Here is a 72,089-nt window from a genome sequence, read left to right on the forward strand (position 1 = left end):
AGGTAAAGATTGATATATAGGACGGATAGTTTCGGACACTGGAAGTGTTTCGGGCATCACCGGTAACGTACTGGGACCAGCGGGACCACCGGAGGTGGCCCCGGGGTCCACCGAAAGGGGGCAACAACTCCGGGAGGCTAGATGGGTCAAGTGGGGAAGGGAACCAGCCCCTAGGTGGGCTGGTGCGCCCCCCACCCAGCCCATGCGCACTAGAGAGGGAAGGAAGGGGGAACCCTAGGCGCAGCGGAGGCCCAAGGCCCACCTAGGGCGCGCCCCCTCCCTGCCCTGGCCGCCGCCCCCTCTCCCATCTGGTGGTTGCCGCACCACCTAGGGGGGAACCCTAGGGGTGGCGCACCCCCCTCCCCTCCTCCTATAAATAGTGGGGGTATTGGGGCTGTTGGAGATAGACTTTTCCCTCTCCCTCGGCGAAGCCCTGCCGGGAGACCTCGTCTCTCCATCGACACCACGCCGTCGTGCTGCTGGAGTTCTTCCCCAACCTCTCCCTCCTCTTTGCTGGATCAAGGTGCAGGAGACGTCACCGGTCTGCACGTGTGTTGAACGCAGAGGTGCCATAGTTCGGCACTAGATCGGAATCACACCGCGATCTGAATCGCCGCGAGTACGACTCCATCAACCGCGTTCTAGTAACGCTTCCGCTTAGCGATCTTCAAAGGTATGAAGATGCACTCACCCCTCTCTCGTTGCTGGTCTCTCCATAGGAAGATCTGAATATGCGTAGGAGATTTTTTGAATTTATGCTACGTTACCCAACAGATACATGTGTGGATATATAGACAAAACGTTGTCCCTAGCAAGCCTCTAGTTGGTCAAGGATAGTCAAGATTTTCTGACTATATGAAAGTGTTGTCACTTGATAACTAGATCACATCATTAAGAGAATCATGTGATGGACTAGACCCAAACAATCAACGTAGCATGTGATCGTGTCATTTTGTTGCTATTGTTTTCTGCGTGTCAAGTATTTATTCCTATGACCATGAGATCATATAACTCACTGGCACCGGAGGAATACCTTGTGTGTATCAAAAGTCGCAACGTAACTGGGTTACTGTAAAGGTGCTCTACAGGTATCTCTGAAGGTGTTCGTTGAGTTAGTATGGATCAAGACTAGGATTTCTCACTCCGTGTGACGGAGAGGTATCTCGGGGCCCACTCGGTAATACAACATCACAAACAAGTCTTGTGTCGAGGATATACCCCGCAGTGTAACCCGCCTTGAACTATGACCCGCCAAGGACTTGGTGACTCACCAGCAACTCATACTTGATCCCACAGGCGACTTAGATAAATGACGAAGGCCCAAGGCCTGGCATGCACCCTGGCATAAGGCGGCTCATAGAGAGGCCAAGAGGGCTGGCTCACAAGAGAAGGCCCGAGAAGACGAGAGACTCCCTCACAAAGGAAACAAGACCCGGATTAGCATTCAAGAGAGACTAGTCCTATTCCTACTCCTAGCAGGACCCTACATGTAAACCTACCCCTTCCACCTATATAAGGAGGGGCAAGGCGCCCCAAGAGGGACAAGATTCACAACTTAGGTCTAGACAAGACAAATCATGAGATAGACAGGTTAGACACCCACGAGATTAAAGGTGCCGAGTCTGCACCGTTGTAATCGAGATCATCATCTTCATTAATGAAACACAAGAAGGACGTAGGCTTTTACCTCCATCGGAGGGGCCGAACCTGGGTAAACTCGCGTCTCTCAATTCCGACCAACCCCTCTCAAGCCGCCACATGGTTGCGATGGCCTCACACCTAAGTTCTCCCACGAGGACATCTGCCGTGACAAAACCACGACACCTTGCAAGCAATGTGACTAAGTTTAAGTCACGGGATCTTGTATTATGGAGCGAGTAAAGAGACTTGCCGGTAACGAGATTGAAATAGGTATGCGGATACCGACGATCGAATCTCGGGCAAGTAACATACCCAAGGACAAAGGGAATGACATATAGGATTATAGGAATCTTTGGCACTAAGGTTCAGCCAATAAGATCTTCAGAGAATATGTTGGATCCAATATGGCCATCCAGGACCCGTTATTCGATATTGACCGAGGAGTGTCTCGGGTCATGTCTACATAGTTCTCGAACGCGCAAGGTGTGCCCTCTTAAGGTTCGATGATGTTTTAGTCTAGTTGAGTTATATGTGTGGTTACCGAACATTGTTTGGAGTCCCGGATGAGATCACAGACGTCACGAGGGTTTCCAGAATGGTCTGGAAACAAAGATTGTTATATAGGATGGTTTCATTTGGTCACCTGAAAGTTTCGGGCATTTCCGGCAGTGTACCGGGAGTGACGAATGGGTTCCGGGTGTTCACCGGGAGGAGCCCACCCACCCGGGAGTGAGCCCAGTAACCCTAGGGTGGTGCACCAGCCCTTAGTGGGCTGGTGGAGCTAGCCCACGAGGGCTATGGCGCCACAAGTAAAAAAACCAAAGGAAAGAGAAAAAAAAAGGAAAGAGGGAGGTGGGAAGGAAGAGGAGGAATCCTCCTTCCCCAAACCGAATTGGAGGAGGAGTCCTCCTTCCCCTTCGGTCAGCGCACCCTTGGGGCCCTTGTGCCGCAAGGCTAGCCCCTCCCCTTTTTGAGACACAACTATGCCACGTGAACTCAAACCTATTCCACATAGTTTTGCCTCTAGATCGGATTTCTGCGGAGCTAGAGCGGAGCCCTACAAGAGTAGATCATCACCACCACCGGAGCGTTGTCACGCTGCCGGAGAACTCATCTACTTTTCTGTCTATATTGCTGGACCAAGAAGGACGAGATCGTCATCGAGCTGTACGTGTGCTGAAAACGTAGGGTGTCGTCCGTTCGGCGCTAGATCAGAACGGATCGTGGGACGACGGTGATTTGAATCAAGAAGCTATACCACTACATCAACCACGTTTCTTAATGCTTCCCTCTTAGCAATCTACAAGGGTACGTAGATCTAATCTCCTCTCGTAGATGGACATCACCATGATAGGTCTTCGTGTGAGTAGGAATTTTTTTTGTTTCCCATGCAACATTCACCATCAGTGGCATCATGAGCTAGGTTCATGCGTAGATGTTATCTTGAGTAGAACACAAAAGGTTTTGTGGATGTTGATGTTCGATTTGCTGCCCTCCTTACTCTTTTCTCGATTCGGCGGTATTGTTGGATTGAAGCGGCCCGAACCAACATTTCTCGTACGCTTACGAGAGACTGGTTTCATCGACTAACATGCAACTCGTTGCATAAAGATGACTGGCGGGTGCCTGTTTCTTCAATTTTAGTTGAATTGGTTTTGACCAAGACGGTCCTTGGAGAGAGGTTAAATAGCAATTTGCACATTTCCGTTGTGGTTTTTGCATAAGTAAGATGCGATCATACTAGATACCCATAACAGCCACGTAAAACATGCAACAACAAATTAGAGGACGTCTAACTTGTTTTTGCAGGGTATGCTTGTGATATGATATGGCCAATGACGTGATGTGATATATTGGATGTATGAGATGATCATGTTGTAATAGTTAATATCGACTTGCACGTCGATGCTACGGCAACCGACAGGAGCCATAGGGTTGTCTTTAAACTAACGTTTGTGTTTGCATATGCGTTTACTATATTGCTAGGTCGTAGCTTTAGTAGTAATAGCATAGATAGCACGACAACCTCGATGGCGGCACGTTGATGGAGATCATGGTGTGTTGCCGGTGACAAGAAGATCATGTCGGTGCTTTCGTGATGGAGATCAAGAAGCACAAGATGATGGCCATATCATGTCACTTATGAATTGCATGTGATGTTAATCCTTTTATGCACCTTATTTTGCTTAGAACGGCGGTAGCATTATAAGGTGATCTCTCACTAAAATTTCAAGATGGAATTGTGTTCTCCACGACTGTGCACCGTTGCGACAGTTCATCGTTTTGAGACACCACGTGATGATCGGGTGTGATAGACTCAACGTTCACATACAACGGGTGCAAAACAGTTGCACACGCGGAACACTCGGATTAAACTTGACGAGCATAGCATGTGCATACATGGCCTCTGAACACATTAAACCGAAAGGTCGAGCCTGAATCGTATAGGTTATATGATTAGCATAGATATGCTTACCTTTGAAACTATTCTCAACTCACGTGATGATCGGACTTGAGTTAGTGAATTTGGATCATGTACCACTCAAATGACTAGAGAGATGTACTTTTTGAGTGGGAGTTTATCAGTAATTTGATTAGTTAAACTCTAATTATCTTAAACACACTATAAATCCACTTTGCAATATTTGTGTGGTAGATCAATGGCTCACGCAGTAGTCACCCTGAATTTTAATATGTTCCTAGAGAAAGCTAAGTTGAAAGATGATGGAAGAAAATTTGTAGACAGGGCTCGTAATCTAAAGCTGCTCCTGCAAGCTGGGAAGAAGGATTATGTCCTTAGTGCAGTGCTAGGAGATGAACCATCCGCTACGTCTAGCCAAGATGTTTTGAACGCCTAGTTAACACGTAAGGAGGACTACTCGGTAGTTCAATGTGTAGTCTTGTATGGCTTAGAGCCGGGACTTCAACGTCGCTTTGAGCGTCATGGAGCATATGAGATGTTCCAGGAGTTGAAGTTTATCTTTCATAAGAACGCCCGGATCGAGAGGTATGAGACCTCCAATGTTCCAGGAGAATTCATCTGTCAGTGAACATGTGCTCAAAATGTCTGGGTACTCAAACCGTCTAGCTGAGCTGGGGATTTAACTCCCGCAAGAGGCTATCACTGACAGAATTCTTCACTCACTGCCACCTAGCTATAAGAGCTTTGTGTTGAACTATAACATGCAGGGGATGAACAAGTCGCCCGGCGAGTTATTCACGATGCTGAAAGTCGTAGAGTTAGAACTCCGAAAAGAGCATCAAGTGTTGATGGTCAATAAGACCAATGGTTTCAAGAGAAATGGCAAAGGCAAGAAGGGTAACTCCAAGAAGAGCGGCAAGCCTGTTGCCAATCTGACGAAGAAACCCAAGGCTGGACCTAAGCCTGAAACGGAGTGTTATTATTGCAAGGGACTGGGTCACTGGAATCGCAACTACCCCAAGTATTTGGCTGATAAGAAGGCGGCCAAGGAAAAATCAGGTATACTTGATATACATGTTATTGATGTGTACTTAACCAACTCTCGTAGTAGTGCCTGGGTATTCGATACCGGTTCTGTTGCTCATATTTGCAACTCGAAGCAGGAACTGCGGAATAAACGAAGGCTGACGAAGGACGAAGTGACGATGCGCGTGGGAAATGGTTCCAAGGTTGATGCAATCGCCGTCAGCACAGTCTCACTTCAGTTACCATCAGGATTAGTTATGAACTTAAATAATTGTTATTTAGTGCCTGCGTTAAGCATGAACATTATATCTAGATCTTGTTTATTGCGAGACGGTTACTCGTTTAAGTCAGAGAATAATGGTTGTTCTATTTCTATGAGTAATATCTTTTATGGTCGTGCACCTGATGTCTACTACGCAACCTTCTCCTCGTAGACGTTGTTGGGCCTCCAAGTGCAGAGGTTTGTAGGATAGTAGCAATTTTCCCTCAAGTGGGTGATCTAAGGTTTATCAATCCATGGGAGGCGTAGGATGAAGATGGTCTCTCTCAAGCAACCCTGCAACCAAATAACAAAGAGTCTCTTGTGTGCCCAACACACCCAATACAATGGTAAATTGTATAGGTGCACTAGTTCGGCGAAGAGATGGTGATACAAGTGCAATATGGATGGTAGATATAGGTTTTTGTAATCTGAAATTACAAAAACAGCAAGGTAACAAATGGTAAAAGTGAGCACGAATGGTATTGCAATGCATGGAAACAAGGCCTAGGGTTCATACTTTCACTAGTGAAGTTCTCTCAACAATGATAACATAATTGGATCATATAACTAGCCCTCAACATGCAACAAAGAGTCACTCCAAAGTCACTAATAGCGGGGAACAAACGAAGAGATTATGGTCGGGTACGAAACCACCACAAAGTTATTCTTTCTGATAGATCTATTCAAGAGTCCGTAGTAAAATAACACGAAGCTATTCTTTCCGTTCAATCCATCATAGAGTTCGTACTAGAATAACACCTTAAGATACATATCAACCAAGACCCTAATATCACCTAGATACTCCATTGTCACCTCAAGTATCCGTGGGCATGATTGTACGATATGCATCACATAATCTCAGAATAATCTCAGAATCATCTATTCAACCAACACATAGAACTTCAAAGAGTGCCCCAAAGTTTCTACCGGAGAGTCAAAACGTGTGCCAACCCCTATGCATAGGTTCCCAATGTCACGAACCCGCAAGTTGATCACCAAAACATACATCGAGTACTCACATGAATCAAATGTGTGCCAACCCATCTGCATAGGTTCCCAATGTCACAAACCCGCAAGTTGATCACAGCAGATAGACACGTGCAAGACATACATCAAGTGTTCTCATAGACTCAATCCGATAAGATAACTCCAAAGGGGAAACTCAATTCTTTACAAGAGGGAGAGGGGGAAGAACATCATAAGATCCAACTATAGTAGCAATGCCCATGGTACATCGAGATCAAGACATCTCAAGAACACGAGAGAGAGAGAGAGAGAGAGAGAGAGAGAGAGATCAAACACATAGCTACTGGTACATACCCTCAGCCCCGAGGGTGACTACTCCCTCCTGTAAGTGCATCTAGTGCCCCTTAGTGATTTTGGTGGTTTGAAGACTTATAGGTTAAGTATCTAATGTGTTTGTAAGTATACACAGGATCTATAAGTCATTGAGGAGTTTGAGATATTTGAAGAATATCGACCCCTAAAAATATATGTCTTCAGTTGAAGAAATTGGTCTGAAGCTGAAGAAATGAATCGCGAGGAATCTGCGATGAAATTGATATTCCTCATGAAGATACTGATATTGAGAAGTCCGGTGGTTCCTGAAGAATATCATTCTGAAGAATTTGAAGCGTGAAGATTTACACTTTCTGTTTTACTTTCTTCGCATTTGAGTAATAGGAACATCGTACTGTTAAAGGGGGTCGAAGTTACACTATGGAATGAATTTCCTCATGATGCTCAACCCAAGCCAAATCCTACCAAAAGCCTCAAGTGAGGAATATGAGTGACATGAGGACTCTCACAGTTGAGGGTTCCGACCGTTTCGATAACCACGCCAAGTCACTGGTCTTATCCACTCCAACGGTCATATAATTTAAGGGCATTAGTGTCAAATCATGTCGGGATGCTCCCAGGCTATAAATAGCCACCTCCACAACCACGAGCTGGTTGGCTGCTCCGTTAGAAACTGACACTTGTCATAAGAGCAACCCAAATTCCTCAAAGTCTTCGAGAGTAATTCATCAGTGAGGAAATACACCACCCACCGAAACCACAAACCAAACCTAGTGATTGAGCATCACTTAAGAAGTTGTTCCTGTGTGGGACTGAAGCCATTTACCTTTGAGGATTGTGCATCCTCCAGACGGTTAGGCGTCATGGTCTAGAACGTTCCAGCAGTTAATTGTGGATCGTCGAGTGACCAAGTTTGTGAGGGTTTGGAAGTCTGCCCTGAAGACTTACCACGAGTGTTGGGCGAGGACTGTGTGTCCTTAGCTCAAGGAGAATATGGTAGGGATTGTGTGTCCCAGGACTGGGTGTCCTTTGGTTTCAATACCAAGCCGCTCCAAACCAGATGTACAATTGTCACAGCAGTTGGAACTGGGTCATCAACGACTATCTTCACTGAGAAACGGGTTCTAATTCCTCAACTCTTTACTTTCCCTGTATTATGTGTTGATGACTTTCACTATGACTGTTTGAAGAATTTGCTGAAGACTTTCTCTGAATTTCCTCAACCCCAAATTCTTCACTTTAGTTAATCATCATCTGTATTCTGCGTGCCTGCTTACTATGCAATCTGTTTTCACATTCTTCACTGTGAAATACTGCTGGTGTGAATGTTTGCACGTCTGATCCTTTACTGTTTCCGCTGTAAGTTAGTCATCAGTGAGGAATTTCCTCAAAAGGAATTTCCTCAGTGATGAAATTCTAAAAATCTTCTATTCACCCCCCTCTAGTCGATATAACGCACTTTCACCTCCTCGCCATGGAGATCACCGGGATGATGAAGATGGCCACCGGAGATGGATTCCCCCTCCGGCAAGGTGCCAGAACGGGCTCCAGATTGGTTTTTGGTGGCTACAGAGGCTTGCAGCGGCGGAACACCCGATCTAAGTTTCTTTTTGGGGGTTTCTGAATTTATAGGAATTTATGGCGGTGGAATTACGTAGGTTGGGCCCACGAGGAGGTCACAAGCCTGGTAGGCGCCGCCTAGGGTGGTGGTGGCGGCCTCAGGGCTTGTGACACCCTCGTGGCTCTTCTGGCCTTCTTCCAAAGCTTCAGCGGTCTCTTTTGGTCCAAAAAACATCGTAAAGTTTCATTCCATTTGGACTCCGTCTGAAAAAGGGTCAGAAACACGGAAAAAACAGAAATTGGCACTTGGCACTGAGTTAATAGGTTAGTCCCAAAAAAGATATAAAATAGCATATTCATGCATATAAAACATCCAAAGTTGACAAGATAATAGCATGGAACCATCAAAAATTATAGATACGTTGGAGACGTATCAACACCCAATGTGAGAGGATTGTTCATATCTTGATAGCGATGATACACATATACATAGCATTGAGACCAAAAGATATAGAGTTAACAATGATAAAGCCATGTTTTTGTGGCACTGCCGCTTAGGTCATATTGGTGTAAAATGCATGAAGAAACTCCATTCCGATGGGCTTTTGGAGTCACTTGTTTTTGAATCACTTGACACGTGCGAACCATGCCTCATGGGCAAGATGACTAAGACTCCGTTCTCCGGAACAATGGAGCGTGCAAGTGACTTGTTGGAAATCATACATACCGATGTATGCGGTCCGATGAGTGTGGAGGCGTGCGACGGATATCTTTATTTTCTCACCTTCACTGACGATTTGAGTAGGTATGGATATATCTACTTGATGAAGCACAAGTCTGAAATGTTTGAGAAGTTCAATCAATTTTAGAGTGAAGTTGAAAATCATCGTAACAAGAAGATCAAGTTCCTACGTTCTGATCATGGGGGTGAGTATCTGAGTTTCGAGTTTGGTGGTCACTTAAGACAATGCGGAATTGTTTCACACTTGACACCGCCTGGAACTCCACAACGTAATGGTGTGTCCGAAAGTCGTAATCGTACTTTGTTAGAAATGGTGTGATCTATGATGTCTCTTACTGATTAGCCGTTATCGTATTGGGGTTATGCATTAGAGACAACTGCATTCACTTTAAATAGGGCACCATAAAAATCCGTTGAGATGACACTATACGAGCTGTGGTATGGCAAAAGACCAAAATTGTCATTTCTTAAAGTTTGGGGATGTGATGCTTATGTCAAAAAGCTTCAGCTTGAAAAGCTGGAACCCAAAGCGGAAAAGTGTGTCTTCATAGGTTACCGAAAGGAGACAGTTGGGTACACCTTCTATCTCAAATCTGAGGGCAAAGTGTTTGTTGCTAAGAACGGAGCTTTTCTTGAGAAGGAGTTTCTCTCGAAAGAATTGAGTGGGAGGAAGATAGAACTTGATGAGGTTGTCGAACTTCTAAGCCCTCTAGATGGTGGCGCAGGGCAGGGGGAAACCTTTGTCGAAGCGACACCGATTGAGGAGGAAGTTAATGATGATGATCCTGAAACTTCGGATCAAGTTCCTATCGGACCTCGCAGGTCGACAAGATCAGATACTACTTCTGAGTGGTACGGTAATCCTGTCTTATCAATCATGTTGTTAGACAACAATGAACCTACGAATTATGAAGAAGCAATGGTGGGCCCGGATTCCAACAAATGGCTGGAGGCCATGAAGTCCGAGATAGGATCTATGTATGAAAACAAAGTGTGGACTTTGGAAGTATTAAGTAAAGGCCGCAAGGCTATTCAGAACAAATGGATCTTTAAGAAGAAGACGGACGCGGACGGTAGTGTGATCGTTTATAAAGTTCGACTTGTGGCAAAGGGTCTTTCACAAGTTCAAGGAGTTGACTACGATGAGACGTTCTCACCAGTAGCGATGCTTAAGTCCGTCCGAATCATGTTAGCAATAGCTACATTTTTCGATTATGAAATTTGGCAGATGGGTGTCCAAACGGCGTTCCTTAACGGTTTTCTTAAGGAAGAGTTGTATATGATGCAACCCGAAGGTTTTGTCGATCCAAAGAATACTAACAAAGTGTGCAAGCTCCAGCGATCCATTTATGAACTGGTGCAAGCATCTCGGAGTTGGAATAAGCACTTTGATGAGGTGATGAAAGCATTTGGATTTATACAAGTGGTTGGAGAATCTTGTATTTACAAGAAAGTGAGTGCGAGCTCTGTGGCGTTTCTAATATCATATGTGGATGACATATTGCTGATTGGAAACAACGTGGAGTTTTTGGATAAAAGTTTCTCTATGAAGGACCTAGGGAAGTTTCTTACATTCTAGGCATTAAGATCTATAGGGATAGATCGAGATGCCTGATAGGACTTTCACAAAGCACATACCTTGATAAAGTTTTGAAGAAGTTCAAAGTGGAACAGTCCAAGAAGGGGTTCTTGCGAGTGTTACAAGGTATAAAATTGAGTAAGACTCAGTGCCCAGCTTCTACGGAAGATAGAGAACAAATGAGTTCCGCCCCCTATGCTTCAGCCGTAGGTTCTATCATGTATGCAATGCTGTGCACTAGACCAGACGTCAGCCTGGCCATAAGTATGGCAGGCAGGTTTCAAAGTAATCCAGGAGTGGATCACTGGATGGCGGTCAAGAATATTCTGAAGTGCCTGAAAAGGACTAAGGAAATGTTTCTTGTTTATGGAGGTGATGAAGAGCTCGTCGTAAAGGGTTACGTCGAGCAAGCTTTGACACTGATCCGGATGACTATAAGTCTCAAACAGGATACATATTTATTCTTAATGAGGGTGCGGTAAGCTCGTGCAGTTCCAAGCAAAGTGTCGTAGTAGATTCTATAGGTGAAGCAGAGTACATGGCTGCCTCAGAGGCAGCTAAGGAGGGTGTCTGGATGAAACAGTTCACGACGGATCTTGGAGTTGTGCCGAGCGCACTAAATCCAATAACTCTGTTCTGTGACAACACTCGTGCCATTGCTTTAGCAAAGGAACCAAGGTTTCACAAAAAGACCAGGCCTATCAAATGACGCTTCAACCTCATCCGCGACTACATCCAAGGAGAGGAGGTGAATATTTGCAAAGTGCACACGGATCTGAATGTAGCAGATCCGCTGACTAAACCTCTTCCATAGGCAAAACATGATCAACACTAGAACTGTATGGGTGTTAGATTTATTACAATGTAAATCGCATGGCGATGTGAGGACTAGATTATTGACTCTAGTCCAAGTGGGAGAATGTTGAAAATATGCCCTAGAGGCAATGATAAAATAGATATTAGTATATTTCCTGTTTCAAGATAATCGTTTATTATCCATGCTATAGTTGTATTGAATGAAAACATAGATACATGTGTGGATATATAGACAAAACAATGTCCTTAGCAAGCCTCTAGTTGGCTAGCCAGTTGATCAAGGATAGTCAAGGTTTTGTGACTATATGCAAGTGTTGTCACTTGATAACTGGATCACATCATTAGGAGAATCATGTGATGGACTAGACCCAAACTATGAACGTAGCATGTGATCGTGTCATTTTGTTGCTATTGTTTTCTGCGTGTCAAGTATTTATTCCTATGACCATGAGAACATATAACTCACTGGCACCGGAGGAATACCTTGTGTGTATCAAACATCGCAAGGTAATTGGGTGACTATAAAGGTGCTCTACAGGTATCTCCGAAGGTGTCTGTTGAGTTAGTATGGATCACGACTGGGATTTGTCACTCCGTGTGATGGAGAGGTATCTCGGGGCCCACTCAATAATACAACATCACAAACAAGCCTTGCAAGCAATGTGACTAAGTGTAAGTCAAGGGATCTTGTATTATGGAACGATTAAAGAGACTTGCCGGTAACGAGATTGAAATAGGTATGCGGATACTGACGATCGAATCTCGGGCAAGTAACATACCAAAGGACAAAGGGAATGACATGCGGGATTATATGAATCCTTGGCACTAAGGTTCAACCGATAAGATCTTCGGAGAATATGTAGGATCCAATATGGGCATCCAGGTCCCGCTATTGAATATTGACCGAGAAGTGTCTCAGGTCATATCTACATAGTTCTCGAACTCGCAGGGTCTGCACACTTAAGGTTCGATGATGTTTTAGTATAGTTGAGTTATATGTGTGGTTACTGAATGCTGTTCGGAGTCCCGAATGAGATCACGGACATCAGGGGGTTTCTGGAATGGTCCGGAAACAAAGATTGATACATAGGATGGTTTCATTTGGTCACCGGAAAGTTTCGGGTATTTCCGGTAATGTACACAGAGTGACGAATGTGTTCCGGGTGTTCACCAGGAGGGGCCCACCCACCCGAGAGTTAGCCCAGTAACCCTAGGGTGGCGCACCAGCCCTTAGTGGGCTGGTGGAGTGTGACACCCCGAGACCGACGCTCTAGAAGATTCCCCTTTTAGTCCGTGCTTGCCGTGTGATTATTTGTTTGTGATACGTCTCCAACGTATCTATAATTTTTTATGGTTCCATGCTATTATCTTGTCAACTTTGGATGTTTTGTATGCATTTTATATATTTTTTAGGACTAACCTATTAATTCAGTGGCAAGTGCCAGTTCCTGTTTTTTCTGTGTTTTTGACCCTTTTCAAAGGAGAATATTAAACGGAGTCCAAACGGAATGAAATCTTCGGAATGATTTTTTTCATAACAGAAGATACGCGGGGAACTTGAGAACCAAGGCAAAGGACCCCTGGGGAGGTCACAAGCCCAGGCGGCCTGGGGGCGCGCCTAGCAGGCTTGCGCACCCCCCCCTCCCGTGGCTCCTTTGCCCTACCTCTTCCGCCTATAAATTCCCTAAAAATCTGAAATCACGGAAGAGAGCCACAAAAATACTTTTCCGCCGCCACAAGCTTCTGTCTCCGCAAGATCCCATCTGGGGCACATTCTGGTGCCTTGTCGGAGGGGGATTCGGACACAGAGGGCTTCTTCATCAACACCATTGCCTCTCCGATGATGCGTGAGTAGTTCACCACAGACCTTCGGGTCCATAGCTAGTAGCTAGATGGCTTCTTGTCTCTCTTGGATATTCAATACAAAGTTCTCCATGATCTTCATGGAGATCTATCCGATGTAATTTTATTTTACGGTGTGTTTGTTGAGATCCGATGAAGTGTGGATTTTTGATCAGATTATCTATGATTATTATTTGAGTTTCCTCTGATCTCTTATATGCATGATTTCGTATCCTTGTAATTCTCTTCGAGTTGTGGGTTTCGTTTGGCCAACTTGATCTATAATTCTTGCAATGGGAGAAGTGCTTGGTTTTGGGTTCATACCATGCGGTGTCCTCACCCAGTGACAGAAGGGGTAGCGAGGCACGCATCGTGTTGTTGCCATCAAGGCTAAAAAGATGGGGTTTATATCTATTGCATGAATTTATCCCTCTACATCATGTCATCTTGGTTAAGGTGTTACTCTGTTTGTTATGAACTCAATACACTAGATGCATGCTGGATAGCGGTCGATGTGTGGAGTAATAGTAGTAGATGCAGAAAGTATCAGTCTACTTGTCTCGGACGTGATGCCTATATGTATGATCATTGCCTTAGATATCATCATGACTTTGCGCAGTTCTATCAATTGCTCGACAGTAATTCGTTCACACACCATAATATTTGCTATCATGAGAGAAGCCTCTAGTGAACACTATTGCCCCCGGGTCTACTTCACATCATATTTTCAGCTCTACACTTTTACTTTGTTGCACTTTCCACCTTCAGATCTCACCTTGCAATTAATCGTGAAGGGATTGACAACCCCTTTATAGCGTTGGGTGCAAGTTTGTTTGTTTTTGCGCAGGTACATTGGTGACTTGCCTTGGTACTCCTACTGGATTCATACCTTTGTTCTCAAATTGAGGGAAATACTTACTCCTATTGTGCTGCATCACCCTTTCCTCTTCAAGGGAAAAACCAATGCAAGCTCAAGAGGTAGCAAGAAGAATTTCTGGTGCCGTTGCCCGGGAGGATCAAGTCAAGAATAATCTCCCGTCAACGTGCCAATTTACGACGCCGTTGCCAGGGAGTATCAAGTCAAGAATAGTCTTCCTGCAATGTGTCAATGTCTGGCACCGGGGACTATTCTAAGTGAAGCTTATCCAAGTATCTCTCGGAAACTCCTCTTTTGCATTCACTTTTTTTGCCTTTTGCCTCTCGTTTTCCTCTCCCCCACTTCTGAAAAACAAAAATTTACAAAAATATTTTCCTTTTTCGTTTGCCTTTCCTTTGCTTGTGTGCTATGTGCCTTCAATATGCTTGCATCTTTGCTTGCTAAAAATCTATTGAAATGGATCTTCACCCACTTGCTAATCTCTTTAATAGATCCAATTATGTTGAACCAATTGCTAGTGAGTTGAGTGCACTTGACTATCTTTATGAAGTTTTGCTTGAGATGCGTAAATCTGAAAATTGTGATGAAGACATTTATGAAGTGATTCACGAGGGCTCCTTGAATGAAAAGCATGATTGCAATGGTTTCACTATGAATTCTATTCATGTTAATCATGCTAAAATTATGCAAAACCCTAAGCTTGGGGATGCTAGTTTTGATATGTCCACTAATTGTTGCAATGATCATGATTGGGGTAATGATTTTTCTTATGATCTTGAAATTTTGTTTAAGCCTCATGATGAATATGATATTGATAATAATGTTTGCAATAAGATTGAAAGTGGGTTTGGAGAAGTCATGACTTTAGTTGATGATAATCCCACTATTTTTGAAGAGCATCAACTTTGCATGCATGTGGATCATGAAAAAAATATCCAATGTGATAGCTATACTGTTGAATTTGAGTATGATCCCACATGTAATTATTATGAGAGAGGAAAATATTGTTATAGAAACTTTCATGTCACTAAATCACCTCTCGTTATGTTGACATTGCTATTGTCTCTTTCTTCTTCCTTGCATATGGTAACTATTGGTTGTCTTGACAATTTGTTTTCCTATAAAATGCCTATGCATAGGAAGTATGTTAGACTTAGATTTGATTTTCACATGATTTATGATGCTCTCGTTGTGCTTCAATTCTTGTCTTTTGTGTGAGCATCATTGAATTATCAATGCCTAGCTAAGGGCGTTAAACAATAGCGCTTGTTGGGAGGCAACCCAATGAATTTATCTCTTCTTTTTGCTTTCTGTTGTGTTGTGTCCATACCATCATAATTGTTTTATGATTGTGTTTTTTGTGTTTCTTTTTTTTGTTTGAGCCAAGTAAAACCTTTATGACTAGTTTTGGTGATGGTTGTTTGATCTTGCTAAAAAAAGACAGAAACTTTGCGCTTACAAAATTATTTTTAATTCCTATCCAGAAAGAGATTTTGAGTTGATTTTTTTGCTGATGGTTTATATGACAATTTCCCTAATTGTCATAAGTTTTCAGAATTTTTGAGATACCATAAGTATACGAAGTCTACAGATTGCTACAGACTGGTCTGTTTTTGACAGATTCTGTTTTTGTTGTGTTGATTGCTTATTTCGATGAAACTATAGATAGTATCGGGGGGTACTAGCCATGGAAAAGTGATAATACAGTAATATAACACCAATATAAATAGAAATCAAGTTTTCTACAGTACCTAAAGAGTTGGTAGTTTGTTTTCTTGTGCTAATGATATCACGAGTTTCTGTTTAAGTTTTGTGTTGTGAAGTTTTCTAGTTTTGGGTGATGTTCTCATGGACAATGGGATAAAGAGTGGAAAGAGCTCAAGCTTGGGGATTCCCAAGGCATCCCAAGCAAAATTCAAGGACACCAAAAAGCCTAAGCTTGGGGATGCCCTGGGAAGGCATCCCCTCTTTCGTCTTCAATCCATCGGTAACGTTACTTGGAGCTATATTTTTATTCACCACATGATATGTGTTTTGCTTGGAGCGTCGTGTATTATAGGAGTATTTTCTTTTTGTCGTGTCACAATAATCCTTGCTGCACACCTTTTTGAGAGAGATATGCACTCATCGTGAATTTTCTAGAATACTCATTGAGCTTCACTTATATCTTTTGAGTTAGGCAATTTATCTCGCATGTGCTTCACTTATATCTTTTGAGCTAGATAACTTTGCTCTAGTGCTTCACTTAGATATTTTTAGAGCACGGCGGTGTCATATTTTGGAGAAATAAGAACTCCCGATCTCCACTTATATCTTTTTGAGAGTGCTCTCCCTGAGTAACTTGGTAATTGGCTTGTGCTATGAAAGTAGTCCTAAAGATGATAGGCATCCAAAGAGGATATAATAAAAACTTCCATATTCATCTGCATCGATTAGTAAAGAGAAGTTTGATTCCTCTCAATTAGTTTTGAGACATGGATATGGTAATATTAGAGTTATGTTAGTAGGGTGTTGTGAATCTAGAAATACTTGTGTTGAAGTTAGTGATTCCCGTAGCATGCACGTATGGTGAACCGCTATGTTAGGAAGTTGGAGCATAATTGATTTATTGATTGTCATCCTTTGTGTGGCGGTCGGGATCGCACGATTGTTAACACCTACCAACCCTTCCCCTAGGAGTATGCGTTTAGCACTTTGTTTCGATTACTAATAAAACTTTCGCTATAAGTATATGAGTTCTTCATGACTAATGTGAGTCCATGGTATATATGCACTTTCATCTTCCACCATTGCTAGCCTCTCTAGTGCCGCGCAACTTTCGCCGGTGCACAAACCCACCATATACCTTCCTCAAAACAGCCACCATACCTACCTATTATGGCATTTTCATAGTCATTCCGAGATATATTGCCATGCAACTCCCACCGTTCCGTCTCATGACTTGTGTCGTCACTTACATATTGCCATTGCATGATCGTAAGATAGCTAGCGAGATGTTTCAACGTCACACGCCAAGCTAGATCGTTGCAAATCCCGGTACACTACCGGAGGCATTTCCTATAGAGTCATCGTTGCTCTAAGTATTGATTTGTGAGTAAATAAAAGTGTGATGATCATCATTATTAGAGCATTGTCCCATGTGAGGAAATAAAAAAATGAAAAGAGGCCAAAGAGCCCATCCAAAAAAAGAGAAAAAGAGAGAAGCGACAATGCTACTATCTTTTTCCACACTTGTGCTTCACAATAGTACCATGTTCTTCATGATAGAGAGTCTCTCGTTTTGACACTCCATATACTAGTGGGAATCTTTGTTATATAACTTGGCTTGTATATTCCAATGATGGGCTTCCTCAAAAATGCCCTAGGTCTTCGTGAGCAAGCAAGTTGGGTGCACACCCACTAGTTTTCCTTTTGAGCTTTCACACACTTATAGCTCTAAGTGCATCTGTTGCATGGTAATCCCTACTCATTCACATTGATATCTATTGATGGGCATCTCCATAGCCCTTTGATACGCCAAGTCGATGTGACCATCTCCTCCTTTTTGCCTCACAACCTCCACCACACTCTATTTCACCTATAGTGCTATATCCATGGCTCACGGTCATATATTGCATGAGAGTTGAAAAATGTTTGAGAAAGTAAGAGTGCAAAACAATTACTTGGCCAATAGCGGGGTTGTGCATGATTTAAATTCATTGTGTGGGGATGATGGCGCATAGCTAGACTATATGATTTTGTAGGGATAACTTTCTTTGGCCTTGTTATTTCAAAAGTTCATGATTACCTTGCTAGTTTGCTTGAAGTATTATTGTTTTCATGTCAATAGCAAACTATTGTTTTGAATCTTACGGATCTGAACATTCATGTCACATGAAAGAAGTTGCAAAGGACAAATATGTTAGGTAGCATTCCACAAATTCAGTCTTTATCACTTCCCTACTCGAGGACGAGCAGGAGTTAAGCTTGGGGATGCTTGATACGTCTCCAACGTATCTATAATTTTTGATGGTTCCATGCTATTATCTTGTCAACTTTGGATGTTTTGTATGCATTTCATATCTTTTTTTGGGACTAACCTATTAACTCAGTGCCAAGTGCTAGTTCCAGTTTTTCCGTGTTTTTGACCCTTTTGACAGGAGAATATTAAACGGAGTCCAAACGGAATAAAATCTTCAGAATGGTTTTTTCCGTACAGAAGATACGCGGGGAACTTGAGAACCAAGGCAAAGGACCCCGGGGAGGTCACAAGCCCCCTAGGCGAGGCCTGGGGGGCGCGTCTAGCAGGCTTGTGGGCCCCCCATGGCTCCTTTGCCCTACCTCTTCCACCTATAAATTCCCTAAAAATCTAAAACCACGGAAGAGAGCCACGAAAATACTTTTCCGCCGCCGCAAGCTTCTGTCTTTGCAAGATCCCATCTGGGGCACGTTCTGGTGCCCTGCCAGAGGGGGGATTCGGATACGGAGGGCTTCTTCATCAACACCATGACCTCTCCGATGATGCGTGAGTAGTTCACCATAGACCTACATAGCTAATAGCTAGATGGCTTCTTCTCTCTCTTGGATCTTCAATACAAAGTTCTCCATGATCTTCATGGAGATCTATCCGATGTAATCTTCTTTTGCGGTGTGTTTGTCGAGATCCGATGAATTGTGGATTTATGATCAGATTATCTATGATTATTATTTGAGTTGTGGGTTTCGTTTGGCCAACTTGATCTATAATTCTTGCAATGGGAGAAGTGCTTTGTTTTGGGTTCATACCATGTGGTGTCCTCACCCAGTGACATAAGGGGTAGCGAGGCACGCATCGTGTTGTTGTCAACAAGGGTAAAAAGATGGGGTTTATATCTATTGCATGAATTTATCCCTCTACATCATGTCATCTTGCTTAAGGCGTTACTCTGTTTGTTATGAACTCAATACACTAGATGCATGCTGGATAGCGGTCGATGTGTGGAGTAGTAGTAGTAGATGCAGAAAGTATCGGTCTACTTGTCTCGCACATGATGCCTATATGGATGATCATTGCCTTAGATATCATCATGACTTTGCGTGGTTCTATCAATTGCTCGACAGTAATTCGTTCACCCACCATAATATTTGTTATCATGAGAGAAGCCTCTAGTGAACACTATGGCCCCCGGGTCTACTTCACATCATATTTTCAGCTCTACACTTTTACTTTGTTGCACTTTCCACCTTCAGATCTCACCTTGCAATTAATCGTGAAGGGATTGACAACCCCTTTATAGAGTTGGGTGCAAGTTTATTTGTTTTTGCGCAGGTACATTGGTGACTTGCCTTGATACTCCTAATGGATTGATACCTTGGTTCTCAAACTGAGGGAAATACTTACTGCTACTATGCTGCATCACCCTTTCCTCTTCAAGGGAAAAACCAACGCAAGCTCAAGAGGTAGCAGTGTAGGTGAATACTCACAACATATGCCATAGGTAGGCTAAAGTCGGTGAGAACCGAAGGGGCAAAGGAAGGCGCTGGGAACGAGGTTGGTACAAGCATGAAACGCACGATGTACCCAGGTTCAGGGCTCACCGTAGAGATAAGACCCCTAGTCCTGCCGGAATGTTTGATGTATATGGATGGATTATAATGTTGCTCCTGGAGCTGTGTTGGGAGGAGAAAGAGGGAAGCAGCCGGCTCGTCTCTGCCTCTCTCTATGTGGTTAGTGGATCTGAAGTGTTGTTCGACCGTTCTCCTGCATGGAGGGTGATCGGGGGGTTTTATAGACGAACCCGCCGGCCTACAATATGGATAAAGGGTACAAGAGTGGGCCCCGGCTGGCAGCCTCGCCGGCTGACCAGGGGCCCTCGAGAGTCTTGTCTTGTCGCCTGAGGGGCCCGCCGACTGCAGGGTCTCACTTGGCCGTGGGACCCGCCGGCTGGCCAATGAAGCTCTCGCGTAAGATTGACGCTGAGCACGTGTTGTACGTCGAGCGTCGTCCAGCGAGATTTGTCATGGGCAGGTAGTACGACCACCTCCACTGTTCCCCACACCGAGTGCAGTAATGGAGTGGGAGTGTGACGGTCCGACACTATGCTAGGTGATGGATCAGAGCCGGGGTAGGTCAGCGGCATGGCCGCCGACGCTCGTACCTGCCGGACACTCCGATCCAGTACCTTTGCCGACGCATAGCTACCTGTAATCATAAGGTCTCATCCTAACCTACAATCTGATGTGACCTGTGATCCCCGGCCTGCTAGCCGGCTTGGGCACGGCCGCCTTGTTCCTAGCCGGCTCGCTTGGCCAAGACGGTCAGGAAGAGGTAGCAGTCTCGCCTCTAGCCGGCAGGGGTTGCTTATCCGGCCAGAGAGTTGGCCGCCTCGTCGTGCAGCCGGCAGGCGCAGCCTAGCCGGGCAGAAGACTTGGGCCCCAGGAAACTATGTTTGTTTATATCCTTTGGGCAGGAAATGAAGGAGCAGGCTTGATGATCCTACCCCGGGGTTATCCCCCCGACAGTAGTCCTCGAAGCTGGAGAGGCCCGCCGTCTGCGGACAAGCGGCCTCACCGGCTTGTTATTTTGTCTTGGTATTTCTACCGCCATCCGTGACAGGGAGCGCCGGCTCCGAAACCGGCTGGCTTCAAAGCGACGCCTCGGCTTCGTCGCAGGTCGCTCACAAGGCGCCACGTGCCAGGCCCCGCCTGACGTAATGATGGTGATTACTGGTGACGGGACCGGGCCTGGGCCCTTGGTCCCGCCACTATGCCCCCTCGGCCTCCGCGCGAGAGATCATGTGCGGATTTACTCCGCGACGGTTGGGCTTAGGGAAGCGCTACCGCCCGTAATACACGGGGTTAGTGGGGGTCCCGCGCGCACCAGATCCCCTCCCCACGACGCTTCGTGGGGTTTAAATGGGATGCGGGGGTTCCGAGGAGGCCATTCGCCCCCCATTCTTGCCCCGCATCGACGCTTTCTTCCTCCCTGAGCCCAGAGAGAAAGAGCCCGTCCTCTCGTCTTCATCGCCTTCGTCGCCGCCGAGCCACCAGCCCTTTCGAGCTCTAGCAGCCCGCAAGCATGGCCGGCAGCTCCACCTCAAAGAAGTCCTCGTCGCAAAAGCCCTCATCGCAGGGGGCCTGGCTGGGCAGCGAGATCTGCGAAGGCCATGTCGAGGCGCTCCGCCATCCCCGGCTACTGCCCCTGGCCTCCCAGGTGCTGATGCGAATCCCAGGCGCCGAGACCGCTCCCACCCCTGCCGTGGGAGAGGTCGTGGTCTTCAACGAGCACTTCTACCGGGGCTTCAAGCTCCCGGCGAGCGCCTTCTTCCCCGAATGGCTCCATTTCTTTGGCCTGCAGCCGCATCACCTGGCGCCGAATGCCATATTGCAGCTGTCGGCCTTCGTAGTTTTGTGTGAGGGCTTCCTGGGGATCGAGCCTCGCGTCGATCTTTGGCGCAGCTTGTTCTTCTTCAAGCAGCAATTCATCGCGATGGAGAAGTCCGAGGTGGAGAACCTCGTCGGGCCTCGCCCGATGACGCCATGCGGAGCCGCACTGGTGCATCACCGCGAGAAGTCCGGCTTCCCCCAGCTGTCGCTGCAGGAGTCCATCAAGCAGTAGCAGCGGGGCTTCTTCTATCTGAAGAACGCCGACCCCGCCCAGGACGCCCTCAACATGCCCCCGTTCAACGTCGATGCGCCGACGAAGTTGAACTGGGCAGCGAAGACCCCCAAGCCGATTCTCGAGGTGGCGCGGATTTGCGCCTACCTTGATATCATGGAGAAGGACGGCCTCCTTGGCCGCGACCTGCTCACCGCCATGGTGACCCGCCGGATCCTGCCTCTATAGAGGCGGCCACATCTAGTATGCCAGATGAGCGGCCGGCATGATCCCTGCAGGATGTCCACCAAGAGGTTCCCCCCAGCGCGGTGGCGCAAAGGGTGAATCTGATCTCCATCGCCCGCATGGACGACGGCGGGAACTGGTCATGGGGGATGACCCCCTTCAACAGGCCCCGCCCGCCCCCGGTGGTAAGTGTTTTCTTTGTTCTTTGCTATTTGTCTTGCGACTGGCCGTCTCGCTGAGTCGGCTGTCGAATCCTTTTTCATAGATGTTCGAGAAGCTGCAGGCGTCTCTCCGTCCGCCCGCTCCCAACGTGGCCACGTCCGACGCCTCGGAGATCGAGGACAAGGGCGTGATCGAGTCCCGCTCGGATTCCTCCGCAGGCTCGGAGAACGCGCTGGAGTCGGAAGGGACATAGCCATCTAGTGAGTACCCACGGCCTTCTGTCGCAGACTGGACGGATGAAGACGAGACTCCCTCATTCCTCTCTGATGCAGCCTTCAAGGAAGACTCCAATGGGGTGGAGGAGGTTACCAGCCTGCCACTGACGCACGGTCGGCGTCAAAGGGCCGGGGCAACCATCGATGACGAGACGGCCGGGAAGAAGGGCAAGGGTGCCACAGCTTCCAGGCCAGCTCCTAAGCCCCCGGCGCCGGGTCCTCTAGCCGGAGCAAGGGCAGGCGGCGCCAAGAAGCGCCGTGGTGCCGGCAAAAGGCAGGTGCCCAAGGTCGCGGGGTAAGATTTCCTCCCCCTTTTCTTCGTTTGTCTTGCGGGAAGCTTTGTTCCTTAAGAATGTCGCTCGACGGGGAGGCGGAGGACGTGGAGGAAGACACCGCCTCTGCAGCCGAGCGAGCTGGCTGGGCAGCAGACGATGCTACCGAGAGGGAGCTTGAGGAGCAGTCCAAGCGCCGATGGGTCGCGGCCGCGGGGGAGACGGCCGAGGGCCAGTCTCGCCCTAGCCGGGCCGAGAAGACGGCGGAGAAGCGTACGAAGGCTAGACATGACCCCTCCATGCATGCTCGCGTGGAGGAGCCAGCTAGCAAGGCGGCTCCGAGGGACGTCCCGAGGGCTGAGGGGGCCTAGCCCTCCAAGCCGGACGCTTCTGCGCTGGTGGACTTGGAAACGATCCCCGACTCCCCCAGGGATGAGGCGGTGCCCGGCGCGCAGGAACTGATCCTGGACGTGCCGGACGCAGCCCCTGATGCGCTAGGGGTGGCCATGGATGCGCCGGATGTGGCCCATCCACCTCTCGTTGAGGAGGCAACACCGACCGGGATATTGGCGGAGCCGGCCATCGAGCCGGCACCTGGAGCCGGCGCCATCGTCGTCCCCCACCACGGTCCAGCTGCGCCGGGAGCTGGAGGCCGGGTCAGGAGCCGGCCCATGAAGTCGTGGCGGGCGGCCAATTCGGTGCGCACGGGATTACCCGACGGCACCGCGCTCACCGGTGTCCCGGAGCTAGTGTCGTAGTTTTCCAGCAGCCGGTCCAAGGTGGAGCAGTCGGCCCGCATGGTGGGCGGCGACTTGGAGCGCCTTGAGGCCCGTACGAGGGTAAGTGGCTCATCTTGGTTTTGAATTTTTCTCTCTCTCTTCTTCTTGCGTCAGTGGGGGCGCGACAGCGCACCCACTGTGTGTAGCCCCCGAAAATTGGGTCGGTCGATCATCGGTCGGGCCGAATCTCTTTGAGCCTCTTTTCTTGTTTTGCTTCTTTAGTGGGAGCGCGCTAGTGCACCCACTCGGTGTAGCCTCCGAGAATCGGGCTGGTTATGACTTAACCAGGCCGAATCTTACTCCTGCTTCTTCTTTGTTTTTTGCAGGATCTTTATGATGCCCAGGTGCAGGCTTATAATGAGCTGCGAGCTCAGCACCAGGTGGCTGATGGCCAAATTGTCGGGCTCGAAGTCCGGCTGTGCGAAGTCGCCATGGAGCGAGACGCTCTGCGAGGCGCTGGCGAGCGGCTCCAGGAGCAACTCGCTCTTCTCCATACGGAGAAGAAGGAGCTCGAGGCGACCAGCCGGGTCGAGCTGGAGCAGCTGTGCGATATGCTGAAGGAGAAGGACGCCTCCCACTCTGCCGATGTGGAACGCCTCGCGTCGGCTCATCTCGAAGAGATGAAGCTCAAGGACGCCTCCTTGAGGGAGAAGGAGGAGGCCCTTGTCCATAAGAAGGCGCAGCTGGTCAAGGCCCTGGAGTCTGCAGCGACTCTCTAGGAGGAAGTTGCCTGCCTTACTGAAGCGAGCATCGTGCGGGAGCGGGAGGTCCTGGAGAGCGCCACGAGACCGATGGCGCCTTGATGTCCCACAAGCGTATGGGATCGCAGCAGTTTTTGAGGGTAGAATATTCAACCCAAATTTATTGATTCGCTCACAAGGGGAAGCTAAAGAATATTCTCAAGTATTAGCAGCTGAGTTGTCAATTCAACCACACCTGAAAGATTAATGTCTGCAAGCAAAGTATCAGTAGCAAGGTAGTACAATAGCAACGGTACCAGAAAAAGCTTTGACAATCCCTGACAACGGCGCTAGAAAAAGCCTTGTTGATGGGATGTTAGCGCCAACAAAGTCTTGCAACAAGTAACATCGGAGTAGCAAGGAACAGTAGTAGCAGCAGCAGAGTAACAAGTAACAGCAACAAAGTGACAGCAACAAAGTGGCCCAATCCCTCTTGTAGCAAGGGACAAGCCTAGGCAAAGTAACGTAGCGAGAACCAGTAGTAAAAGACTCATAGGCAGTGGATCAGTGATGGATGAGTGTGACGGATGTGATTCATCATGTAATAGCTATAGCACGAAGAGATATGTGGCTATCTCCCGTTCATCAATCTAATGTAGGCATGTATTCCGTATGTAGTCATACGTGCTTAGGGAAAAGAACTTGCATGACATCTATTGTCCATCCCTCCCGTGGCAGTGGGGTCCTAATGGAAACTACGGGATATTATGGTTCTCCTTTTAATAAAGAACCGGACCAACGCATTAACACGCGGTGAATACATGAACTACCCATACTATGGTCATCTCCAGGAGTGGTTCCGGCTATTGTCACTCTGGGGTTGCCCGGTCATAACACATGGTAGGTGACTACAACTTGCAAGATAGGATCTAAAACACACATATATTGGCGACAACACAATAGGTTCAGATCTGAAATCATGGCACTCGGGCCCTAGTGACAAGCATTAAGCATAGCCAAGTAGTAGCAACATCAATCTAGAACATAGTGGATACTAGGGATCAATCCCCGTCAAGAAATAACTCAATTACATGATAGATCTCATCCAACTCATCACCATCCAGCAAGCCTACAATGAGATTACTCACGAACGATGAAGAGCATCATGGAATTGTCGATGGAGAAAGGTTGATGATGACGATGGCGATGATTTCCCCTCTCCGGAGCCCGAAACGAACTCCAGATCTGCCCTCCAGATGAAGAACAGGATGTGGCGGCGCCTCCGTATCGCAAAACGCGATGAAACCTTCTCTCTGATTTTTTTCCAGGCGAAAGGGGAGATATAGAGCTAAGTTTGGGGGCGGTGGTGCCATGTGGGCCCCACAAGCCCTCATGGCGTATGGCCGTGGCCCAGGGGCCTGTGGTCCACTGGAACGCCCCCTCATGTGGATCTTTGCGCAGGTATTTTTCTTTTATTCTAGAAAAAATCTCCGTAAATTTTCAGGACGTTCTGAGAAATTTCATTTCTGCACAAAAACAACACCATGGCAATTCTGCTGAAAACAACGTCAGTCCGGGTTAGTTCCATTCAAATCATGCAAATTAGAGTCCAAAACAAGGGCAAAAGAGTTCGGAAAAGTAGATACGATGGAGACGTATCAACTCCCCCAAGCTTAAAGCCTTGCTTGTCCTCAAGCAACTCAGTTGACAAAGTGAGAGAGACAAAAGAAAAACTTTGACGAACTCTGTTTGATCTTGTAGTTGCAACTATGTCTAACTCACAACCAGAATTTCAGGAACATCACAAGCAAACCACATAAGCAAATGACATCTAGGTCTCACGATAAACTCATATCAATGGCATAATCAACTAGCGAGCAAATAATAATAAGCCTCAAGTGTCAACACTTCAATCAAAACAACATGAAGCAGTACAAATAGATGGCATCTCGCTAGCTCTTTGTGAGACCGCAACACATAAATGCAGAGCACCTTAAAAGACCAAGGGCTGACTAAACATTGTAATTCAAGGCAATGAAGATCCAGTCATAGTCACACTCAACACAGTTAAAAGAAAAGCATAAAAATGACAGAGGTGCTCTCTAATTGGTGCTTTTATAAGAGGAGGATGACTCAATAGGAACATAAATAGACAGGCCCTTCGCAGAGGGAAGCAGTGATTTGCAGAGGTGCCAGAGCTCAAGCTTTGAAAACAGGGATAATAATTTTGGGTGGCATGCTTTCATTGTCAACGCAATGACTAAGCTTCTCAACATCTTCCACGCTACACATGCTATAGGCGGTTCCCAAACAGAAAAGTAAAGTTTTGACTCCCCCACCACCAATCAATCACACTCCACGGCTAGCCGAATCCTCGGGTATCTTCCATACCAACATCAATCCTGGGGGAGTTTTGTTTGCAATTATCTTTTCGATTTGATTATGGAACTGGGAATTCCAATTACCGGCCCCTTTCTCGTGCATGATAGTGAATAAACACATATCGAGGATAACACACCAAGCATGGAAGATACCAATAGCCCAGTGTCACCACATGAGCGGTTCGGGCATGCAAAACAGATTATTTCTTGAAGGTTTAGAGAGTGGCACTTACCAAGGAGTAATTCCCCCAAAACAGTTAGGAAAACGGTGATTTGAGCAAAGAGATCGAAAATCCCAGCAAGAGGAGCAAGAACACGGGTTTGAGCTGCGAAACGATTTTTTCTGGAGGTAGGAGAAGCGGATGAGAGGAAGAATGAGTGGAGGGGGTGCCTGTGGGCCCCACAAGCCTGTGTGGCACGGCCAGGGGTGCCCACGCCCCTAGGGCTTCTGGCCCACTAGTGTGGCCCCCAGACAGACTCTTTATCCAGTATTTTTCAAATATTCCAGAAAAAATCATACTAGATTTTCACAGCGTTCGGAGAACTTTTATTTTCGCGGTACTTTTCTACCGGACGCTAAGACAGAAAATAGGAAAAACTAAACTAAACCTATCATTTTTCTTCTAAGCAACCTAAAGTGAAAGCTTGGAACAGAGGTTTGTGACTCCTCGATTCATCCATCTCATGATCATCGAAAGAAAATCCGTCAATGAGGTTGATCAAGTCTCCTCGACAAACCTTTTCGAATCGCAAAAGAGAACGGAGAATTTTCGAATAGTCACTAGGTCACCTCAATGGGGATGTGTATATCCCCAACAAGCAAATCATACTTCATCTTGACACGAGGAATAGGGCATTCAAAGCTCCCAATAAGAATCGATGAAGTTATTCCGATAGCATTGATGCAATGTACTCGATATTGTTTCTTCGGAAAGTGCACCATGTGCTCATTACCGTTGACATGGAAAGTGACATTGCCTTTGTTGCAATCTATAACAGCCCCTGCAGTGTTTAAAAAGGGTCTTCCGAGGATGACAGCCATGGCACCGTCCTCGGGAATATCCAAGATAACAAAGTCCGTTAAGATAGTGGTGTTAGCAACCACAACAGGCACAACCTTGCAAATGCCAATAGGGAAAGCAGTTGATTTGTCGGCCATTTGCACAAAGATTTCAGTGGGTGTCAACTTATCCAGTTCAAGTCTACAATAAAGAGAGAGAGGCATAACACTAACACCGGCTCCAAGGTCGCATAATGCAGTTCTAATGTAGTTGCCTTTAATGGAGCAAGGTATAGTGGGCACACCGGGATCACCTAGTTTCTTAGGAGTTCCACCCTTGAAGGTATAATTAGCGAGCATGGTGGAAATCTCAACCTCAGGTATCCTCCTCTTATTAGTCACAATATATTTCATGTACTTAGCATACGGAGACATGTTGAGCATATCTGTCAAACGCATTTGCAGAAAAACAGGTCTGATCATTTCAACGAAGCGCTCCAAATCTTCATCGTCCTTTTTCTTGGATGGTTTGGGAAGAAATGGCGTAGGTTTATGAACCCATGGTTCCCTTTCTTTATCGTGCTTCCTAGCAGCAATGTCATTCTTATCGTATCTTCTATTCTTAGGCTGTGGGTTATCAAGATCAGGTTCAATCTCCACATCCTTTGCATTGCTAGGTTGAGCATCAACATGAACATCACTATTGATATTATAATGAGGCTCATGTTCATCACCAGATTGTGTTTCAGCATCAGAGGCAGAGGCATCGTTTGGACTCTCAGGTGTAGCGGCAACAGGGTTGCTAGCGTGCAGGTTCCTATCATCTTTCTTATTCTTTCAGGGATGACTAGGTGCATCAGTGCTAACTCCTTGAGAATCTTGTTCAATTCACTTCGGATGACCCTCAGGATACAGAGGTTCCTGGGTCATTCTACCGCCTCTAGTGACGACTCTGACGGAATTGTCATTCAACTCATTGAGCAAGTCATTCTGAGCTTTAAGTACTTGTTCTACCTGAGTAGTAACCATAGAAGGATGTGTACTCAGAAGTTTTAGATCATTGACATTTCTGTCCACACAAGCACTTAAATGACTAAGCATACGAGCATTCTTTTCCAATTGTCTGCTAACATAATCATTGAAACTCCGTTGTTTGGCAACAAAGTTATCAAAATTCATCCATGCATAAGCTAGCAGGTTTATCAAAAGGAATATCACTCTCATCAAACCTATGCAGAGAATTTACTTCTACTACGTGTATTGGGTTATCGAGACCATGGATCTCTTCGATAGGTGGTAGATTTTTGACATCTTCAGATTTCATGCCTTTCTCTCGCATAGATTTCTTGGCTTCTTGCATATCTTCAGGACTGAGGAATAGAATACATCTTTTCTTCGGAGTTGGCTTAGGAGGTGGTTCGGGAATAGTCCAAGCATTCTCATTGCACAAGATGTTATTCAATAGAATCTCAGCTTGTTCTACGGTTCGTTCCCTAAAAACACTACCGGCACAACTATCTAGGTGGTCTTTGGAAGCATCGGTAAGTCCATTATAGAAGATATCAAGTATCTCATTCTTCTCAAGAGGGTGATTAGGCAAAGCATTCAGTAGCTAGATGAGCCTCCCCCGAGCTTGTGGGAGACTCTCTTCTTCAGCTTGAGCAAAGTTCTATATTTCCTCCAAGGCAACTTGCTTCTTATGGGCAGGGAAATATTTTTCAGAGAAGTAGTAGACCATATCCTGTGGGCTACGCACACAACCAGGAGCAAGAGAAGTGAACCAGGTCTTAGCATCATCGTTTAGCGAGAAAGGAAACAACTTGAGCATATAGTAGTGGCGGATCTTTTCCTCACTAGTGAATAGGGTGGCTATATCGTGCAGTTTGGTAAGATGGGCTACAACCGTTTCAGACTCATAACCGTGAAAGGGATCAGATTCGGCCAGAGTGATTAACTCAGGGTCGACAGAGAATTCATAATCCTTGTCGGTCACAAAGATAGGCGAAGTGGCAAACTTCGGGTCGTATTTCATCATAGCGTTCAGAGATTTTTCTTTCCACTTGCGCAGAAGTTTCTCAACATCATAGCTATCCTTACACGCAAGAAAGTCCTCAGCTATCTCTCCCTCCATAACATAGCGCGTATCAGGCATAACACGCAATTCAGGCATAGTAGCGGGTTCTACTTCAATAGTATCAGCAGTTTCATAAGTATCATTACATGTAGCAGCAACTCTAGCAATATGTGCATCAAGGAATGCACCAAGTGGCAAAGCAATATGAGGCATAGCATCATCAGGCATAGTATCAAGCATAGCATCATCACGCATAGTATCAAGCATAGCATCATAAGCATCATGGGCAGCAGAAGTAGCATCATCAAGCACAGGCGACATATCAAGATTTCTAGCAGGACGCGAAGTCGCAAACTTACTCATAACTGAAGGTGAATCAAGTGCAGAGCTAGATGGCAGTTCCTTACCTCTCCTCATGGTGGAAGGTAGGATTTTAGTTCTTGGATCTTTCGGATTCCTCATAGTGATCAGCAGACGTCAATCCCAAGTGACTCAGAGAATATAGTTGTGCTTCCCCGGCAACGGCGCCAGAAAAAGCCTTGATGTCCCACAAGTGTATGGGATCGCAGCAGTTTTCTAGGGTAGAGTATTCAACCCAAATTTATTGATTCGCTCACAAGGGGAAGCTAAAGAATATTCTCAAGTATTAGCAGCTGAGTTGTCAATTCAACCACACCTGAAAGATTAATGTCTGCAAGCAAAGTATCAGTAGCAAGGTAGTACGATAGCAACGGTACCAGAAAAAGCTTTGACAATCCCTAGCAACGGCGCTAGAAAAGGCCTTGTTGACGGGATGTTAGCGCCAACAAAGTCTTGCAACAAGTAACATCGGAGTAGCAAGGAACAGTAGTAGCAGCAGCAGAGTAACAAGTAACAGTAGCAAAGTGACAGCAGCAAAGTGGCCCAATCCCTCTTGTAGCAAGGGACAAGCCTAGGCAAAGTAACGTAGCAAGAACCAGTAGTAAAAGACTCGTAGGCAGTGGATCGGTGATGGATGAGTGTGACGGATGTGATTCATCATGTAACAGCTATAACACGGAGAGATATGTGGCTAGCTCCCGTTCATCAATCTAATGTAGGCATGTATTCCGTATGTAGTCATACGTGCTTAGGGAAAAGAACTTGCATGACATCTATTGTCCATCCCTCCCGTGGCAGCGGGGTCCTAACGGAACCTACGGGATATTAAGGTTCTCCTTTTAATAAAGAACCGGACCAACGCATTAACACGCGGTGAATACATGAACTCCCCATACTATGGTCATCTCCGGGAGTGGTTCCGGCTATTGTCACTCCGGGGTTGCCCGGTCATAACACATAGTAGGTGACTACAACTTGCAAGATAGGATCTAAAACACACATATATTGGCGACAACATAATAGGTTCAGATCTGAAATCATAGCACTCGGGCCCTAGTGACAAGCATTAAGCATAGCCAAGTAGTAGCAACATCAATCTAGAACATAGTGGATACTAGGGATCAATCCCCGTCAAGAATTAACTCGATTACGTGATAGATCTCATCCAACTCATCACCGTCCAGCAAGCCTACGATGAGATTACTCACGAACGATGAAGAGCATCATGGAATTGTCAATGGAGAAAGGTTGATGATGACGATGGCGACAATTTCCCCTCTCCAGAGCCCGAAACGGACTCCAGATCTGCCCTCCAGATGAACAACAGGATGTGGCTGCGCCTCCGTATCGCAAAACGCAATGAAACCTTCTCTCTGATTTTTTTCCAGGCGAAAGGGAAGATATAGAGCTGAGTTTGGGGGCGGTGGTGCCACGTGGGCCCCACAAGCCCTCATGGCGCGGCCATAGGGGGTGGCCGCGGCCCAGGGGCTTGTGGCCCACTCGCACGCCCCCTAACGTGGATCTTTGCGAAGTTATTTTTATTTTATTCCAGAAAAAATCTCCGTAAATTTTCAGGACGTTCCGAGAACTTTCATTTCTGCACAAAAACAACACCATGGCAATTCTGCTGAAAACAGCGTCAGTCCGGGTTAGTTCCATTCAAATCATGCAAATTAGAGTCCAAAACAAGGGCAAAAGAGTTCAGAAAATTAGATACGACGGAGACGTATCACGCCTTCCATCGTGAGTCTCTTTCTTTGATTCGTCTTCAGCTTTCTTGGCCGTCTCCTCTTCTTACTTGTTTATGTGCCTCTTTTCCTGTCTCAGGCCTCTTTCCCGAGACCCAGGGTGCAGCCGACACGGTCGTCGAGGTGAGCCGTGAGGAGCGCCGCGCGGCTGGGCAGTAGGTAGATGCTACTTCCGGCTGGAGCGTGGAGGAGATCGGAGTGGGCCTCAGGGCCCGCCTGCATGCCCTGGTCGAGTATGTGGCTCGGCTCCAGGTCGCATGCTCGTCGATGGTGGCGGCCCTGTGGCCGACTGGCGTGGAGCCGGCGTTGATGAGCCGACTCGCCTGCTGGCTTGCAGCTGGCGACGATCGCCTCGATGCCTGGCGCGCCTCGGCCGCGCGTGACGGAGCCTACATGGCCCTGCGCTTGGCCAAGTCCTGGTATCGAAACCTGGACTTGGGCAAGTTCGTCGCTCAGCGCGACAGCTCGGAGGCGGAGCTGCAGGATGTGGAGGAGGCGCTGCGCGTGAGGGCCAGCGGCATCGCTGAGTACGCCGCTTGGGACGAGCTCGTTTTGGAGCGGGGTGAAGATGGCGGTGTGATCCCTGAAGATCTACACGGCCTTCAGCCCTATGACCCCGATGGCAGCTTCGACGAGACGGCCCACGGTGTGGATACTGTTGTCGCCTCCAGCGGTGCGGCGTACGCCGACTCCGGTGTGGATGGAGCCGGGAGCCCTCGCGAAGGAGATGACGCAACCGCCTCGGGAGCAGCCGGGGATGGTGAAGCCACCACTTGAGGAGCAGTAGCCGGGGCGACCGATGAGGCCGCAGCCCCGTAGCCGGTGTCCTGTTTGTTGTCTGCAATTTTCTTGTCAGTCCAACAGTTCCACCCACTAGAGGGTGTAATGAACCTCGGCCGTGGGCCAATGCATTTTGAATGTATGTATTCAACATTATATTCGTATTCCCATGTGTGTTGTTTTATATTTTTATGTTTTGATTCCTGGTTGACTTCTTTTTCTCCAATCCCTGTATTCCCAAGTTTCCACCCCGCCAGTGTTAGGGCATATTTCTCCTAAGTGGTTTTAGTGATTGATGACAATTGTTGTGCGGACTAATCTTGTGTCCTGAGCATTTCAGAATATTTTCTTCTAGGCACAAGATGACTCGACGCCCCTCGGAGGTTCTCGAAGACGGATTTTCTTCTACATTTCTCTTCCTAGTTTGAGTCATAGGAAAGTCTTCTTACCAAGAGGGGGTCCACGTCGGAAAGGTTTGGGTGGAATCCTCACGCACACACCACATGCACCCACCCATATTTTAGCTTCAATGGAGCGCCATTGTGTTTTTCTTGCCTATGCGAAAAAGGGTAAGCGGTAGTACCGCTGGCACAGCGGTAGAAATTTTTACTACTGCTCCAGGAGCGGTACTACTGTCCCAGGTGCGGTAGTAAACTTTTACTACCGCTCCAGGAGCAGTACTGACGCCCGAAGAACGGTAGTAGTTTTTTACTACCGCTCCAAGGGTGGTACTACCGCCCTCAGTGCGGTAGTATTATTTTACTACCGCACTGACGGGCTTTTCCTCGCATACTTTCCCACGGAGGTGATTGCACGGTAGTACCCCAGTACTACCGTGGTTGGTGAGGAGCTGAGCGGCAGTACCGCTCCCTGGAGCGGTAGTACCTCTCTGGGAAGCAGTAGTACCGCTCCAGGATCGGTAGTGCCGCTCGTGCATTTATGTGGTAGGTGGGTAACGGTTGGATCTGCCCCCCTACTATATAAAGGCATCTTCTTCTTCCTAGAGCCCACCTTTAACCTCCCTAAGCTCCATTGTTGCTCCACAAGCTCATTTTAGCCCGATCTCTCTCCCTAGCCAATCAACCTTGTTGATTTTCTAGGGATTGCTTGAGAAGGCCTTGATCCACACTTCCACCAAAGGATATTTGATTTCCCCTACTAATCCCTTGCGGATCTTGTTACTCTTGGGTGTTTGAGCACCCTAGACGGTTGAGGTCACCTCGGAGCCACATTCCATTGTGGTGAAGCTCTGTGGTCTTGTTGGGAGCCTCCAAGCTTTGTGTGGGAGATTGCCCCAACCTTGTTTGTAAAGGTTCGGTCGCCGCCTTCAAGAGCACCTATAGTGGAATCACGGTACCTTGCATTGTGCGAGGGCGTGAGGAGAATACGGTGGCCCTAGTGGCTTATTGGGGAGCATTGTGCCTCCACACCGCTCCAACGGAGACGTACTTCCTGTCAAAGGGAAGGAACTTCGGTAACAAATCCTCGTCTTCATCGGTTCCACTTGTGGTTATCTCTTACCTTTACTTTGTATTTGTTGGTGTTGTAGAGTATCTCCTACGTGCTTCTTTACTCGTTGCTAAGTAGCATCATATAGGTTGTCCTCCTAGTGTCATGTTAGTGAACCTTTATGATTGCTACTCCGTATTTATTTAGAAAAGCTAAAAATTGGTAGTTGCCTGTTCACCCCCCCCCTCTAGTCAACCATATCGATCCTTTCAATTGGTATCAGAGCCACATCTCTTTATTAAGGGTTTCACCACCCGAAGAGTATGGAAGGCGAAGAGGGAATTCCCCATGGGCAACCCGAGGCCATGGACTTGACTTCTGTCACAAGGGACGACTTGAATACGGCTATGGCCGCCCTCAAGACGTCCTTGACGAACGAAGTCAAGTCCATGCTTAAAGAGTTAATTGAGGGAATTAAAATTTCACCCGAACCGGCGTTAGTGGTTAAACCCACCATCACCGATTCGGAGGACAATTCCTCTAAGGAAGCGGCTAAAGGTATGTGACCTTCCTCATCTCTCGAAAAGGATGGGACTGGAACCTATGCCTCAGTTCCACCTCCCATGGTCTATGGAGGACCTGTTCCCACACCGCGTCTTAATCCTGTTGGTCTTCCTCCTAAGCTTGTTGAGGGTGATTTTGCTAACTGGGTGTTTTCTATTAAGTCTCATTTGAATCACAGCTCAACAAATTTATGGAGAATCATCGAGCAAGGCTACTATCATCATGACCCAAGCAACCTCACTCCAAGAGAAGAAGCGTACAATCAATATAATCACTTTTCATTGTTTATTCTACAGTCTGCAGTACCGCCTGAAGATCTTCCTCACTTGCGCCCCTTCTCTCTGGCCAAGGACTATTGGGAGCACATTATGGTTCTATACAAGGGAAGATCTAGCATTCAACGGTCAAACTATGAAGTGGTACTTGATAAGGCCGATGAGTTTGTAATGAAGGAAGATGAGGACCCTCGTGATCTCTATCGGAGGGTGACTGCTATTGTTGTTGCTCTCAAGGATCATGGGAGCAAGGATGTGGATGACACATGGGTCAAGCGCAAGTTTCTTAAGGCCATCATGCCTTTCAACAAAGCCATGTCATCAGTCATTCGCCAACGACCAGATTTCCACTCCTTGTCTTCCAGTGAGGTGTTGGATGAATTCATTGCAATCTCAATCATGAACGAGACCGCTGACAATGCGCTTGCTCGAGTTCGGTCAAAGACAGCTTCACCTAACCTTGCTTTGAAGGCAAAGGCTGCTTCTAAAGAAGAAGAGGAGGATGAGGAAGAGGAGATCTGCCCTGAAGACACTAAGTATGCTTATCACGAGCACATGGCTCTTGCGTCGAGGCAATTCTGGGGCAACAAGAGGAACTCAAGACCCAACTTCACCAAGAACAACTCAAGTGGGTTCAAACCCAAGCAACGAGTGAGGACATGCTATAACTATGGTAATGTGAGCCATTTCGTGGCGGAATGTCCTTATGAGAAGAGGGAAGACAACGGAGGCAAGGTCATTCACAAAGACAAAACAAAGTCATTCCCAAACAAGAACAACTTTGTCAAGAAACCCCATCCAAAGGGTATGGTGGCACTTGAAGAGTACCCCTCCGATGATGATGATGATGATGATATGGTGGAAACTGCGACTGTCGCTATTGCCACTCCTTCTCCCAAGAAGGTGTCTCTCTTCAACGCCCCCAACGATAATCACATCGCCAAGTGCCTCATGGCCAAAGGTATCACTCAGGTAACACCCAGCATTAAGACCAACATCACTAGTGCTCCCTCATTGTTGAATTGTGTTGATGATAGTGATGTTGTGGAACATAATGAGCATGATCTTAACAAATTTATGTGTACTATCAAAGGACAAACCAAGAGGCACTTCGTTGCCCTTTTGGAACAATTGGGTCAGGCTAATGACCTTATCGAGTCTCATGAGGAGACCATCTCCAAGATGCAAGGTCATAGTCGTGACTATGCCGATGAGATTGCTGAACTTTCTATTGCTCTAGAAACGGAGCGCACTCTTCGTTTGGCTCCTGAGGAGTCATACAACAATGACTGCGCTAAATTGCAAAAGAAAGTAGATCATGCTACTGTTCTTACTCGTATGCTTAAGTCTGAAAAGGATGCTCTTGGGGTTGACCATGACAGACTCAAAATGGAGTTTGACACACTTTACAAGGCTCACAAGGTCTTGAAAGGTAGTCATTTCTCCCTGAAAGAGTCTCATGATCAACTTCAAGCAAATCTTACCAAGGAAATCTCTACTTGTCCTCCTTTTGTTTTAATTGATAATGCTTGTACAACTAACCCTTGTTGTGAGCATGTACATCTTGTGGAGGAAAATGCCAAGTTGAAGGATAAACTTGAGAAGGGCCTTGTGTCATGCATCCAAGGCAAGAAGAGCCTGAACGACCTTTTGAGCAATCAAAAGGGTGTGGTAGGAAAGGAGGGGCTTAGACTTACATCCAAGTCTAAAAGAAAAAGAAAGAACAGGAACAATAGATCCCCCACCCTCATGGACATCTTTGTCAAAGAGGGCGAAGGGACTCAGGAGGTGAACAGGAACAAGGTGGAAAATGGGAGCATCAAGAAGGGCAAAACCATTCCTACCAACACAGCCGGCAAACTAAATCCTTCCTATGTTTTATTTCCTGCTGGTGATGGGCATGTTTATACCAGATTTATTGGTTCTTACTATGAGTACATTGAATGTGCTATTTGGGTTCCTAAGACCCTTGTCTCTAACATTAAAGGACCCATTCAAAAATGGGTACCTAAAACCAAGCCTTGATCTATTGCAGGAGTTTGCTTCCGGAGGGGTGTCATGGTTGCTCGATAGTGGAGCAACAAATCATATGACCGGAAGCAAGGACTTAGTGGTGGATGTGCATCCTTCTCCATCTATGCCCGCCCATGTCCAATTCGCCGATGCATCATCGTCAAAGGTATTGGGATTTGGTAAGGTGCTCATCTCTGAAGAGTTATCTATTGTGAAGGTCATGCTTGTTTTGTCCCTTGCTTATAATTTACTTTCGGTTCGTCAACTTGCAATTATGGGCTTTTCCACATTCTTTAATCTTGATACGGTGGTCCTTTTGTGGAGCAAGACTCTTAAAGTAGCCTATGTTGGACATGTCCAAAATGGTCTCTATGTGGTGAACTTTTCAAAGCGACCCACTAAGACTGCGACATGTCTAATGGCTAAAGTTGATGTGGGCTGGCTTTGGCATCGCCGACTAGCTCATGTCAATATGAGATCTTTGCAAAGTCTCCTTAAAGGGGACCATATTCGTGGACTAACAAATGTGAGTTTTGCCAGAGATCGTGCTTGCAGTGCCTTCATTGAAGGAAAAATCCATGAAACTGCTCATCGTCCAACGACTCTCATTTACACTAAGAGACCGTTGGAGCTCCTTCATAAGGATCTCTTTGGTCCCCCATCATTTGATAGTCTTGGGGGCAGAAAGTACTGCTTGGTGATTGTTGATGATTACTCAAGATACACTTGGGTATATTTCTTCAAGAGGAAGAGTGAGACTCAACAAACTGTTATCAACTTTGCTGATGAAGCTCAACGTCAACATGAAGCAAAGATTTTGATGATCACAAGTGACAACGGCACCGAGTTCAAGAACTAAACCTTGGATGAGTTTCTAGGTGATGAGGGAATAAAACATCAATATTTGGCACCATATACCCCTCAACAACATGGTGTGGCGGAAAGGAAGAACCGGACACTGATGGACGCTGCAAGAACAATGATGGCGGAATTCAAATCTCCATATAACTTTTGGGCCGAAGCCATCAACACAGCATGTCATGCGTCCAATCGGCTCTATATCCGCAAAGGCTTGAACAAGACCCCATATGAGATTCTCACTGGAAACAAACCCAATCTCAAGTACTTCCGGGTATTCGGGTGTAAGTGTTTCATTCTCAAGAAAGGTGCACGTTTAGCTAAATTTGATTCTAGAGCACATGAGGGCATCTTTGTCGATTATGCTACAAACTCTCATGCTTACCGTGTCCTCAACAAGTCCACCGGACTCATGGAGGGGACGTGTAACGTGGAGTTTGATGAAAATAATGGCTCCCAAAATGGAGCAAAGTGGTCTTTGTGATGTAGGTGATGAAATTCCTCCCCAAGCCATAAGAAGAATGGGGATTGGTCAAATACTCCCCATTGAGGAACCCCTTGTGGCCGAAGGAGAAGGACAATGCTGTACTCAAGTGGAGCCATCATCCTCACAAGTCCCACACGCTTCCGAAGAACAAAGAGAAGACCCTAAACAAGTTGAACAAACTCAAAATCAAGAACAAGTGCCTAAAGATGGTGACGTGTCCCATGAAGTACAAGCACTCACCCAAGGTTCCGAACCGGCTCAAGATCAAGATCAAGTGCAACCACATGATCCAGACCAAATAGAAGCACAAGATCAAGATCAAGAGCAACCACAAGAAAAAGGACAAACTAGTGAACCTGCTCAAGTCGAAGATCAAGTTGATCAGGATGTTGTCTCTCAATTCCCTTCTGCGGCGCCTAAAAGGGGTACTGGTGCCAAGGGAGGATCAAAACGCAAGGGCAAGCAAACCAATCAAGTCGATGTTCCCCAGTTATCCAATGAAGAACTCTTGGAGCGTCGCGCAACCAAGATTGCGAACAAGCTGAGAGTCAAGTCACATCTTATGAAGAATGTACTTGGTAGTTTGAAAAGGGGAGTTTCCACTCGTCAACAAATTTGGAATTATTGTGAGCATCACGCGTTTGTTTCTTATTGTGAACCTCAACAGGTACAGGAAGCGCTCGATGATGAGGATTGGCTTATGGCCATGCATGAAGAAAACAACTTCGAGCGCAATCAAGTCTGGGATTTAGTGCCAAGGCCAAAGGAGGAACATAATGTCATCGGGACCAAATGGATCTTCAAAAACAAGCAAGATGCCAATGGGATTGTGATTCGAAACAAGGCAAGATTGGTGGCTCAAGGCTACTCCCAAGTCGAGGGTATCAACTACGGTGAAACCTTTGCCCCTGTTGCTGGACTAGAATCTATTCGCATGATGCTTGCATTTGCTTCTCATCATAATTTCAAATTAAAACAAATAGATGTGAAAAGTGCCTTTCTTAATGGTCCCTTAAATGAGTTGGTCGTTGTCAAACAACCCCCGGGGTTCGAACATCCCAAGCTCCCCAATCATGTGTACAAACTTAATAAGGCACTCTATGGCCTTAAACAAGCCCCACGTTCGTGGTATGAGTATCTTACTGAGTTGTTACAAGATCGTGGGTTTGAAATTGGGAAGATTGATCCCACTCTTTTTACTAAGAGGGTCAAAGGGGATTTGTTCATATGCTAACTATATGTTGATGCATCATTTTTGGTTCTTCTAACGAATCTTTCAATGAAGAATTTGTTGCACTGATGACCGAGAAATTTGAGATGTCTATGATGGGTGAGTTGAAGTTCTTCCTCGGGTTCGAGATCAAACAAGGTTTAGAAGGGAGTTTCATTAAACAAGCCAAGTACACTCAAGACATGCTCAAGAGGTTTGAGCTAGAGGATGTCAAGACGATCAAGTTTCCCCTGCCAACACGATGCAAGCTTGACAGTGATCCCAATGGTAAAGCAGTGGATCAAAAGGTATATCGCTCCATGATTGGATCCCTCCTTTACCTTTGTGCATCTAGACCAGATATCATGTTGAGTGTAGGGATTTGTGCACGGTTTCAATCCGCACCAAAGGAAATCCATTACATGGCTGTCAAACGAATCTTTCGATATTTGGCTCATACCCCAAACTTTGCTCTATGGTATCCCAAAGGAGCAAGCTTTAACCTAGTGGGCTATTCTGACTCAGACTGGGCAGGAGACTGTGTGGAGAGGAAGTCAACCTCTGGAGGATGCCAATTCCTTGGTCGTTCACTGGTAAGTTGGTCTTCAAAGAAGCAGAATTGTGTCACACTATCCTCCACCGAAGCTGAGTATGTAGCAGCTGCAAGTTGTTGTGCCCAGTTGCTATGGATGAGGCAAACTTTAAAGGACTACGGTGTCACTTGTGACAAAGTTCCTCTCCTATGTGACAATCAAAGTGCTATCAAGATTTCCCTCAATCCGGTTCAACACGGCAAGACAAAGCACATTGATATTCGCCATCACTTCATTCGTGAACATATCAAGCTAGGTGATATTGAGATTCACTTCATCAACACTGAAGAGCAACTTGCAGATATTTTCACTAAGCCCCTAGATGAAGCAAGGTTTCGGGAGTTAAGGCATGAGCTAAATATCATTGATTCAAGTAATGTGGATTGAAACTAGGCACTTTGCACCTCACTCTACATTACATCTTGCTCTAGATGTAGGCTTGGACATAGGGGGAGTGTTGTTCTCTCAATGAACTTTCCCTCCCCCCATTATGCATAAATCGATCAAGTCTTTCACTTTCGCCATCACCAAATGGCACTTGTGCTTCAAAGACGAGATATAGTCATGAACCCAAGGATAATTCTTCGCGGTGTCATACCATTTGTCTCAAACATAGGTGGCCTCGGCCACCGCCCTCTCCCATGGAGACTCTGTGTTGTTTCTTTTCTTTCGGTGTGTCTTTCTTGCTTCCGTGTTTTGTTTTCTCTTGGCTTGACCGAGTTTTTCCACCACCTAAGGAGTAGAGAGTTCATTTTGTGGCCATTTTGTGACTTCAAGCACGGTAGTAAAATTTTACTACCGCAGGGGGATCGGTACTACCGCTCACCATGCGGTACTACCGCCCCCAGCACGGTACTAATTTTTTACTACCGCTGTGGGCGCAGTACTACAGCACGAGGAGCGATACTACCGCGATGACTGCGGTACTACCGCACCGCCTCGCCCAGGGGACTATTTAAAGGGCTGGGAGGCCTTTCTCTTTTCCCCTCAGCCCCGAGTTCTTCCTTGTCTCTCTCTCTCTCCTCTCCTCAAAAACTGCCCTAAGGCATCACCGGATCTCCCTATCCGGCCATCGTCCTCCGATTCCGACCGGTGGGACTATTCCTCATGCGCCATGGACATCGGTACTGCCCCTCATCTTCACTTTTATGCTTTGATCGTTGATTCAATCTAGGTTTAGGGCATATGGTCTCATGGCATCGTGATTGGGATTTAGTGGCAGCTTTTTGGTAATATGATTCCTTGCATAGGCGGTGTGTGTGTCTAGGCCTGCATACGATCCAGATCTAAGGTTTTCAATCTTCTTCACAAGTTTTTCCCTGTCAAATTTGATTAGATCTGTGATTAGGCCGTCCCATGCGGTACTACCGCCCCTCATGGTGCGGTACTACCGCTCGAGGAGCGGTACTACCGCTTGTAGAGCAGTAGTAAAATTTTACTACCGCTCCACCTGCGGTACTACCGCTCCCCTTTGTGCACACACACTGATCTATTGTGGTTTATGGGTTTTCTGGTCTTTCTTGTTCGTTGCCTTGACTTGTTTCTCCTTTCTTTCGTGTTTTGTGTTGTTTGCGTCTCCCAGGTGGTGGTTCCCGTCATTCCAACCCGTCTCGCACTGCCAGTTCCAAGCGACCTTCCTGTGATCCGTCTGAAGGCTCCAATGCCCCCAAGCGCTCGTTCAAGAAGCCTGCTCCAAAGAAGCCCTCAGTCAACTGGAACACCATGTCGCTTGTCGAGTTCCAACACCGTCGCAAGCTCAACCCATATGCCAACAATAGGGAGGATTTCCCTGGCGGTGAACAGTTTTGGAATCGCGATCAATTCTTAATCTATGAAGACGTTCTCAGATCAAAGAAGAACCTATATGTCCTGGTGCAGTGGATTGATCTTGAACATTTGAGGAAGGACATGTCTTATTTTGGGGAGGCCATTGCTATGGTGGAACAACTTCAGATTCCGGACCTCATCTCGTTTCACCAGGATTTTGATATTTCCATTGTAGCTCACTTCTTTGCTACAGTGCACTTTCACCATGATGAGGCTCGTACTATGACTTGGTTGACAATTGGAATGCAGCTGACTGCTACCTGGAAAGACTTCATGGATCTTCTTCAGGTCAGGGATGAGGGCCTCACTACTGATGTTGGCTTGCGCCCCCATGCCAAGCCTCAAGCCTCTCCAAAGGAGAAGCTGCTCCCGTACCTCTCTGTGAAGCAAACCCCCACTGGCGAGGTATCCTATGTCATGAACGCCTTCTTGGATGTGATGCACCGGATTTTTTGCAACACGTTGTTTCCCAGGGTTGGCAACAAGGACCAGGTGCACTCTTACCTGGTAGACATGCTTCTCATGTGTCAGAAAGCGAAGAATCGTCAGTGTCAGCCCCTTGATGTTTCTCATGTCATGTGGACTGAGCTCTACTCTGCAGTCATTAACCGTACGGTCCCAATCTACGGTCCCTACCTATTCTACTTTATCAAGGCCACTTGGATCAAGACCTTCCCCGGGGCTGAGTTTGTTGCTCCTCATTGGATCCGCCATGAGCCCATCAAGTTGCGTCAGAAGGACAAATGGGCCAACACCTCCTCTCGTCCGGCTTCCCCAAGGGATTCTGATGACGATCTGCCAGGCGCTGAGGATGAGGCCCCTCCAGAGGCTCCTCGACAGGGTGAGGGTTCCCACACATCAGTGGAACCATCTTGGGCCACATGGCTCACGGACAGGATGAAGACCCTGTTCTGTATGCAGGCCAAGGGCCAGTACAGAACACATGTTGCTCAGAAGGAGAGTCGCCAGCGCGACAAATTGATCATGAGGAAGCTTGACCTACCCTTCTCCAGCGGTTCTGAGCGTGAGATCACCCCCGAGGCTGAATGGATGGAGAAGCATCGACTTCAGTGGGTTGCTTCTGAGGAGGACACCGACGATGACTCAGATGAGGAGTATCATGATGAGGAGGACACCGACTGATGTTTCTACCACCTGGGTCGTAGGGCTCCTCTCTGTCTTTTTGGTGTTTCGATACCAAAGGGAGAGAGAGTGTATGATTTGCTCGCTCTCTAGTTTTTTTGGTCTATTGGTTTGATAAAACTTTGTTGCTTTCGTTCGCTACTTTTGCTTTATGGTTGAGACTGAGTCGTCAGATCCTATCTTAATGTGAGATATATGTTTTATCTTGCTTATCTTCTGTCTCGGTATTATCAGTTTTATCATATTATTATTAACATGTGAGACATAGTATCTTGTGCCAGTATTCCTTTGCTCACATGCTTTGCCATGCTTCAATATTCTTCATCCCTCGTACGTATGTAGTAAGGATGGCTTAGTCTATATAATCTAGGGGGAGTGTTCTCTCTGTGGTTAGTTGTTGGTATGCACATACCCAGAGGAAACTAGACCCCTTGTGATATCTTTGGAGTTTGCATATGCATATCTCTATTTTTCTGTGCAAATCCAACATTGTCATCAATCCACCAAAAAGGGGGAGATTGTTAGGGCATATTTCTCCTAAGTGGTTTTAGTGATTGATGACAATTGTTGTGCGGACTAATCTTGTGTCCTGAGCATTTCAGAATATTCTCTTCTAGCCACAAGATGACTCGACGCCCCTCGGAGGTTCTCGAAGACGGATTTTCTTCTACATTTCTCTTCCTAGTTCGAGTCATAGGAAAGTCTTCTTACCAAGAGGGGGTCCACGTCGGAAAGGTTTGGGTGGAATCCTCACGCACACACCACATGCACCCACCCATATTTTAGCTTCAATGGAGCACCATTGTGTTTTTCTTGCCTATGCGAAAAAGGGTAAGCGGTAGTACCGCTGTACCAGCGGTAGTACCGCTGGCACAACGGTAGTACCGCTCTCAAAGCGGTAGTAAATTTTTACTACCGCTCCAGGAGCGATACTACCGTCCCAGGTGCGGTAGTAAACTTTTACTACCGCTCCACGAGCGGTACTACCGCCCGAAGAACGATAGTACTTTTTTACTACTGCTCCAAGTGCGGTACTACCGCCCTCAGTGCGGTACTATCGCCCTCAGTGCGGTAGTATTATTTTAATACCGCACCGACGGGCTTTTTCTCACATACTTTCTCATGGAGGTGGTGGCATGGTAGTACCCCGGTACTACCGTGGTTGGTGAGGAGCTGAGCAGCAGTACCGCTCCCTGGAGCGGTAGTACCACTCTGGGAAGCGGTAGTACCACTCCAGGAGCGGTAGTACCGCTCGTGCATTTATGTGGTAGGTAGGTAACGGTTGGATCTGCCCCCTACTATATAAAGGCATCTTCTTCTTCCTAGAGCTCACCCTTAACTTCTCTAAGCTCCATTGTTGCTCCACAAACTCATTTTAGCCCGATCTCTCTCCCTAGTCAATCAACATTGTTGATTTTCTAGGGATTGCTTGAGAAGGCCTTGATCCACACTTCCACCAAAGGATATTTGATTCCCCCTACTAATCCCTTGCGGATCTTGTTACTCTTGGGTGTTTGAGCACCCTAGACGGTTGAGGTCACCTCGGAGCCACATTCCATTGTGGTGAAGCTCTGTGGTCTTGTTGGGAGCCTCCAAGCTTTGTGTGGAGATTGCCCCAACCTTGTTTGTAAAGATTCGGTCGCCGCCTTCAAGAGGACCTATAGTGGAATCATGGTACCTTGCATTGTGCGAGGGCGTGAGGAGAATACGGTGGCCCTAGTGTCTTATTGGGGAGCATTGTGCCTCCACACCGCTCCAACAGATACGTACTTCTTGTCAAAGGGAAGGAACTTCGGTAACACATCCTCGTCTTCATCGGTTCCGCTTGTGGTTATCTCTTACCTTTACTTTGTATTTGTTGGTGTTGTAGAGTATCTCCTACGTGCTTCTTTACTCGTTGCTTAGTAGCATCGTATAGGTTGTCCTCCTAGTGTCATGTTAGTGAACCTTTATGATTGCTACTCCGTATTTATTTAGAAAAGCTAAAAATTGGTGGTTGCCTATTCAACCCCCCCCCCTCTAGTCAACCATATCGATCCTTTCAGCCTGCCCGACAGCCGGAAGCCGGTCTGTGACTGGGTCGAGGTTTCTGGCCTTAGAACACAAGACTTAGATTTTTCGAAGCCATCAAGACTTAAAGATTCGGACATAAACAAGCAGAGGCCGGCCTGAATGAGATTGTAAAATTGATCGAGCCAACCCGATCCGGCAACCTTTTTGTAGTCGAACTTTGCATGCATCCGGCCTTACCTCGCGTCGCCTCGTAAGCCAGACGGTCTGCAAGCTGTGACGAGGTGACCAGGGATCGGTCCGGCTTACACTATGTGTTCTTCTACAACCTAAGGAAGGCGTTCAGGTGAATAGCGAGCCCCCGAGCTTTTTAGAGCCGGCAAGAGGTGTCGCAGAGTGAGCACTCTAGATATGAATTCTGAAAAAGAAGCATGAGGCATGCTCTTTTCATTGTATTCATTGAGAATCCCTGAAGAGGGAGAAAGATACATTTGTGCATGCTCTTTCCGTGTTTGGTACTTGCCTTCTAGCAGTAGAATGGGTGAAGCAACGCCGCGTTCCATGGACGTTCCGTCTCCTGGCCCGAGTCGTCCCTCTTGCGCTTCCTTGGCTTTTGGGCATCGATCAAGTAGTATGTGTTGTTGTGCAATGCCCTACTGATGATGAAGGGTCCCTCCCATGGGGATGAGATCTTGTGCTGGCCGGCAGTGCGCTGGATTCTTCTGAGGACCAAGTCTCCCTCCCTGAAAGAGAGAGGCTTCATCTTTTTGCTGTGGTAGTATCTCAGCTTCTGTTGATAGATGGTCGTCCGGCTCAAGGCCAAGTCCCTTGCTTCTTCGAGGAGATCCACACCATCTTCTCTTGCCTCCTTCGCCTCCATTTCCATGTATAGGGTGACCCAAGGCGAGTCGAACTCGATATCTGTAGGGATAATAGCCTCGGACCCGTATACGAGGAAGAACGGAGTGAAGCCGGTCGACCGGTTGGACGTAGTGCAGAGGCTCCATAGTATAGCCGGTAGTTCTTCGATCCAGCAGCCGGCCGACCTGACAAGTGGTGCCACCAGTCTTTGCTTGATGCCGGCCAGGATCAGGCCGTTGGCCCTCTCCGCTTGGCCATTCGACTAGGGATGTGCCACAGATGCCAAGTCGAGCCGGATGCCTACCTTGGAGCAGTAGAGCGCCAGAGCGCCTTTGGTGAAGTTGTTGTCGTTATCGGTGATGATGCTGTGGGGGACGCCATATCGAACAGAGATGTCCGTGACGAACTTGACAACCGTGGGGTCATCAAGCTTCTTGATAGGTCTGGCCTCGATCCACTTGGTGAATTTGTCGACGCCTACCAAGAGATGGGTCATGCCACCACGAGCCATCTTGAAGGGCCCTACTGAAAGTGCATGCTATTCCCCTAATCGTCTTTTGGTGTTAATGACAACACATACATAGGAAACTAATCCTATTTGTTGAGTGTATCTCAGGATGGCAAGTACTTTAGTAGATTGAGAATTATGTGCCAAAGGCTGTCTGAAAAGATTGGGGATTTATATTTCGAGAAGGCTCGGGATTAAGAAAAGATGATGTAGACTAGTCTTTTGAGTTTACTGATATTGAGTATAGGGATCCCGCACTATTAAGAGGGGACCACAGGTTTTGCGATGAACTTGCTCATACCACATCTTTACTCTCATATCCAATACCACATACTCTCCACTCTGTTCTCAATTCAAAACAGGTCTATTGCCTCGGACATCCGGCTCCCTCCGGACGTCTGAGGGCCGGACGACCGGCAGGCTTCGGAAATCCGCAGCCCTTCACCAGAAGTTTGTAAGTCATATAACTCGGAAATCCAGCTCCCTCCGGACATCCGAGGGTCGGACGTCCGACCAAGCCCCGGAAATCCAGAAGCCTGCACCAGTAGAAGTTGAGTTCTATAACTCGGAAATCAGGCTCCCTCCGGACGTCCGAGCGCTGGACGTCCGACCCCCGTCCGAAATCCGGAACCTACCACTAGAAGAAGTTGAGTTGTATAACTCGGATTTCCGGTCCTCTCCGGACGTCCAGTCGCTGATAAATTCAAAATAGTTTCAGTCGTATCTACAGGCCTCGGACGACCGACCCCTGTCGGACGTCCGACCTCTCGCGGACGTCTGGACCCTGTGTGACTTAAAGTACCTCCAACAGCTGGATTTCACTCCCCACTATATATACTCTTCTCCCACCTCGTGAAAGGGTGTTCAACACAGCTAGAATACACCCAAGAACACCTTTCCTCTCACTCACTCTTGTCTACACCAAATCCTAGATCCCAAGAGCATTTGTGAGTCCCTTTGAGTGTTGTTCCAATCAAAAGATAGATCGTCTCCCTCTCCTCCTTCCCACCAAAGTGATTTGTGATTTGAACAAGTTTTGAGAAATCCCTGTGATCTTGTTACTCTTGGAGGTTGGAGACTCCTAGGCGGTAGGAGTCTTCGGAGAGGAATCAAACCATTGTGATATCCCCCGGAAAGTTTGTGAAGGTTTGGAAGCCACCTCAAGGCTTACCACTAGTGGTTGAGAAACGCCTTCGTGGAGTTATCTCAAAGGGAGAATAGGGTGAGCCTTCGTGGCGTTGGTGTGCCTTCATGGTAACATCCGCCCCTCTAACGGTGACGTAGCTTCCCTCCAAGGAAGTGAACATCGGGATACATCCTTGTCTCTCTCGGAAAAGTTTCGGTTATTCGTAACCCTAACTCTCTACTTGTGTTAATCCTTATTACATACTTCTATTAGATTATTGTTTACCGCTTGTCTTACTTCACTCTAAATAGCTTACTCTTTGTCATAACAATTATTAGGCTTACACTCATATTCCGCACTTTTGCCTAAAATTGCTAAGTAATTATTAAAATTTGGATTTGTACCTATTCACCCCCCCCCTCTAGGTCCATCTCGATACTTTTCAATTGGTATGAGAGCCCCGTGCTCTATTCGTGTGGCTTAACCGCCCTAGAGCGAGATGGATGTGGATCCAGTTACGGTAGCTCAAGTGCAGAGGGACGGGACTTCCTCGGAAGTCAAGTCTTTCACCTCTGAGGACCTGGAACGGGCCCTTGCCAAGCAAAAAGAGGAGCATGATGCTTCTCTTGAGGCCATGGTCCAAATGATATTAACATCACTAACCACGGGGACAACCACGTCCCCGAGGGCCTCAAGGCCCCATGTGCACGGTACTTCATTTGGCCAACCACCTCCGGAGAGGAACCAAACCAGTGTTCCATGGCTTTATGCTAGATCTCAAATTGAGAAACCTAAGTACAATCCTGGAGGAAAACCTCCCTTTCTTGATGACAATTCCGATTTTAATTTGTGGAGAGTTGGTATGCAGGATCATCTTAGGTACGCCAATGATGAGATGTTGGACATCCTCGAGCATGGGTACAATCCTGTAGATCCAAGGTGCCTCACGCCCAGAGAAACTTATGACAAGCATCTCAATGACACTACGATCATGTGCATAAGAAAAGGAATGAATGACAAGCAACGAAGACCATACATTCACATCACAAGTGCCAAGGAAGTGTGGGATAGCATCATAAGGACCCAGACCGGTACCTCCACTCTTCGGCTTGCTCAATATGAAATTGCCAAGGGGCAATTACAGAATTTCTGTATGGAAAAGGGTGAATCTCCCAAGCAACTACTAGAACGGCTCATGACTCTCGCCGCAGACATTGAGTCATGTGACTGTGACAAGACGCAAGATGGCTTCAATCCGACCAAGAGATTTCTTGTGGACAAGTTACTTCACGCTCTTGCTCCGTATCACCATCAAATGGTATGGGACATGAGGCAGCATCATGGGTTCAAAGAAATGACTCCGGATGACATCATATCCACCTTCCAATTATTTGAAGAGTCAAAGGCAAATGCAACAAATCACCTTGCCATGCATGGCACTTCAACATCAAAGATCAATCTTGCTTTGAAAGCCAAGCATGAATGTGACGAAGAAGAAAGTGAAGAAGAAGAGGGTGATGATGATTGCGAAGATGGTGATGATGTTGACTCTGATGAAAGCCCATCTTATGAGGACATTGCTCTCTTTGTAAAGAAGTTCAGTGCAGGAAAGTTCAAGGGAAGATTCCCAAAGAAGAAGGTAAGGAAATGCTATAACTATGAGGAAACCAACCACTTCTCCAATGACTGCCCTTATGAGAAGAGAGAAGACAAACCAAGGTTTCCAAAGACCTTTGTAAAGAAGAAGTTGCCACACCCTATGAACTCCAAGTTCAAGAGGACAGATGAAAGAGCAATGGTTGCACAAGAAGAATCAGATCCAGAAGATGTTGGTGGAGTTGCCGGAGTAGCTCAGGATACACAAAGCACCTTGAGGCTAGTCAACAAAAGTGGTGATGTTGTTCACTACAACTATATGAAGGACTACAAGGGCAACGCTCACAAGTGTTTGATGGCAAAGACTGCCATGGGAGATGAGGAAGACCAAAGCTCCCATGATAAGGTTAAGGTAACTCCACGGTTAAACTCTTTCAGTCTAGCTTCTACTCCATCTGATGAGTATCTTGATGCGGAAGATCACTATGAGGATAATGACTTAGATCATCCCATGTTTGCTAAAATAAACAAATTTATGTGCTCTCTTAAAGGAAAGAAGCTCACTATGTTTCGCATACTTATGGAAATGGTGAGTAAGCACACCAATACCATCAAGGAACTCGAAACCCTCGTCACTGAGGAGAAGGAAAGAAATGAACTCCTTGAGCAAAAAGTCCTGTATGAGGAAGCACAAAATGATGCACTATGTTCAAAAGTAGGTGAAAACCTTGATAAACATGCTAATGATCTTGCCTCCTTGAAAAAGGTTGAATCTGTGTGGAAAGAATTACTAAATGATAAAGACCGACTTGTGAACTCTCATGCTTCCCTTTCTAAGGACTGTGAGCGTCTATCCTTGTCTCTCAAAGACAAGGAAGAGAAACTCACTGTTCTTACAAAGAGCTTTGAGGCACTTAAGGTCACTTATCTTGACACTCTAGCTAAGGCCTACTCCTCACCTATTATCAATGTTGATACCTGCACTACTAACTCTAGTAGTGAACTGACATCTATCCTTGAGGAAAACTGTTCGTTAAAGGCACAGCTAGACAGAGGTCTCATGACATGTGCACAAGGACAAAAGACTCTCAATGAGATCTTAAGTCGACACAATGGAGGTTTCGCAAAGGAAGGGCTTGGGTTCAACCCAAGCACTGCCAAGAAAAGTGCATCTCCTCTCAAGTGTACCACTCCGCTTAAAGAAATATTTGTACGAGAGGGACACACGGAGAAAGGTAAGGTTGTGAGTGGATCGGCCACTAGGGGTTCGTCTACTCACAACAAAACAACCGAATTCATGCCTCCAGCCTATGTACTACGCAAATCAAAGGAAGGAGAGGTCTATGCTAAATTCGTTGGTCCCCGTAATGCATTTCGATTCTATGCTATTTGGGTCCCTAAGACTCTTGTAACTAATGCGAAAGGCCCCATGACAAAATGGGTACCTCAAACCAAGTCTTAATTCGTTACAGGCTGTTTTCTCCGGAGGAGCCAAATGGGTGATCGACGGTGGATGCACCAATCATATGACCGGAGATAGTAACTTGCTCTATGACTTCATGCAAGCCATTCGACCATACATGAGCATTGTATTTGGTGGAGGGTCGAAAGGACAGGTAATTGGGTTGGGCAAGGTGGCAATCACTAATGACATGTCTATTGCAAATGTCATGCTTGTCCAATCTCTTCAATATCATTTACTTTCAGTTCGCCAATTGGCTTCCGTCGGTTATGACACATTATTTGGACTAACGGATGTGAAAGTCTTTAAGAGAGACACTCTTGAAGTGGCCTTTGTTGGAGAGTTGGATGGCAACCTTTACACGGTTGATTTCTTGAAAGAGGGCACTTTCCATACAACTTGTCTAATGGCCAAGGCCGACATGGGATGGCTGTGGCATCGCCGGCTCGCCCATGTTGGCATGAAAAATCTTCAAAATCTCTTAAACGGAAATCACATCCTTGGACTAACAAATGTATCTTTTAAGAAAGATCGTGTATGCAGTGCATGCATAACTGGGAAACAACATCAATCAAGACATCCACCCAAGAACATTGTATCCACTTCGAGGCCGTTAGAGCTCCTTCATGTGGATCTGTTTGGGCCTCCTTCATGGGCAAGTCTTGGAGGGAAAAGTATGGCCTAGTCATTGTTGATGATTACTCAAGATATACATGGGTGTTCTTTCTCAAGTCCAAGGACGAGACGAAGATCACTTTCATTGACTTTGCCAAACAAGCCCAGCGGAAGTTTGACAAGGACATCAAGGCAGTAAGAAGTGATAATGGCTCTGAGTTCAAGAACTACACCCTAGAAGAATTTCTTAGTGATGAGGGAATTGAACATCAGTACTCCGCACATTACACCCCTCAACAAAATGGTGTGGCAGAGAGTAAGAACCGGACACTTGTAGAAATGGCACGGTCCATGTTAGACGAATACAAGTCACCACATAGTTTTTGGGCTGAGGCCGTCAACACAGCATGTCATGCATCAAACCGGCTCTTCCTCCGATCAATATTGGAAAAGACTCCATATGAGCTCCTAACTGGGAACAAGCCCAATGTTAAGTACTTTCGTGTGTTTGGATGCAAATGTTTCATCCTCAACAAACGGGAACGGTTAGGAAAATTTCAATCCAAAACAACTGAAGGGATTTTTGTTGGCTATGGGTCAAACTCTCACGCCTACGGAGTCTACAACAAATCCACTGGATGTGTTATAGAAACCTGTGACATGACGTTTGATGAATTTAACCGCTCCCATGGGGAGCAAGTTGATCTAGATGATGCACGTGAAGAAGACTCCCCACAAGATATCTTAAACATGGGTGTAGGTGCACTTCTTCCCATGGAACAAAGACCCCATGATGATGATGAAGATGATGAGAGTATCTCTCATCCTCAAGACAGTTCACTGCCCGTACCTCCACAAGATACTAGCACACACATCATGCCAGTTGTTGAGGATCAAGTGGGAGAACATGTCTCTCACCCTGATGACACTCAAGAACAAGTTGATCTTCAAGAGGTAGACCAAAGTATGGGTATGTTTGATGATGAACCTCAACAGGTGCAACGCGAAGAGGAATATCTTCCTCCGCACATAAATGATCCATATGTTGAGGACGTTGATGATGGAAACGAAGTCGAACCTCGTGAAACCTTGACCTCCATCATGCCACGTGTGGCCGGTCGTGTTGATATTGATCAAATCCAAACCGGCATGTCGGAAGGTAGAGTGACTCGTAAACAATTAACAAACTTTTGTTCTCACTTTTCGTTTGTCTCTAGTACCGTGCCACACAGGGTTCAGGATGCGTTGTGTGACAATGATTGACTACTTGCTATGCAAGAGGAGCTAAACAGTTTTACACGCAACGAAGTATGGTCATTGGTAGAACGACCAACTGAGGAACATAATGTCATTGGAACTAAATGTATTTTCAAGAACAAGGAAGATGAGAACGGGACTGTCCTACGCAACAAGGCAAGGTTAGTAGCACAGGGGTACTCCCAAGTTGAAGGTTTGGACTTTGGTGAAACTTTCGCCCCTGTTACTCGTCTTGAGTCCATTCCCATTTTATTGGCCTATGCTGCTTTCAATGGTTTTACTTTGCATCAAATGGATGTGAAAAGTGCTTTTCTTAACGGTCCTCTACAAGAAGAGGTATATGTATCACCACCACCTGGATTTGTTGACCCTCATCACAAAGACCATGTATATAAACTTCACAAGGCTCTGTATGGTCTTAAACAAGCACCCCGTGCTTGGTACGATCATCTTAAGAAGTTCCTACTCGATGATGGCTTTGTGGTGGGGGTGATCGATCCCACTCTTTTTACTAAGAGGGAAAATGGTGATTTGATCTTATGCCAAATCTATGTAGATGACATCATTTTTGGTTCTCCTAACATCCATTTGTGCAAGAAGTTTGCGGCCTCCATGACCAAGACCTTTGAGATGTCACTCAACACGGACTTGAAGTTCTTTCTTGGTTTTCAAATACAACAATTCCAAGAAGGGATTTTCTTGTCTCAAACTAAGTACCTCAAGGACATTCTTGAAAAAATTGATATGACAAATGCTAAACCAATGAAGACACCCATGGCCACCGATGTAGTTCTAAATGAAGACACAAACGGTATTCCTTTTGACCCATCTACTTACCGCTCCATGCTTGGTTCGCTGCTTTATCTTTGGGAATCTAGACCGGACATCATGTTAAGTGTAGGTATATGCGCTAGATTTCAAGCTTCCCCTAGGGAAAGCCATCACATGGCGGTTAAGAATATTCTTAGATACCTTGTTCACACCCCAAAGTTAGGCTTATGGTACCATAAGGATGCAAAGTTTTATCTTATTGGGTACTCCGATGCGGCTTGGGCCGGTGATAAAGTGGGACGGAAATCCACTTCCGGTGCATGTCAGTTTCTTGGACGCTCCTTGGTAAGTTGGTCCTCGAAGAAGCAAAATTGTGTTTCTCTCTCCACGGCCGAGGCCGAATATATTGTAGCCGCAAGCTGTGCAACCCAACTGCTATGGATGAGGCAAACACTAAAGGATTATGGTATCACGTATCGACACGTTCCTCTTCTCTGTGATAATGAAAGTGCCATAAAGATCTCCGAGAACCCCATTGATCACCCTCGCACAAAACATATTGATATTAGGTATCATTTCTTGAGAGACCATGTGCAAAAGGGTGACATTGATATTACCCATGTGGGTACCGACATGCAGTTAGCCGACATTTTCACCAAGCCACTTAGCGTAGCTAGGTTCTGTCAACTTAGGCGTGAACTTGGTATCTTGGAGCTTGACAACATATCTTAAAATCTTGCACACATACACACACTCACATTATGTTTGTGTCTTGATGTGGGCATGTATTTAGGGGGAGTGAGTCTTAATTTTCTGTTTTTTTAAGCTTACAAAGTACACATAAATCAATTCATACATGTAATGCTTGTAGGAAACTATGTTCGTATTTCTTTTTGTGTGCGAAACCATGCAAGTCATCATCTCATCATCAAAACAAAAAAAATCCAGAATCAGCCTCTGCCTCCTCCTCCTTTCTCGGACGTCCGACAGGTCTCGGACGTCCCGCGGCAAAATCCCTTGCGGTCGTCCGACCAGTGTCGGTCGTCCGACGCCACAATCACCTCCGGACGTCCGACGTCTGTCGGACGTCCGACGCCTCGGGGCTATAAATAGCTGCGCGCAGGGCTGGGCTCTTGCCCTAACCCTCGCGCCCCTTTTCCCTACCAAAGTCGCCGCCGCCAGCTCGAGGAGCTCCTGCCTGCGCCGCCAAACTCGAGATCGGGCCGATCTCCTCCGCGGATCCTCCACTCCTTCCTCCGTATGCTTCGCGGGATCCGTCCTCAGGTCGCTCCTCCGTCTCCTTTCGCGTTTGTTTTGATTCTCTCTCTCTCTCCCATGTATCTCCATGTTCGTTCCTCATTTGGGGATTTTTTTCATCCGCGTAGGTGTTTGTGCTCCATGGGGAATACCAAGCACACCGCTCGGAAGATCGTGGCTCGCTCATCCTCTCGCGCCGCCATTAACACGGGGTCGGACTCGGATGTGCCACTTCGTCCCTTCAAACAGACTGCCCGGCGCTCTCTGGCCCGGCGTTCTCCGTCTCCACAACTGCCCTCGTCGTCTGATGGTGATGACCCCGACTTCGAGGAGGAGCTTGCCGCCGAGGACCTTCCTGTCCAGCACGTCGATCGAAGGTCCAAGCCAAAGCCCGGGACTCGCAAGGCGTCCTACATGCCACAACCTCCTCCTGCCCAGCCCGCAGGTGAAGCTCGCCTCATCTCACTAGAACCTCCTGCCACGTTAGGTCATGCTATCACGAACTTCACCACACTAGGCGCAGCTTCATATCTCACTTTCCGCCGCGACATTGATCAATACACTGTAGTACGTGACTCTATGGACTCACGTTTCCGCAGAAACGTCCAGGCGGACATTTTTACCACAGTCATAGTTCCTAAGGGGTTATCTATTCATCACTCTATTTATGTTGAGCATATTCGCATGCACCCGGCGAAATATCCGGGTGCCATTGAGCTTATTGAGGCATCGGGGCTTGCCGCCCCGTTTGCCTTTCATTGCGACTTTAATGCTGCTGCCATTCACTAGTTCTATGCCACATGCCATTTAGGCCCAGATCGCACTGTCAGCTGGATCACCTCTGACGTTCGCTTCACAGCTTCCTATGATACATTTGTTGCCGCACTGGGTTTCCCTAATTCCGGTTTCAAAATACATAGGGATGATCCTAACCATGCGCCTAAGTCTATTGTCGCGTGTGGGCATCTTCTCAAGCCACTACGTGAGCTTGATGCGGATGAGCGCATGAAGGACCTTAACCAGGTATCCATCTGGCGCTCATCTTACTTCATCATTTTTCAGTGTCTCATCTGCACCATCTATCCCAAGATGGGTGATAAGGGTTCTTGCAGTGGCTATTGTATCGACATCATGTCTCACTTGTTCGAGCACCCCAAGGGCAAAATCAATGTGCCCCATTTTCTATGGCATGAGATTCGGCTTGCTAGCTTTCAGTACAAGCGAGCCTTTCCTCACGCTCCCTTCATCCAGGCTCTTATTAACCATGTTGCTGATTTCTCTGTGGCTGTCACTCACATACATCGCACGTGGGTCATTCCCGCTCACATGGCGGATGACTATGCTCCCAAGAAAGCCCCCTCTTCCTCCACATCCACTCGCCGCACTGCTGCACGGGCCGCCACCCCCTCATCTAGCTCCGCTCCTCTCAGTCGCATTGCCAAATTCCTTGGCAAGGCACATTCTGCTTTGATGAAGGTTGTCTCCTTCCAGTGTGGTCAAACCCATGATGTGGTTTCCCGCTTAGTCTCCTCCAAGAATGCCCTCAAGGCTCGTCTGAGAGCCTCGGGCGCTCTTGATGTGAGTGATGATGAGGCCCCTCCTGCTGCTCCTCCTACTAATTTTGGCTTCCCTTCTGGTCCTGAGTGGTCTGATTTCCTTGACGAGGCTGGTGGCAGTGGCTTGCCTGATGATGCTGATGATGATGGTGATGAGCTCTGAGCGTGATTGGTACTGTTGATGGCTCCCTTTTTGGTACTTGGTGCCAAAGGGAGAGTAATGTATCGTAGTTTTTAGTCTTTGGAGATTTAATGTAATGGATAAACTCATGTATGGCTACTTATGAATGGTTGTGACTTGCTGGATTGCTATGATATCATCATAGACTATTATGTCTTGCTCCACTATTTCTATGATGATCTATTATCTTTACATGTTGATCCATTGGAGCTTCGATTTTTTGTTATCATGCATATACTAAGGGGGGGCTCCGTACTAAATATCTCCTAGACTATAATGTATGTTAAATCTTTTTGAGACCTATGTATATGTTGTCATCAACTACCAAAAAGGAGGAGATTGAAAGTGCATGCTATGGCCCTAATCGTCTTTTGGTGTTAATGACAACACATACATAGGAAACTAATCCTATTTGTTGAGTGTATCTCAGGATGGCAAGTACTTTAGTAGATTGAGAATTATGTGCCAAAGGTTGTCTGAAAAGATTGGGGATTTATATTTCGAGAAGGCTCGGGATTAAGAAAAGATGATGTAGACTAGTCTTCTGAGTTTACTGATATTGAGTATAGGGATCCCGCACTATTAAGAGGGGGCCACAGGTTTTGCGATGAACTTGCTCATACCACATCTTTACTCTCATATCCAATACCACATACTCTCCACTCTGTTCTCAATTCAAAACAGATCTATTGCCTCGGACATCCGGCTCCCTCTGGACGTCCGAGGGCTGGACGACCGGCAGGCTTCGGAAATCCACAGCCCTTCACCAGAAGTTTGTAAGTCATATAACTCGGAAATCCGACTCCCTCCGGACATCCGAGGGCCGAACGTCCGGCCAAGCCCCGGAAATCCGGAAGCCTGCACCAGTAGAAGTTGAGTTCTATAACTCGGAAACCCGGCTCCCACGGACGTCCGAGCGCCGGACGTCCGACCCCCATCGAAAATCCGGAACCTACCACCACAAGAAGTTGAGTTGTATAACTTGGATTTCCGGTCCTCTCCAGACGTCCGGTCGCTGATAAATTCAAAATAGTTTCAGTCGTATCTACAGGCCTCGGACGACCGACCCCTGTCGGACGTCCGACCTCTCACGGACGCCCGGACTTCCGGCAACTGTCGAACGTCCGGACCCTGTGTGAGTTAAAGTACCTCCAACGGCTGGATTTCACTCCCCACTATATATACTCTTCTCCCACCTCGTGAAAGGGTGTTCAACACAGCTAGAATACACCCAAGAACACCTTTCCTCTCATTCACTCTTGTCTACACCAAATCCTAGATCCCAAGAGCATTTGTGAGTCCCTTTGAGTGTTGTTCCAATCAAAAGATAGATCATCTCCCTCTCCTCCTTCCCACCAAAGTGATTTGTGATTTGAGCAAGTTTTGAGCAATCCCCGTGATCTTGTTACTCTTGGAGGTTGGAGACTCCTAGGCGGTAGGAGTCTTCGGAGAGGAATCAAACCATTGTGATATCCCCCGGAAAGTTTGTGAAGGTTTGGAAGCCACCTCAAGGCTTACCACTAGTGGTTGAGAAACGCCTTCATGGAGTTATCTCAAAGGGAGAATAGGGCGAGCCTTCGTGGCGTTGGTGTGCCTTCGTGGTAACATCCGCCCCTCTAACGGTGACGTAGCTTCCCTCCAAGGAAGTGAACATCGGGATACATCCTTGTCTCTCTCGGAGTTTCGGTTATTCCTAACCCTAACTCTCTACTTGTGTTAATCCTTATTACATACTTGTATTTGATTATTGTTTACCGCTTGTCTTACTTCACTCTAAATAGCTTACTCTTTGTCCTAGCAATTATTAGGCTTACACTCATATTCCGCACTTTTGCCTAAAATTGCTAAGTAATTATTAAAATTTGGATTTGTACCTATTCACCCCCCCCTCTAGGTCTATCTCGATCCTTTTCACCTACCATGTCCAGCCCCCAGACGGCGAACGGCCATGACAGGGGGATGGTTTTGAGGGCCGAAGGCGGCATGTGGCTCTTGGCGCTGAAGAACTGGCAGCCTTCGCATTTGTCGACCAGATCCACGGCCTCCTCGAGGGTCGTGGGCCAGTAGAATCCGTGGCGGAACGCCTTGGCCACCAGGGTTCTAGAGGCGGCATGATGCCCGCACTCCCCCTGGTGAATATCTCTGAGGATCTCATGTCCCTTTTCTGATCCGACGTAGCGCTGGAACACGCCAGTCACGCTGCGCCTTACCAGCTCGCGGTTGATGATGGCGTAGGCTGCAGACCTGCGCTGGATCTGCCTCGCCTCTGCCTCATCTTGAGGAAGCTCGCCGCGAAGGAGGAAGGCCAGGATAGGCTGAGCCCATGACGGAGCCGACACAAGGGTTGGCTCCGCCTCGACTTGACTGTTAGGGGCTTCTGCAGCCCTCGTGCTTGGAGGAGCAACGGTCGTGGACTCGAGACGAGGTGTCTCTGGTGCTGCTGTAGCAGTTGGCTCGCTGTCTACCTCCATGACGTCCACCCACTGGGTGTCGAGACGACAGGATTTGATGCAGGGCGGAGCCGGGGTTGTTGTTATAGTCGGTGCCGCTATTGGAGTCGGCATGGTCAGCGCAGCCGGCGTAGGAGTTCTAGCCGGCACAGCTGGTGGAGCCAACGGCGCTTGCACCATAGATTCAGCCGGTGCCGCTATTGGAGTCGGCGCGGCCAGCGTAACCGGCACACGAACTGTAGCCGGCGGCGCTTTCACCGTAGAATGAGCCGGCACGAAGATCGACGCCGACTCCGAAGACGGCCTGATAGACGGCTTATGGAGTTGCTCGAGGGAGACGCCTGCTGGGATAGCCTGTCTCATGGAGCCAATTTTGGCCAGTGTATCAGCCGCCTCATTGTCTACTCTGGGAACGTGGCGGAACTCACAGCCCTCGAAGGGGGCGCTGAGCTGCTGGATGAGGAAGCGGTAGCTTGCCATGTTGGCATCCCTGGCGTCCCATTCGCTAGAAACTTGTTGTACCACCAAGTCTGAGTCGCCGAAGCATATGAGCCGCCGGATGCCAATCTCCTTGGCGAGCCGGAGGCCGTCAGCCAGTGCTTCGTATTCGGCGACGTTGTTGGAGCCGGCGAAGTGGATCTGGAGAGCATACTTCAGCTGGTCTCCTTTCAGAGATGTCAAGACGATGCCGACTCCTACAACCGTCTGCATCTTCGAGTCGTCGAAGTGCATCCGCCAATGCATAGAGTCCGGAAGTGGCGGCTCAAACTGGGTCTTGGCCCAGTCGACCAGGAAGTCGGCCACCACCTGAGATTTGATGGCGGTGCGAGGCTCGTAGCGAATATCGTGGTCCGCCATGGCGATGGACCACTTGGCAATCCTGCCCATTGCATCACGGTTTCCCATGATCTCTGAAAGTGGAGCAGTACTCACTACAGTGATGGCATGCTCTTGGAAGTATTGCTTCAACTTGTTTGCAGCAAGGTAAACACCATAACACAATTTTTGGTAATGTGGGTAGTTCTGCTTGGAGGCGGACAAGACCTCGCTGAGGTAGTAGACAGGGCGCTGCACTGACAGTACCTTGCCCTCCTCCTTGCGTTGAACTACCAACACTACACTAACCACGCGGGTGGTCGCTGTAATGTATATGAGTATGGGTTCCCTTTCAGCCGGCGCTGCCAAGATTGGCAGGCTCGAGATGACCCGCTTGAGGTCGTGGAAGGCTTCGTCCGCCTGGTCGTTCCACTCAAATTTCGTCGTCTTCTTCATGAGCTGGTAGAGTGGAAGGGCCTTCTCGCCAAGCCGGCTGACGAACCAGCTAAGGGACGCCAGGCAGCCGACGAACTTCTAGACGTCTAGGATTCGAGCCGGCCGCACCATCCGCTTGATGGTGCCGATCTTCTCGGGGTTCACCTCGATGCCACGAGCGGACACGAAGAACCCCAAGAGTTTGCCGCCGGGAACCCCAAAGACGCACTTCTCCGGGTTGAGTCGGATCTTGTACTCGCGCAGGTTGGCGAACGTCTCCCGCAGATCGTCGAGGAGGCTGAAGTGCTGCTTCGTCTTGACGACGACGTCATCCACATAGACCTGGATGTTTCTGCCTATCTGTGGAAGTAGGCACTGCTGCATGCAGTGTTGGAATGTCGCACCAACGTTCTTCAGACCGAACGTCATGGTGGTGTAGTAGTAGGCCCCGAAGGGCGTGATGAAGGAGGTCTTCAGGCGATCAGCTGGATCCAGCTTGATTTGATGGTAGCCTGAAATCCAGAAACGACAGTAGTTCGCCGCCTGCGGTGGAATCGATCACTTGATCTATCCTAGGCAACGCGGAAGGGTCTTTCGGACAGGCCTTATTCAGGCTAGTGTAGTCGATACACATTCGCCAGGTGTTATTCTTCTTCAGCACCAGGACTGGATTAGCTAACCAGTCCGGGTGGAAAACCTCCATGATGAAGCCGGCTACAAGGAGCCGGGAGATCTCTTCTCCGATTGTGCGCCGCTTCCCCTCGGCGAAGCGGCGCAAAGGTTGTTTCACCGGCTTTGCATCCGGTCGCACGTGAAGTTTGTGCTCGGCGTACTTCCTCGGAACACCCGACATGTCTTTGGGAGATCATGCAAAGATGTCCCGATTCTCACGGAGGAAGTCGACGAGCTCGCCTTCCTATTTGGGGCTGAGGCCAGTCCCGATGGTGACGCACTGCTTGGGGTTGGCAGGGTCGAGTGGGACCTGCTTGGTCTCTTTGGCCGGCTTGAAAGAGCCCTCGCTGGCCGACTGGGACAAAGGAGAAGGAATCGCCGGCTGCTCGGTAGCCTGGGCCACGAGCCGGTCGATCTGCCGCTTCTCCTCAACGATCACCAGGGCGTCGGCGAGGCGGCTGCTATCTTGGGCGCACTCAAGCGAATTCTTGTAGTCGCCAGCAACAATGATGATGCCCTTTGGACCCGGCATCTTCATCTTCAGGTAGGCGTAGTGCGCTATAGCCATGAACTTGGCCAAAGCCGGTCTGCCCAGCAGCGCATGATACGGGCTGCTGAGGTCCACTACCTCGAACCATATGTACTCTCGGCGGAAGTGAGCCTTGTCGCCGAAGAGGACGTCCAGCTGGATTTTTCCGATAGGCGAGCAGGACTTCCTAGGCACGATGCCGTGGAAGACAGTGCTGGTCGGCAAGACGTCTGTCTCCTTGAGCCCGAGCTTGAGGAGAGTGTCGAGGTAGAGGATGTTGATGCTGCTGCCGCCGTCGACCAGCACCCGGGAGAACCACATGTGAGCCTCTTGGAGGCGAAGGTGGGGTCGAGGACGAGCGTGTATGAGCCTGGGTTGGGCATCACCGCAAGATGGTCCACCCGGCTCCATGTGATTGGTTTGTCAGACCAATGCATGTACTGGGGAATCGGGGGAACCGTGGCATTCACCTCGCGCCGTCTCTGGCGCAGGCTGTGCTTGTCGTCGCCTTCACTGGTGAACACGACGAATGCTCCATCTTGATGGGGGTAGTCGTCGTGGAGGTGGACGTCGTCGCAAGGCGGCGGCGATGGAGCCGGAGCAGGACCAGGAGCCAGCGCATGAGGTGTCGCCTGCGCACCTGGGGGAGCCGGCAAGCCATCCCCTTGCGACAGCCGGCATGCGAAGCTGCACTGTCGAAGGGTGTGGTTGGACGGCTGCGCCCCAGAATGTATCTTGCAGGAGGCGTCAAGCAGTTGCTCGAAGGACTGCTTGGGCAGCCAGTTGGCGTTGTTCCTGTTGGAACGCTTCCGCGCAGGGCCGGCTTGAGGAGCCGATGTCTCTCCCTCCACGCTGGCTACCAACTTGTTGTTGGAACGCGAATCCATTTGATCCGCCTTGCGCTTGTTGTTGTTCTGGCCACCTCGACCGTCTCCAGTCGGCTTGGGAGTAGCCGGCGTGGGAACAACCTTGTCTGAGGCGGTCACCTTGACGCGCATCGCCGAGTCAGCCGTGGCATACTTGTCCACCTTGGCCATGAGCACCGCCAGACCCCTTGCGACAGCCAGCATGCGAAGTTGCACTGTCGAAGGGTGTGGTTGGACGGCTGCGCCCCAGAATGTATCTTGCAGGAGGCGTCAAGCAGTTGCTCGAAGGACTGCTTGGGCAGCCAGTTGGCGTTGTTCCTGTTGGAACGCTTCCGCGGAGGGCCGGCTTGAGGAGCCGACGTCTCGCCCTCCACGCTGGCTACCAACTTGTTGTTGGAACGAGAATCCATTTGATCCGCCTTGCGCTTGTTGTTGTTCTGGCCGCCTCGACCGTCTCCAGTCGGCTTGGGAGTAGCCGGCTTGGGAACAACCTTGTCTGAGGCGGTCACCTTGACGCGCATCGCCGAGTCGGCCGTGGCATACTTGTCCGCCTTGGCCATGAGCACTGCCAGAGAAGTGTGCTTGAGGAGGGTGTCGTCTCGGCAACCGTCAATGAAGTACTGGATGGCTTGTACCTCATACACCCCATCGCAGGAGTTGCGGAGCTCCGTCCATCGGGTGACGTAGTCACGAAGGGGTTCGTCGGGCCTCTAGACGCACATGGCCAGCTCATGAGGCCGGCCAGGGCGCTTGTAGGTGCCAGTGAAGTTGCGGACGAACGCCTCCTTGAAGTCCACCCAGGAGTTGACGCTGCCAGACGGAAGGCTGTTAAGCCAACTCCGGGCCGAACCGGCCAACATGAGTGGCACGTAGCGGACCGCTACGCGCTTATTGCCCGTGGCAATGCTGACGGCTGTGGTGTAGTCGATTAGCCAGTCCTCTGGCTTGGCAGTGCCATTGTACTTGGGCGTGTCCCGAGGCAAGGTGAAGCCTCGGGGGAATGGCTCCCCTTGGATCCGGTGGCCGAAGCAAGCCGGACCGATGGGGCCGTCCTCCTCCAGGAGGGCCGACTGGGCCAGGACAATGAGACGCCGGCGGGCGTCCCGATCGTCCTGGCGAGTGCGAGCGCCAATCGGAGTAGCAAGAGGGGAGGCACCTCGTGAACCGGAGACATGTGTCCTTCCCGGGTGAGGAACCTCACATGCCGAATTGCTTTCGTCCCCTCCGCGACGCTTGCTTGAAGTGTGCTTGCTCTAGCGCTGGGAGCGCCGGTCTTGGCTTCCCTCGCCCCTCCGGTCGGAGGTGCGGTGCGAGGAAGATCCTTCTGCGTGATGCTGACCGCTAGGGTTGCGGCATGCTCCGGAGTTGGGTCCCGGAGACTCTGACTGGGCCTGACCGGAGTCAAGCCGAGTGTGTTGTTTGTTGGCGGTGTCAAGGAGATCCTTGACCCGCTTCTCCTAGAAGGCGCGCTCCTCGCCCTCCAGGCTTGCCATATCCTCCATGGCCGCCTGCGATGCCCGCATGTTTCCCGCAGGGGTCCCGTAGGTGGGCTGATCGCCGCCTAGGATCTGAGCAATGAATCGGCCGAGGATGCGGACCGATCCGAGACGGCTAGGGGCCTCGGAAATCGGAGTGAGGTCGTATGCGGAGTTATACTCGCGCTGCGTTGCCTCCATCCGACGTTTTGCCGAGGCGACGGCAATGCCCTCCTCCAAGATATGCTTGCGAGCCTCCTCCAGTGAGGCTCGGGCGTCGCTAGGGTTCGCGGAGGCAGCGATGGGTGTCTTCAGGCCGGCGATGGCGTCCTGAAGAGTATCAGCAGTGGCAGCACCGGGCTCACCAGCGTCTGCTGACGCCTTGCCATGAGCCGCGCTAGTGCCAGCGCCGATAACCATCACCTCCACGACGTTGGAGACAGCGGCGACATGGTATGGGGTGAAGAATCCCACCGACGGCGGAGGGCCGTCGAAGACGAGTACGTTGCTGGGGTACACGTCATGTGCATGCGTCTAAACGTTAGAGAGCCTACTGAAGCTGGCGCAGAGCGCCTCAACATCAAAATCCTCGCCGAAGTAGCGAGGACCGTCGTTGAGACGTAAGTCGCTAAAGAGAACGCTAAGGTTCTCCATAGCAGCGACGACGATGCTAGGAAGCACCTCGTCATCAGAATCTTCGTCTGAATCCGCATGGAGGACGTGGACGTCGATCATCATCGGTATTGCCTCGTCGAAAGCGGGCTCCACGGGCATGCAGACCGATCCGGACGTGATGCATCTGGTGGTGTAGGTGCGGGGCCCTGCCCAGCGCGTAAAGCCAGCCGATGCCGTGATCGGCCCCATGGTGGGCGCCAAATGTCGGTGAATACTCACAACATATGCCATAGGTAGGCTAAAGTCCGTGAGAACCGAAGGGGCAAAGGAGGGCGCTGGGAACGAGGTTGGTACAAGCATGGAACGCACGATGTACCCAGGTTCAGGGCTCTCCGTAGAGATAAGACCCCTAGTCCTGCCGGAGTGTTTGACGTATATAGATGGATTACAATGTTGCTCCTGGAGCTGTGTTGGGAGGAGGAAGACGAGTGCAGCCGGCTCGTCTCTGCCTCTCTCTATGTGGTTGGTGGATCTGAAGTGTTGTTCGACCGTCCTCCTTCATGGAGGGTGACCGGGGGGTTTTATAGACGAACCCGCCGGCCTACAATATGGATAAAGGGTACAAGAATGGGACTCGGCTGGCAGCCTCGCCGGCTGACCAGGGGCCCACGAGAGTCTTGTCTTGTCGCTTGAGGGGCCCGGCGGCTGCAGGGTCTCACTTGGCCGTGGGACCCGCCGGCTGGCCAATGAATCTCTCGCGTAAGGTTGACGCTGAGCACACGCTGTACGTCGAGCGTCGTCCAGCGAGATTCATCATGGGCAGGTAGTACGACCGCCTCCACTGTTCCCCACGCCGAGTGCAGTAATGGAGTGGGAGTGTGATGGTCTGACACTGTGCTAGGTGATGGATCAGAGCCGGGGTAGGTCAGCAGCATGGCCGCCGACGCTCGTACCTGTCGGACACTCCGATCCAGTACCTTTGCCGACGCGTAGCTACCTTTAATCGTAAGGTCTCATCCTGACCTACGATCTGATGTGACCTGTGATCCCCGGCCGGCTAGCCTCTCCGTAGTTTAAATGCTCATGTTATTAGGGACCTTTTGTCATGTATTATAGCGTAGTTGTTTGCATTTTTGCATGTAGGTTCCGTCGCTAGTTTGTTATATCGGATTTAGGACATAATCTCGCATATACGTGTGGCATTATTTTATTTTTGCAACCTCTCATATTATATATGTTTTCGTGGTAGAAAAATCCATAGAATTTAACTGTGCATTTAGTTTTAGCTTTTGAGCAAGTTAGTGCGCGTGATATTTTGCCATGTTGCCCTTTTGTTTATTTTGTGGGATTTAATCAGTGGATGATATGAACGAGTTGTCAACTATAGATATGCCCTTGGATGTGTACGCTAGCCTCTGGTAATTTTGGTTGCAATAGAAATCCATGTTTAGGTGTTATTTGCTTGTTCTCAACATGCTAGGAAATAGTGCTGATTTGGAGATGCTGAAATATTTCTAAGTCTGAAATCTGTTATATTTTGTTGCTCTCTTTCCATGAATTTACGTGGTGATCTATAGCTCTTTTGAGGTTGGTGCAATGGAGTTAGTTGTAGTCCTTAAGATTCTCTAGCATGTTGTCAATTTTCATGTCATTTGGTGCCCTATAGCTTATAGTTTTGCTGCTGTCAATATGCCTTCAGATCGAAAACTGCACTGTCAAAACTGATATTTTCACTAAGTCTGAAACTGTGTGTGAGATGCCATTTTGTGAGTTCTTTTCCTAGTGATCCATGCTGCCATGCTAGATGTTACTAGTAGGGTGTTGTAGTGCATCTTGACCACTACCGCCTCATGTATTGTTTGAGATTTTTGGATTTATGTAGCTTGTTGTTTTGGGGTGTAGAAAATGTCATGTTGTTGTTTTTGGCAGATTATGACTATTTCTTGTGTAGCTTGTATTTGTTGAACCGTTGCTCCGTTTTGATCATGTCCTATATGAAACTTGCTTAGAATCTCGTGTAGTTTCATATTACCTTGTTGTTTGTATGTTTTGGAATGCGTGTGACTGTCATTGCATACATATTGCATTCATGCCATCATAACTTGCGGTGATCGTATCTTTTGAACCGTAGCACCGTTGGAGATGTTCTCTATGTGTAAATTGATTGGAACAACATGTAGAATCACGTGAACCTATTTATTTTCCTGCTTAACAAATATTAAAATGTGTTAGTTCATATCTGGACAGAATTATAAATTAACGTATGAGGTCAGTTCGAAAATGCTATATGTCGTTTCCGACCTCATTTAAAATGCCTAGATTGGTAGTTTAATTACGCTTCACCTCTTGCCATGTTTAACAACATTTAATATTGCCATGTACCTAATCGGGATAGAACTAAATAATACCTATGTGGAGTTTTGTCAATATGCAACTCGTTGCATATTGAACTTCACTTAATCTGTAGTGTTTGATTGTTGTTAATTGCCTTGCCGTGCCTTGCATAATTAAACCGGACATGCATCATATGTGTTGTGCATCATTTCGTGCATTTGTTGTGGTGTTACCGTGTGTTGATTGTTGTTTCGTATTGTTTCTTCTCGATAGAGTTCTGCAAACGTGTCGGAATGTGAGGATCCGTTTGGATACGTTGGTTCGTTTGCTTCACAGAGTCATTCTTCTTCCAAAGAGGGATCTCAGGCAAGATGACCATTTCCCCAGATAGCATTACTATCAATGCCATGCTAGTTGTATCGTTTCTATCGCTATGTCTCGTTGCCTACCACCTGTTAAATGTCAGCCTCTCAACATTGCCATGAAAACCTTCAACCTGTTCACAACCTAGCAAACCACTGATTGGCTATGTTACCGCTTGCTTAACCATGTGTTAGCGTTGCTAGTTGCAGGTGCAGTTGCTTCCATGTGATAACATGGGTTCCTTGTTATATCACCATATTAATGCTATTTAATTTAATGCACCTATATACTTGGTAAAAGGTGGAAGGCTCGGCCTTTCTAGCCTGGTGTTTTGTTCCACCTTTGCCCCCATAGTTTCGGCTATCGGTGTTATATTCCATAAATGAGCGCTCCTAACATGATCGGGGTTGTTATGGGGACCCCCTTGATAATTCGTCTTAGATTAAAACTGGTCTGGCAAGGCCCAACTTTGGTACTACATTTGCCTAGTAACTAAATAAATGCATAGGGACCCGCCGGCACCCGCGGAGTAATTAATCAACCCCCGGGCCAGTGCTCCTCATGAGTGTTGGTCCAAAAAGGGTGGACTGCAGGGCCACCACGTGGCAACTCGAGGTTTGGTACCCGTAGGCTTTCCCATCCAGTCGTGTCCTGAGAATGAGATACACGGATCCTATTGGGTTCGTCGACACGTCGGACGGCCTTGCTGGATTAGTTTTACCTTTTATGAAATATCTTGTGCATCGGGATTCCGGTGAAACTTTGGGTAATCTCAAAGTTGAGGTTTTCCACTAAGGAGTCCGACGAGATCGCGAGCTTCGTGATCGAGGATTTCTATGCGGCTTGTGGTAATTTGTGATGGACTAGTTGGAGCAGCCCTGTAGGGTTAAATCTTTCAGAAAGCCATGCCCGCTGTTAAGTAGCAAAGTGGAAACTTTGTTTAACACTGGTTCTAGACAACTTGAAGTTAACTTAATTAAAATAGGCCAACTGAGTGCGTAACCGTGACTGTCTCTTTCGCGAGTTCCTTCTCCGATCGAGGACACGGTGGGGTTATGTTTGACGTAAGTAGGTGTCCAAGATCATTCATTTGATCAACAGTAGTTCACGTCCGCTATGCATAGATTATCCCCCTCTTTATTCTTGTACTCGTAAGTTAGCCACCTCATATAAATGCTTAGTCGCTTGCTGCAGCCTCACCACTCACCAGTCTTGATACCTTTGGAAATGAGATTGCTGAATCCCCCGTGGCTCACAGATTACTACAACACCAGTTGTAGGTACATGTAAAGAGTTACTTGATGTGAGCGCGATGATTGTTCATTTGAAGTTTCTTCTTCTTCTTCGTCGATCTAGGATGGGTTCCAGGCCGGCAGCCTGGGATAGCAAGGATGGGCGTCGTTCTTTTCTCGTTTTTTTCGCCCGTAGTCGGACCCTGCTCTTATTCATGATATTTATGTATTGTATGATGTGACTGATGCAGCTTGTGGCAAGTGTAAGTCAATCCCATATACCCTTCTCTTCAGTACATGTACTTGTAATGATATCCATTCTTGCGAAACGACAAGATGCGCTTCTATCCCTGTCGAGGCCCTCGTGCCAAAATAAGGATAGGATCGCATCTTGGGCGTTACATGGAGCCAGCCCAAGAGGGCTATGGCGCCACAAGTGAAAAAACCAAAGGAAAGAGAAAAAAAGGAAAGAGGGAGGTGGGAAGGAAGAGGAGGACTCCTCCTTCCCCAAACCGAATTGGAGGAGGAGTCCTCCTTCCCCTTTGGTCGGCGCACCCTTGGGGCCCTTGTCCCCCAAGGCTAGCCCCTCCACTCCTCCTATATATACTCGTGGTTTTAGGGTTTTTGAGACACAACTTTGCCACGTGCAACTCAAACCTATTCCACATAGTTTTGCCTCTAGATCGGATTTCTACGGAGCTCGGGCGGAGCCCTGCAGGAGTAGATCATCACCACCACCGGAGCACCGTCATGCTGCCGGAGAACTCATCTACTTCTCCGTCTCTCTTGTTGGATCAAGAAGGCCGAGATCGTCATCGAGCTATACGTGTGCTGAACGCGTAGGGTGTCATCCGTTCGGCGCTAGATCAAAACGGATCGTGGGACGGATCGTGGGACGACGGTGATTTGAATCACGAAGCTGTACCACTACATCAACCGCGTTTCGCAACGCTTCCCGCTTAGGGATCTACAAGGGTATGTAGATCTAATCTCCTCTCGTAGATGTACATCACCATGATAGGTCTTCGTGTGCGTAGGAAAAAATTTGTTTGCCATGCAACGTTCACCATCACTCGCAACTTAATAACGGAGAGATGTTCTGAATAGATATTTCAAGGTGGATGATTAGTAAGTAGATGCTGATGAATAAACGGTCTACTTGTCTTGGCGTAATGCCCATTACTATTGAACCTCTAGCTATCAAGGAGCATAATTAGCATTGCGGTGCGATCATAATTCTGTCAATTGCCCAACCGTGATTTGTTTACCCTAGCATAGTTGTTTATCGTCTTTTGGGAGAGAGACATCACTAGTGAACGTCATGTGACTCCGGTCCATATCACCATCATTGTTTACACCTCCATCATTTACCGCATTATTTACTTTTCCGTTGCAATCTCTATTACCTTCCCGCTTGTGTTTTGATCCTTTGCAAACTACAAGGCCGGAGAGATTGACAACCTCTCTGTACTCGTTGGGAGCAAAGTTATTTGTTGTGTGTGTAGGTCCACGTCTTCTGCTAGCGCCAGGGTGGAAGACACCAGCTTGTTGATCCTGGGAGTCCTCCTGGTTCGATAAACCTTACAGTCTCCGTGTAAGGGAAAGTTGCTGCTGACTACATCTCCACCTTCCACTTGGGGTAACCAACAAGGGGCGAGAAGTATATACATCAACTCATCATCACTCCTTCTCTTGTGCCTATAAAAGAGAGGTCGCTCCTCTCCGGAGAGACGCATGAGAACATCCTCTCGCAACCGGTTCCAAACTTTGTGTTGCTGCTACGTTCTTCCCCATCCTGGCTTGCAACGTGCACCGTAGGTTGGGACAGTAGGCCTCCGAAACTCCGTCTCTTTGGGTCCTGTACGGGAGAAGGGCGATAAGGTTTTTGGGGAGCGCTCAGCGCGACTACTAGCTTTCATCACGGACATCGACGACCACTACTCAGATGACGACTTCTTCCCCGACGTCGACCACCTCTTCGGAACATGTCCAACGACAACACCAACACCACTGCTGCTACAGTTGCAATTTAGTACGTTCTCGTATTCTTCCTGTTTGAGTTCTTGCCTCAACTTCTTGTTATAGTTTCTTTTCTAGATATGGTGTGTTCCTGTTCATCTTTTCAATTGCAACTTCCATATTTTCTCTATAATTGCATGGCTTATTATATACTAGCAAAAGGTCCCATGCATTGCAACGGGAGAAAGAAATACCACACGGCACACGCTCTTAATTTATAAAAAATGTCTATAATTTGAGAATTTATAGTTACGATACAAATAAAGATGGTCTTATCCTACAAAAATGTAGTTCAAAATTTCACAGGTCTTCTATTTTAACACGGCTTGCATGTAGATTTAATACGTACAAAGAATCAGTCAAGTGACCTTCAGTTTCATCTCTAATCCTGATTTTGTTGACGTGTTCATTCCCAAACCGGATGAGTACCGGTATGAAAGAAAGACGAATAATGACTTATTTATTAAGATTGCACCCTAGATAGTATTTTTATTAAACGTTTAACAGATAAAATAATATCATATTTAAATTCTACATATTTTTTTAATCAAATTCCATGTATAATATGTTAAATTTGGAGTTACGGTTTAAAAGATATGAGTATTTAAAAAAATATTTAATATATACTACGAGTTTAATGTCATAAACAGTAAGGGCTTTTTTTAAAATCACCTCGGTGGGTTTTCCGACGGAAGCGATAGCCTCTTTATTAGTAGGTAAAGATTTGCTATGGTAGTTGTGGTTTATTTATCTTTTCTACTAGTAAAATCATTGGGTAAATCGCTCTTATTTCCAACAATCCAAAAACCTTACTATAGGCAATTTACCCCGAGTGGTTTTGCTGCTTCCATGAGACCTCCTATGTTTGAAGGTATCCACTATAAGAGGTGGCGCGTGAGAGTTGTTCTATGGTTTCAAACAATGAGCTGCTATGACGCCACTCTTGGCAAACCTGAAGGAGATCATGATGCTCAATAGGACTAGCTTTTCAGAAAATGGATACCTTGTTTAAGGCTGCTCTCTTGAGTGTTCTTGGTGAGAACATAGTTGATGCTTATGCGTCAATTGATAATGGAAAAGATATGTGGGATGCACTCGAGGCCAAGTTTGGGGTCTCGGATGCTGGCACTGAGCTGTACATCATGGAACAATTCTATGACTACACGATGACTGAAGAGCGCTCCATGGTTGAGCAAGCTCACGAGATACAGTCATTTGATAGAGAACTTGAGTACTTCAATTGCATGTTATCGAACAAGTTTGTTCCCGGAGGCATTACCACTAAACTTCCTCCTTCGTGGAGGAACTTTGCTACCTTACTGAAGCATAAGAGGCAGGAGTTTTCCGTTCCGGATCTCATTGATACTCTTGATGTGGAAGAAAAGGCGAGAGCAAAAGACACACGTGCTCGAGGTATTGAGGGAGGATCTAGTGCCAATCTGGTACAAAAGAAAAACTTCCAGCCCACAATTTCAAGAACAAGGGAAGTTTGATGGTAAAGCAAAGTTCGATGGGAAGAACAAGGTTGTACAACACACCAACTTCAAGAAGAAGAATGACAAGAATAAAGGTGTTTGTCATGTGTGCGGAGATCCTGATAATTGGGCACCTAGCTATTGGGGAACATCGCATGGGAAACAAAAAAATCCTACGCGCACGAAGACCTATCATGGTGATGTCCATCTACGAGAGGGGATTTGGATCTACGTACCCTTGTAGATCGCACAGCAGGAAGCGTTAAGAAACGCGGTTGATGTAGTGGAATGTCCTCACATCCCTCGATCCGCCCCGCGAACCGTCCCACGAACCGTCCCGCGATCCGTTCCACGATTCGCTCCGATCTAGTGCCGAACGGACGGCACCTCCGCGTTCAGCACACGTACAGCTCGACGATGATCTCGGCCTTCTTGATCCAGCAAGCAAGACAGATAAGTAGATGAGTTCTCCAGCAGCATGACGGTGCTCCGGTGGTGGTGAAGGATCTACTCCTGCAGGGCTCCGCCCGAGCTCCGTAGAAATACGATCTAGAGGAAAAAAAACCGTGGTGTTTGTGGTCGGGCTGCCGTGGCAAAAGTTGTCTCAAATCAGCCCTAGAACTCCACTATATATAGGAGGAGGGGAGGGGAGGCTTGCCTTGGGGTCCAAGACCCCAAGGGTCCGCCGGCCAAGGAGGTGGAGGAGTCCACCTCCAATCCTAGTCCAACTAGGATTGGAAGGTGGAGTCCTTCCCTTCCTTCCTAGTTTTTTTTTCCTTTTCTCTTTGATTTTCTATCTCCTGCGCACAGG

Source organism: Hordeum vulgare, chromosome 6H (genome assembly GCF_904849725.1).
Source record: "Hordeum vulgare subsp. vulgare chromosome 6H, MorexV3_pseudomolecules_assembly, whole genome shotgun sequence".
NCBI lineage: Eukaryota > Viridiplantae > Streptophyta > Magnoliopsida > Poales > Poaceae > Hordeum > Hordeum vulgare.